Here is a 65642-nt window from a genome sequence, read left to right as displayed (position 1 = left end):
GAAGCAGTTAACAGCGATGGGGAGCAGGGCCCATTAGCTTGGCCCATATGATCCCCTCATGTTGTATCCATGCCCCACATAGGAACTAGCATGGATGGCATGGATTTCAGAAACTGAATTCACTACAGTCTCAACTGAGGATAATTCTGTCAGGAGAGACTTGAAATACTAGTTTCAAGAAATGTTGAGAAGTGGGAGGAAGCCTTTGGTAAAAACATGAAAAAGTCTCCAAAGTCTTTTGGAGGTGGGCAGCATAAATAGTGAATCGGCTGCTCCAGGAAGGCGTCAGAAAGGAAGATTTAATGTCCTTGTCACCCATACAGACATCACCGTGATTTCGCTGAAGTCCAAATCGGTTCACATAACCCCCTTGCTTGAAATCCTTTAAGGGCTCCTCACCTTATATGGGATTGGGCCTCAATGCCCCAGCAAGGCATGCAAGGCCTTTAGTGGGCTGACTCCTCACCTGTCCGTCTCTCCAACCTCTCTACTCCCACCCACCCACCTCAGCAACAGGGACCACAGACAGTTCTCCAAACACATCTTTCCACCTTGCTCATGCTATTCCCTCTCCCTGGAACCTTCTTTCCCAGGAAACCCTGACTCAGTGCATCCTCTGTGCAACTCCCCATGACCTTTCCTCTCTCCTCCACAGCAAGAGGAGCTTCTTTATCTTCTGGGTTCCTAAAACCCTTTGTAGACATCCTTCTAATCTAGCCCATGACAACATAATTATTTGTTAATTGCTTTGTCTCCCCAACTAGACTATGAGGTCTTCAAGGAGAAAGCCTGAGGTCTGAGCTTTTTAAATCCTTAATGCCTAACATTATGACAGGAACATGGCAACTGTTTAGAAAATGTTTGATAAATGAATGAAGGTTTGCCTGCTAAGCCTCTGCCAGAAAAATGTGAAAAACAGAATGTAGTTACACCAACATTCCACTAGAGGGAGGGATGTAAAACTTTATCCCCTCTAGTGTAGCATTTTAGCCTTGTTCTCAGTCAGATGAATATAATTTGATAAAATATTTCAGTTTTAGGCTAGGCCTAATATAAATCAACCTCTGATAAGCTTGAGGAAACATAATTATTACAGGTCACTCTATGCCAGGCTCTGGGTTTGACAATGGGTAGTTCTTCTGGGTACAGATGAATAGAAAGGGTAGGCACTACATATAATAGTGTTTTGCATTTTCAAGTGATGTAGAGTGCATTGAAATGCATTACAAAGCTTTTCTCTTTTCAGACATCATCTTGTTATCTAAAATATGCTCCACCTAGAAAGCTCATTGCTCCTTACACAATAAACGCTGTGGAATCCGATGACTACCCAGCTTTCTAATTTCCTGTTGCCCTACATCCCTCATATCCTGTCTTGAACACACACACATGCTGTTCATGAAGTCAGCTGAAACAACTCATACAGCCTAAAATCTACAATCTAGATTAATCTCAAGTTCAATACCGATGTTCAATGAACGTGACAGACTGACAAACGCTCAAAAGCAGCAGATGACCCTCCCCCCCGGCCCCCAACCCCCAGCAGCCCCAAAACCCCGACCGAGCTGCTTCCTTAGCACCCAGCATCTCTCAGTTTAGCATTTATCACAGTGTATCGTAATAGTCTGCGCACTTATCCATACCTGGATGAGGCTGAGAGCTCCTTGAAGAGGCTGGAATGGATCTTATTCTTTCCCCCAGCCTCAGCTGCTAGCACAGCACCCGGCACATAGTGTTTAGTACATTTTTTTTTTAATGAATAAACAAGCTCATTTCATTATACGGGTAGCGAGAGACTGATTTCTGCCAGCACTCTCAGGAAGAGGCTGGATGGCTTTGGGGTGTATACAGACATGTATGCATACATGTGGTGGAGGAGACTGTCTGATTTGAGGCATCTAGGAGGAGACAGATGTGTGGGTGCACACACACCTTCCCCAGAATCTTCTCAGATCAGTAGCTGAGGTGTCGGAGCTTTCATCATTAGAGAGTCGTACCTTTGGATTATTTATGGCTCCCTGTCAACACATCTTGAACACATGTGCCCTTGTTATCACTTATATTATCACATAAATTTCAAAACTCAAACTTCCCCAGCATCTGATCTGTATCCTCAAACTGTGCTCCTTCCCCACCTTCCCATTCCTGCTCTGTTGAGAATCTCAGATAGACTCCTGTTTACTTTCTGTGGTTTGTATTAGGATGTAGTTTGTCTTTTCAAATACATCACTATATGTCAAATAAGCTCTTTCAAATCATGTACACCATAATATTTGCAAGGGATTAAAACACATCAATTTGTATAATTCCATGAGTTCATAATGACACTAAAAATTAAAAAAAAAAAACTCGATTGGTCAACATTAGAAGATCTAGTGAATTGACTCCTTGTGTTGAAAATTAGTAAATGAAGGGAGAAAATCAAGCATTTCTTCTGCTTTTCCTACACAAACAGTACCACTGGGTAAGCAAAATTTAGGAGAAGGAAAAGCTTGCTTTCACAGAAATAGTCCAGCAAGTAAGTGAAGAAGAAATGATCGAATTAGAATATCACCTCATGATAGAATTAGAATGTGACCTCTAATGAATTAACGAATTTAGACATTGACTACCAATGACTGGTAACATCACAAAATGAAAGGCAACCAGATGGTATACGCCTCCTGATGGAAGTATAAAATATCAGCTATAATGAAATCTGATCAAAGTTCTAAATCCCACAATGTATTCACGAGAAACATAGAGAACCGCAGAACATGTTCAACTAACAGTGTAAAAAAAAAAAAAAAGACGACATTTATGAGACAATCAGAAATCTGAATACTGACTGGTTATATGATGATATTAAATAATTGTTATCACCTTTTTTTTTAGGTGAAATAGTGCCATTGTGGCTATGTTAAAGAAAGAACCCTTATCTTTTAGATATTTAAAAAAATATATTTACAATTAAAATAATACAATGTCTGGGATTTGCTTCAAAAATAATACGGGGGTGGGAGTTAGGGGTAGTGGGTGGGCATATATATGAAATAAGATGGCCTTGCATTGAAGCCGAGGGATGGGAACATGGGAGTGTATTATACTGTTTTGTCTACTTTTGTATATACTTGAAGTTTTCCAAAGAAACAGTTTTTTTCTTTTTTAAATTATTATTTATTTATTTATTTATTTATTTATTTTTGGCTGTGTTGGGTCTTCGTTTCTGTGCGAGGGCTTCCTCTAGCTGCGGCAAGTGGGGGCCACTCTTCATCGCGGTGCGCGGGCCTCACTATCGTGGCCTTTCGTTGCGGAGCACAGGCTCCAGATGCGCAGGCTCAGTAGTTGTGGCTCACGGGCCTAGTTGCACTGCGGCATGTGGGATCTTCCCAGACCAGGGCTCGAACCCGTGTTCCCTGCATTAGCAGGCAGATTCTCAACCACTGCGCCACCAGGGAAGCCCAAAGAAAAAGTTTTTAATAAAGAAAAACTAACACTTTTCTGAATATTCTGACCATCTTGTCCTAAGGGACAGCCACCCCCCTCCCACCCCTTGAGATCGTTATCCTAGGGAGTCTCCCCGAATTGAAAATACCCAAGTAACATTAATTCATCAGCCTCTCTTTACAAACTAGTACAAAAGATTATTTCCTGGACTGATTTTACCCCTGAAAATACTGAGTCCCTGAGGGCCAAGGTCAAAGAAAACCCTGCAGGAGGGAAAAGGAAGGGCTGAGTGTGGGAAGAAGAAAGGGAAGAACAAATTTTGCCTTTATTACAATTTTCCCAGGGCCTTCACTAGTTGGCACGTGCATCTTCCTTGTGTGGGTTTTACTAAGAGAACTTTCACTGGAGGCATGAAAAAAATGTTTAAATTCCGAACTCTCAGGTTAAAATTTCACAAAGCATCCCCTTTTATGTTGTCAAAGGCTAATATAAATATTTTCAGAAGCGGGCTCAGTGAGCCAATGATGAGACCACTTGGGTGGAGCTAGGGCACAGTTCTGTCTGAACCTGGGAGCAGTCTAGACCTGTCCATAGGACTACGATGACGTGCAAACCAGGAGAGAGTAAAGAGTCACATCAAGTGCTCAAGAGTATAGCTTTTTATAGCAGATCTCTGGAAGAACACCAAGAAACTGGTTGCCTCTGGTGAGGGAAGCTGGGGCACTTGGAATAGGGTGGGAGGAGGAAAAACATTGTATGACTTTATTGTCATAGCCAGGTTATACTGCGGTTAGCGCCTTAGTATGTATGATGACATTTGCAAACAGCCTTTTGTTTACGTAAGTGACTGTACTTTCTATCTTGAAATCAGACAGAAGACAGATGTCTGTTTATGGGTTCCTTGGCTGGGCCATCTGCTGGCACTACCTGCTGTTTGCATATTTTCTTGATACTCCCTCCCCTCGCCTCCCTACCCCACCCTAACCTCCCAGAATCTAATTAGGAGTAGATGGTCCCCAGAACCACAGAAATAGGATTTTAATAGTTCTAGTGCGACTTCTATAGGTGTGACATGGTATTGGACAAAGCTCAAATTCTCTCACAGACGCTCCTCTAATAGCAGAGCCAGTGAACAGTCTTTGATGGCTCCTATTTTACCTTAAATATTCAGGTGAATTCTGTGGTTTATGATTGACATTGTAAGTTACTATTAGAAAAAAAGTGTCTCTGTGTTTATCCTGTGGTTTTTAAGTATCCCTGCACACTCTGCCTGTCTCTAGAGTATTAAGTCCAGTTGCATTGTTTTTTCCTCTTTGTTTATTGACATTATTACTTACTTGCATTAAAATGTACCAATTTTAAAGGTACAGTTTGATTAATTTTCGTAATTGTATACAAGGTGTAACCACCACTACGATCCAGATATAGAAAAGTTACTTACCCTTTAAAAGTTTTCCATCCCAATTTGCCCCAATTCAGTTTTGAGACACTTTATTGAGTTTTACTGCTTTCTCTAACATCGACTCTCCGGGTGATTTAGGAAAGTCACTTTACCTCTCTGGATGTGTTTTTGCTTTTATAACATGAAAAATGTCAGAACAGATTTGTTACCAGGGGCCCTTGCAATACTTTCAGAAAATGAGGGGGTAGGGTAAGGGTGGGAATCTCAGCCTTGCGTCCCCATTCTTCACATAGCACACGCATGTGGCAGATCCTAGTGGGAAAAGCCTGTGGTCGCATCAGAGAGAATTAGGTTTCCATCTCCTCTCTTGCTAGTGTGTATGTAACCTTTTGTAAGCATCAGCTTTCTCATCTCCAATATCAGGCTTCTTAACAAGGTTTATTTGTTTACTGTTGTGAGGATGAATTGAGATGCGCCGGCACCCTTAAATGTTAGTTGGTATTTATATTATGGCATAATATAAAGGCACTGCATTCAACCATCTCGGTTACTACATGTTTATGCAGGCTGATTCTCACAACCAAAACAGACGCACAAAGTACGCCCACCCATTTGCCCACCCATTTACCCACCTGGGGAAGCCCGAAGCCTGCCGGCCTGCCTTCCTTACAGGGCTCAGAGAAAAGCTGCGCACGCGTGCATGTGCTTCCAAAGAGCCTCGCTAGGGGGCGGAATGGGAAACAGGAAGTTCTAACGCCTGTCGTACAAGCGCGACGTAAAGCGGGTCTGCTTTATGGCACCCTGCTTCCGCCGTAAAGCGCCGTCGGCAATCCCGCGTGAGTGAGTTAACGAGACTACTTCCAGGTGAAAAGCGCGATTCTTGGAGGTTGGTTGACTTGACGTCTTCCCCATGGGCAAACGCAGGAGCCGGAGCCAGAGCCAGCTGCTCAACTCCCTAACTAAAAAGCAGAAGAAGCATCTAAGGGATTTCGGCGAGGAGCATCCCTTCTATGACAGGTACGGAGAGGCAAGGCTGGGACCGGCGCTGCCGGCGTCCTTTCCCGGTGGGAGCCCGCATGTCCCCGCGTTTGGTCCGCCGGTGCCCCGGGGATAGTGACAGGGCAGCTCCCGCCGCGTCCCACGCTGCCCCGGCGCCGGCCTAGCTCGCCCGGGGATCCTGGCGGCTTCCCGCCTGAGATGGGGTTCTTCACCGGTCTTTCTACCTTTTGTTGACCCGGTAGCTTTATGCTAGACGGCACGCCTCCTGTGTGGCGACTGGGCAGAGATTTTATAAGCTTGTTTTCGTTTTATATGTTTTTAAAGAATTGCTTGGGGGCTTCCCTGGCGGCGCAGTGGTTAAGAATCCGCCTGCCAACTCAGGGGACAGGGGTTCGAGCCCTGGTCCGGGAAGATCCCACATGCCGCGGAGCAGCTAAGCCCGTGCGCCACAACTATTGCGCCTGCACTCTAGAGCCCGCGAGCCACAGCTACTGAGCCAGCGTGCTGCAACTACTGATGCCCGCGAGCCTAGAGCCCCTGCTCCGCAACAAGAGAAGCCACCGCAATGAGAAGCCCGCGCACCGCAACAAAGAGTAACCCCCGCTCGCCGCAACTAGAGAAAGCCCGGGCGCAGCAACGAAGACCCATAGCAGTCAGAAATAAATAAATAAGTTAAAAAAAAAAAAAAAAGAATTGCTTGGGACCCTCGACATCACCGATCTATTCAATGACAATGAGGAAACTAATGTTTGGGTAGTTGTGGGTTCCTCTGTAAGTGTCCAGACTCTCAGTTATGATCTTAGCGCTCATCCCACCACTTTGGGCTGCTTTATCAACAGTTAGAGGGATAGTCTACTTAAGAAATTTGCTAGAAAAGGTGAACCCCGAGGGTTTTATTTGCCAAAATTTCCCATCTTTTGGATGAGAGCCAGTTACTGTGTGACTGTAGTATTTGTCATGTGGTCTTGTTAGACTTTTTCATTTGTCTGTTATTATCTATTTGGCATATTCTTACAAAACCTGTCCAAATGCATATGGAGTTTTTACTTGACAATAGATATAATGTATTTATAACGGTACAGTCTGCCATGTTCATTTAAAGTTGTATCATTAGACTTTTCCTAATTGCTACATACTAGTAGTTAAAGTTTAACATTACCTGTTTCTTCTCAGGGTTTCCAGAAAGGAAGCAAAACCACAGACTTGTCAACTGGTAATGCTTTATACCTTCTTTATGATAGTTGATTCTGGGCTGTTACTTTTAAGATTATATATAGTAATAAAGTTTGGCTACATTTCCACTCTTTTTGATTTTAGATGTAAGCTATATTTTAGTAATATTGCTTAGTTTTAAGTGCAGATGTCTGTTAAAATGCCATTGTGATAACTAATATAGTATAGAGTATGAAACTATCCTGAGAGGTTAGGCTGTTAGAACCTGTTAAGGAGGCTTACCAGAGGGCTCTTGGTGAATCCTAAGAGGGAATGTCTTGTTTGCTTAACATAAAATAGAGTGCAAAATCATCAAAGGTCTTATTTCATTACCACAGACTCAAAAATAAACTACACTTTTTTGTTGTAAGTTTTTCTGTTGCTCCTTTAAAGGTGCCAAATGTCTGACGCATAGGTTAGATCGCCTTATAACCTAAAGCTCCATGTTTTTAATCCGCTGTCTTCCCATGTGGAACATTAGCAGTTCAAAGAAGAGGAAGAGCTTCTAGAATCATAGCTAGATTAGCTGTTTTAAACAAATTTGTTGCTAGGTTTGGTTGAATAGATAGGATTGCATATTTGCAGAAAAGCTAGTTTTTATTTAGAAAAGTCTGAACTTGGTTCCACTGTGGGCCTGATGATAGTCGTGGGGTAGCAACAAGAGCAATATAATTTTTGTTTTTAAAATCCCCATTTTCCTTTTAGTCAGAGAGTTTAGATACTTCAAGTTCTGAAAGTGAAGCAGAGAGTGAACCAGAACAAGTTTCTGGTTACAACAGACTACTTGCCACATTAAAGGATGTTTCCAAGGAAGATGAGGAGGAGGAAGAGGAAGAAGACAGTGTTATAGATGAGACAGAAATGAATCTTGAAGATGGCGATAGTGACATCAGTGTGGAGGAAGAGACGGCAGTAGAGTCTACTGACATGCAGAAGAGTAAGTGTCTTTGATGTGGGTTTATCATCTTTGCAGGGACCACAGACAGATTGCCCCAGGGGCATGGTGCCTTGTACTGTATGAGCTGGGTGAAAGCACATGGATTCAAAGCAGAGATTCTTAACCTTGTTGGGCTCTGTGATATCTTCAAGAATCTGATGAAAACACAGGACCCTCTGGCCATAAAAATGCAGAAATGACATTTTTGCTTATGGTTTCCAGGATTTCATCAATCCTAGTTAAAATTCCCCTGAATGAGAGGAAAGGGAACATAATTCTGTTTTTGTAATGGTCTCAATTTATGAAAGAGATTATTGTTCCTCCCTTAGAGGAACCAAGTTTAATGGAAGATAGACATAAAATATACAGAACTTTTCAAGCATCAAATTTGCACGGAACCGATAAATATAAGGTGTTAAAGAGATGCAAAGTGGTCACATGCTGCCAGGGTAAACGAGGGAAGGTTTCAGAGAAGAGCTAGGATTGAAAGCTTAAAGGAACTCTGTCTCACTCAGACATCTAAGTGACTTTTTTTTTGTTTTTAATTTATTAATTTATTTATTTTTGGCTGCATTGGGTCTTTGTTGCAGTGCACCGGCTTCTCACTGTGGTGGCTTCTCTTGTTGTGGAGCATGGGCTCTAGGCACGTGGGCTTCAGTAGTTGTGGTACGCGGGCTCAGTAGTTGCGGCGCACGGGCTTAGTTGCTCCATGGCATGTGGGATCTTCCCAGCCCAGGGCTCGAACCCATGTCCCCTGCATTGGCAGGTGAATTCTTAACCCCTGTGCCACCAGGGAAGTCCCCATAGGTGACTTTTTAATTTAACTTTAAAATCAACTATATTGAGGTATGAATTACATTCAACAAGATGTACCCATTTTAAGTATGTAATTCGATAAGTTTTGACAGATGTGTCTGTCTATATTGTCACCACCAAAGTCAAGATACCGAACGCTTCCAATACCTACAAAAAAGTTTCTTCTTGTCCTTTTACAGTCAGTTTCCCAGGCTTGGCATCAGGCATCAGGCAACCACTGACATGCTTTCTTTCACTATGTATTAGTTTTTCCTATTCTAGAAACTCATATGAACGGAAGCATACAATAAGTACCCTTTTTTGTGTGGCTTCTTTGGCTCCTCATGTTTTTGTGACTCATGCGTGTAGTTCATGTTAGTAATTCATTTCTTTTTATTACTGGAATAGTAGTCCATTGTCTGAATATATCTGGGTAACTTTTTTTATCCTATTATCTTAATGCCTATTTCCCTTACTGTATTTTTTTCTATACTTTAAGGTGTCATACATCATTCTTAGTATTTTAATTCATCACTTGTACTGGGATAAAAAAATCATTGCCTCAGACTTAGGGATGTTTTTGTTTAATTTTGTTGGTTTTCCAGTTTTCTTTCATGTTTTGGGCTTTTAAAAATGAAAAGTTTGGTTTTTTTAATTATAAAAGTAATATATATTTACTGTAAAAATTTAAGAGGGTAATATAATTAATGTATATCTCCTCCACCCTGAGGTGAACACCTTTAGCATTTTATAGAACCTTCCAGACTACTTTTTTATGGATATATGAGTGAATACAAGTATATAAATATATTTGTGTGTATGTGCATAATGGTCTCATACATTTCTGTAACTTTTTTTTCTTTAATAGTATAACGTGTGTAACTGTGGGTTCACATAAGCTTAATCACATAGTATTCCATTGTAAATAATATGTGGTAATTTAATTAGTACCCCATCGATAGAAATGACAAAATCATTTTTTCTAGTTATTTGTTATAATCAATGCTGCTTTGAACATCTTTACATGTACCGGCTCAGCAGTCAAGCTCAATTTTGAAACTTATGTCTTCTACCTGAATTTGCTTAAAAGTAAATGATAGTCTAAGGAATTAGATTTCATTTGTCAACAGAAGTGTAATTATATTTATGAGTCGTAAATAATTTCACAAAATGTTTATCAAAACTTCAGATGCGGCCTTACCTGCTGACCCTAAGGGAAAAGATGGGCACGGGCCACCTGGCACATCAGAGGAGTCCCCAGAGGAGTTTACAGATGCAAAACATGAGTCACTCTTCAGCCTAGAAACCAACTTTCTCGAAGAGGAAGGAGGAGGCAACTGTTCTCTGAAAGCGTCACAGGGTCAGAGCACAGCGCATGTTGTTTGAATTTAGCTGGTGCTTAGTATGGACGGTTGTGGTCTAATACCTGTTAAATCTCCTGTTATTGGAATGAGCAGCAGTAGAAACCAGATAGTTTAGCAGCTAGATGTAGAGCTGGAAAGAAATGCTTCTCCAAGATCTTTTGTGTTTTTCAGGGTTAGGCAGTGTTGGGAGTGGGCGCGGCTGTTCAGGAGAACAAACAGTTGAAGAATGATAGCAGGGAAGGCCAGTTCCCCAAAGCTCACGATCCACAGCTGGGGTCAGGGGAAGACTTCTGATTTTTTTCCCCAAGCAGGGAAGGGAGAGAAAGAGGAGAAAAGTACTTTGCATTTTTCCCTCTATCCTTCACTTGCTCTTCCTTATTGGAGCAGTAATTCTCCAGATTTGTGAGACCTGGCAGTGGCTAATCTGATTGGTCCTTATTACCAGGAAGCACCTCAGAAGCCAGAAAGCTCCACCCTGTCTCCCCAGTCTCTCTCTTTATTTTTGGCTGCATTGGGTCTTTGTGGCAGTGCACGGGCTTCTCACTGCGGTGGCTTCTCTTGTGGTGGAGCACAGGCTCTAGGCACGCGGGCTTCAGCAGTTGTGACACGTGGGCTCAGTAGTTGTGGCTCGCAGGCTCTAGAGCGCAGACTCTGTAGTTGTGGCACACGGGCTTAGTTGCTCCGCGGCATGTGGGATCTTCCCAGACTAGGGCTCGAACCCGTGTCCCCTGCATTGGCAGGCGGATTCTTAACCACTGTGCCACCGGGGAAGTCACCATAGGCGACTTTTTAATTTAACTTTAAAATCAACTTTATTGAGGTATGAATTACATTCAACAAGGTGTACCCATTTTTAAGTATGTAATTCGATAAGTTTTGACAAATGTGTATATCTATATTGTCACCGCCAAAGTCAAGATACAGAACACTCTGGGCCATGCCTCTGTCCTCGTGACTGTCACTTAGACAAGCCTGTGGTAGGCTGAGGCAGGGCTCTGCTGTCTCTCAGGTCCTGTGTCTTAGCCTGTGCCTGGGTGGGTAAGTCAGGTTGGTCTCATTCTGTGTCCTGACTGCCTTTTTTGGTCACAGTGCCATTCTTCAACCAGCTGTGCCATTGAAGTTGAAATTTTAATCCTCATTTGGTTCTGTTAGCTATTCTAGACAAGAGGAAGAAGTAGCAGGTAGAATTTGGGCACAAACCCCGTTCTGAACTCAAAAGAACTTAAAAAAAAAACCCTGGAGGAAACATTAGGAGGCTTGACTATCCTAAAAGTTTCTCTAGTTGTTTGGTCTGTACTGATATATTATCACCTAGAATTCTTATTTCCTATTGTTCACCTTTATCTTAGGTCTTAATATAAGGTGCATTGCATTTGAAGTTTTACTACCTGGGTCCTTGAATGGGTCATTTAACTTTGCTTCTTAAATGAGTGGGACTGGAAGAGAAGATTGGGTGGCCAGCGCAGAGCACTGACCCTGAGCAATGACCCTACCATTTTGATCATTTGTTCACCTCAGCTGAGTGTTGAGCATTTATATTTGTCTTCCAATGCAGGTTAAATCAGACGTGGAACCTACCCTCAGGGATCTTGCAGTCTAGTTAGGTGAGGTAGGACATGCACATATATGTGTTGGTGTGGATAACTGAGGGCAGGGTGGGCCACTTGAGAGAAAGTGATGACTGTCTATAGGGGACCAGAGATGCCTTCTTAGTGGAGCCAGAACTGTGCCTGACACAGTAGGCTCCTGGGAAGTAGTTATTTATTGTGAGTCAGGGGGTAACATTCAACTGATACTATTTGGATATATAGAAATGCGGTGAAGGAGAGGATAGAATTTTCAGTTAAAGGAAGGAAAGCCACAGTGGCAGAAGAATTTGAGAGCCATGTAATTCAAAAATTACATTAGAGAGGTAGGTTAGAGGTGTATGTTGAATTTCAGACCGAGAAGTTTCTTCAAAGGTTTTTGAGCTGGGGAATAATGTGATTAAAGAAATGCTTTAGGGAGATGACCCTGTCAGAAACTTTTAAGTTCTGGAGTGGGACAAATGATGGGGAACGTTGATGGGAAAAAAGATGAGTTAACATCATGAAGAACAGGATGTCATTCACAGGGGAAGACTGAAAAATCCCTGTCATTTGCTCTAAGTGTTCTAATATTCTTTATTTCTGAATTAGATCCATTTGCACAACACGTAAACAAAGAACTGAAAGAAAAAGAAATCCAGGCTGTTGCCACAAACCCCAAAACTACCCACCAGCTAAAAGTAAGCATTGTTCCATCATCACAGTCACAAATGGAGAAAAGCAGTGGTCTTGGGTTTTAGTGGTTTCCCTGAATGTATGATACACACCCGTGGCAGATGGCTTGATAGGGAGCAAAACCGAGGAAGGCTGGAAGAGCCCAGTAAGGCACAGGCATAGCTAGAAAAGGCACTGGGAAGCTGGAAGGTGGGGACAAATAAGATAATAATACTTTGGAGACAGATACCACCAGGGTTTAGACCAGCATCTGCAAGGGGCTATCTCATGACCTAAGGCAAGTTAATCTACCTTTTTAATCTTCACTATTCTCATCTGTTAGAGGGGGACAGTAATGCCTGCATCAAAATAAAGTAATTTAGTTTACTGGAAGATATGTAGAAAGTGTTCAAACAGTAGCTACTGCTGTTCATTTGTTTGAAATATCTGAGATAGGTTCATACCTAAATTATTCAGTATGGAGCAGTTTTTCCTTCTTTTTTCGGTGATTTTTTATTCACCACTGATGCTATTGATAAGAATTGGTCATCCTTGTTTCATTGAAATTTTTATTGAGATAATAATAACTATAGATGCAGTTGTAAGAAATAATACAAAGATATCCCATGTGCCCTTTGCCCAGTTTCCCCAATGATAACATCTTACAAAACTATAGTACAATATCACAAGTAGGAAATTTCCATTGATACAATCTACCTATCTTGTTCAGATTTCCTCAGTTTTGCTCCCGCTCATTTGTGTTATTTAGTTCTGTACTGTTTTATCACGTGTAGGTTGCCCTGGCCACCACCACAGTCAACATACAGAGCATTTCCAGCACCATAAAGATCCCTCCTCTTCCCTGGTGCCATTTTATAACCACACCCACCTCCCTTCCCCGATTCCTAACCCTTGGTAACCACTAATCTGTTCTCTATTTCTATAATTTTGTTATTTCCAAAGCATTATATAAATAAAATCATACAGGTTGGCTTTTTTCACGCAGCATAATTCCCTGGAGATTCATCCCAGTTGTTGGCATTTATCAATAGTTAATTCTTTTTTATTGCAGAGGTCATCCTTTCTTTATTGCTAAGATCAACAGTTTTGTTACAGTGCAAAAATTCCCAAACTGGTATTCCACAAAATACTATTTTTTACGATTCTAATATATGTCTCCAAAAAAACCAAAAAATCCAAAACAACAACAAAAACCTTGTTCCATGCCCAAGTAAATTTGGAAAACTCTGGGTCAACCGAAGTGGAACAGAGTTCTTGTTACAGGACTCAGCAGAACCTTTAGTGTCTAATCTGCATGTGACTCTCCCTGAGGAGGATTAGGTTTTGTGGTGTTTACCGAAGTTATTTGACTGTCGGGCCCCCTTTTTTTTGTCTAGAGTAAATTTTGACTTCCTACAGTGTGGTCCACAGGACAGTTTGTGACCCACTGATCTAGTGAAGAGCTCACAAGGTTTCTAAAGTCAGAAACCTTGGCCTCTAACCCTTAGCTCTGTTCTCCCCTGTTTGTCTGAATCGTATAACCTCTGAATCTCAGCATTTCCTAAATTGCAAGAAAAACATTATAGTGTTTACCTTGTAAGGTTGTTGTGAGGATAAAGTGAGAGTATCTGTAAGCTATGAAAGGCCTTGGTAAATTATAAAGCACTATATGAATGTAAGGTACTGTAATTCATTTCTAACTTAGTTCTTGATCATTTCTCCCACAGTGGCCCATCCTGGGCCAGCTTGTCTTTTCATCCAGATTTCAACAGTTGGAAACCTTTAAACCCCCAAAGGACATTGACTTAAAGTCACTTCATCTCCAGAAGCCTCTGGAATCCACCTGGATCAAGACCAACAGTCAGTTCCTCTCTGGTCCCCCAAAATCAAGTAGCCCCTTCACACCCCTCCAGAAAGAGCTCTTCTTAATTATGAATTCTTACCGGGACCTGTTCTACCCAGAAAGGACTGCCCTGAAGAATGGGGAAGAGATCCGCCACGTGTACTGCCTGCATGTGATAAATCATGTCCTCAAAGCCAATGCCCAGGTGCTTGCCAACAACAGCAGATGCCGAAGCCGGAAACTTGGGGTGGGTGATGATGATGACTTCAGGGACCAAGGGCTAACAAGGCCCAAGGTGAGTGGCAGCAGCAGAACTTTGCCCTCAAGGAGGCTGTAAGGCACTGACATGTAGGTCCTGGCACTTAGCAGGTTCTCAGATGTTTTAATGATTGGAGTAATGAATGAGTCCAAGAATGAGCATATTAGATGGGCCAGGTAATGTCAGAGCAGTGCTGCAGACAGCTCAGTGGACTGTCTCTAACAGCAGATCTAACTGGAAACTTGAGTAGGAGGTACCTCCATGATAATTCTCTCCTTAAAGATAAACCCTGATCCTACATAAGTAACACTCCACTATAAATCTCTAATTTGTGATTGTCAGAGCTGGATGGGACCTTAAGGAGCCTTTTATTCAATCGCTACATATTTCACCTGTGGGCAGAGACCCAGATTCATAGAGGACCTTGCTAAAGAGAACCAGGGAAAAAATAGCAGAGACAGGACTAGAGCCAAGGATTCTCTTCACTGAGCCACATAAATAAGTAAACCTTGGAAAACAAAATCCCTATTTTTGCATTGTATCATTATTGCTGCTTAAAGTGGTGATTACATTTATGTGGGCTCATAAGCCTAAGCTCCAGTGGATTGGGGGCTTACATCTTTTAATTCTGTCTACATTTTTCATGATGTCCTGGAGCTACGTACTGTGCCTCCCATACCCCCTTACCCCTTAGCCTCTATGTCTATATTGAAGAAGCCTCATCTTCTTAGATTCTTCTCATTGAGCTTAATAAGATTTTAGGATTTTAATACTGATATGGCTCTTAAAGATTTCTTAGTCCAACCCTCTTGTTTGATAGCTGGGGAAACCAAAGCCTAGACACTTACTTAGTGTGACAGCCGGGACAGTAACTTGGCCCTCTTCAAAACTGATCCATCATCCCTGCACTGTACCAAACTGAATCACTACACCCCTCTGGCTGTGCTGGTTGCCTTTCTGGGAAACTACCTCAGAATCTTGAACATCAGGATAATAAGATTATCTGTTTCCATTTAGAATTGCAAAATAGAATATGAGGTAGATTACCCATGAATCACATTCAGAATTTGATGAATTGCCTTATCTGACTGGGGTTATATCCATTGATTGTATTGTTTACACGAGGGTAGTTAGAAGTTAATCATTTGTTAAGCATCTTCTGGTTTTTTTCCTCAACAGTTAACATTAAGCACTTTTGGAAATGTTTGGAAAACTGAATCCTATATTTCCCATTGAAATATGATCTTATTTCAGAAACCCTTTACCATCATTTCTGAAAAATGTACTAGGAAGTGTACTAGAAAAGTAATGATGCTTTAGTCCTTTCCTTACTAGCTTTATTCTCTACTTAATACATCTAATTCATTTGTTCAGCATATTCCTTGGGTCTTATGGATCAAAATACTGAACTAAGTTCTGTGGGAGACAGAAATGAGTAACATTTCTTGTCCTCAAAGAGCTTTGTGTGTTTATGCCCTCGGGTTTAACCTCTGTAAACAGCATTGACTTACCTCAAAAGGTATTTCTACGTTCTGCTTAAGAATTGCCCCCCAAGGAGCCATGAGATTGAAGTCCATAGGACATGGTGCTGTGGGTCGGAAAGATGCTCAGCCTTCAGTACGGAGCCAGGTCCTGTGTAAAGGGGGTGACACGGATGTGGTGCTTGGCCAGGGGCTGCGGAACAGAGGGCTCCTGAGGTCCTCAGCAGGCTCACCTCGAGCGGTCCTTCCTTCCCCTTGCCCCGCCAAGGCTGCCCATCACTCCCTCCGCAGGTGCTGATAGTGGTGCCATTCCGGGAAGCTGCTTTGCGGGTGGTACAGCTCTTCATCAGTCTTCTTGAGGGCGACAGCAAGAAGAAAATAATTGTAAGCAACAAAAAGAGGTTTAATGGAGAGTATGGCTCAGATCCCGAGGAGAGACCACCCAACCTGAAGAGGCCTGAGGATTATGAAGCTGTATTTGTCGGCAACATCGATGACCACTTCAGGACTGGTAATTCCTCCTTGTCAAAACTGAGACCCTGAGGGACCTGAGGTGTGAGGTGCACATAGCTGGAAGCTAGAAGCCTGGAATTAGGCATTCTTTCAGAGGGTCACTGACTCAGCCTCCTAGCAGAACCAGGATGCATTTGAGACGTCTCGTCTACCAGGGGAGAGTCTTGCCTTGGCCAATGGGGTGCATACTTGGCTAATGGGATGGAGTGTCTGTGAAGGCATGTATGAAAGGCACATGCATGTTTATAACATGTCTCAGCATGCCTATAGCTGGTAGCTCACAGTCAATGCTACAGGGGTTCTTGGGGGAGTTGGAGGTGATGGGGCTGGGTGGGTCAGTCTGGGGAAGATGAATAAACTAGAGCATCTGTACGTAATGGACTTCCCTCCTGCCTGCCATGTGGAGTGCCCACACCTGAATTATCTCCACTCTGGACTTACTGACTCCCACCCAGCTTTGCACATTTTTGCTTGTCTCTCATTCAGCTCCCATGTACTTGGTTGGTTGTACATTGAAAAAGTTCCTGGAAAATATTTATTAGTCACATATGCCCATTTACCAATTATTAAGAATCTGCTATGTGCCAGGCACTGTTAAGAAGCTGGAGATACGGAATTAAAAGTTACTGTTAAGGAAGTCCAGCCTTAAGACAAACCAGACAGTATGGGATGAGATGTGTTATGGTTAGAGGATAGTGGGTGTTCTATTTAAAGTATTTAAAGCAAATATCCTTGCTCAAAATGGGCACAGGACTGTTAGGGAAGGCCTTCTGTTGGAGGTACCATCCGTACTAAGTTGAAACCTGAGTAGGATTTAGCCAGGTACAAAGTGGGGTGATGAGAGTGGAAGAAAAAGTTTCAGACAGGAAACTGCATGTGTGGAGGCATCAGGGTGAATAAACTGGCATGACCTAAGATTCAGAGGCTTTAGCATGGCTGGAGTGTGCAGTGCAAGGGGATGAGAGCTTATGGTTAGTTTTAAACATATGCAGGTGGCCAAAAAGCAGCTGATAAATCAGTCTTTTGTTTAATTGATATATAATTGACGTATTAGTCTCAGGTGTACAACATAGTGATTCAATGTCTGTATACCTTACAAACTTAACCACAACAATAAGTATAGTTACCATTTGTCACCATACAAAGTTAATGCAATATTATTGACTATATTCCCCATGGCATACATTGGATCCCTGTGACCTGTTCACTTTATAACTGGAAGTTTTATACCTCCTGATCTCCCCCATCCATTTTGCCCACCCTCCAACCCCACCCTCCCTTCTGGCAACCACCAGTCTGTTCTCTGTATCTATCAGTCTGGTTTTTTGTTTGTTTTGTTTTTTAGATTCCACATCTAAGTGAAATCACATGCTATTGATATTTGTCTTTGTCTGACTTATTTCACTTACTGTGATACCCTCAACAAGGTCCATCCTTGTTGTCGCAGATGGCAAGATTTCATTCATTTATGGCTGAGTAATATTCCATTGTGTGTGTGTGTGTGTGTGTGTGTGTGTGTGTGTGTGTATACACACCACATCTTTATCCATTCATCATCTATGGACACTTAGGCTGCTTCCATATTCCATATCTTGGCTATTATAAATGTTGCAGTGAACGTAGGAGTGCATATATCTTTATTTATTTATTTTTTGGGGGGGGGGGAGTTTTTTTTTGTTTTTAACTTTTGGGTTTATTTATTTATTTATTTATTTATTTATTTATTTATTTATTTATGGCTGTGTTGGGTCTTCGTTTCTGTGCGAGGGCTTTCTCTAGTTGCGGCAAGCGGGGGCCACTCTTCATCGCGGTGCGCAGGCCTCTCATTATCATGGCCTCTCTTGTTGCGGAGCACAGGCTCCAGACGGGCAGGCTCAGTAATTGTGGCTCACGGGCCTAGTTGCTCCGCGGCATGTGGGCTCCTCCCAGACCAGGGCTCGAACCCGTGTCCCCTGCATTGGCAGGCAGACTCTCAACCACTGCACCACCAGGTCAGCCCCGCATATATCTTTTTGAATTAGTGTTTTTTTTTCTTTGGATAAACACCCAGAAGTTGAATTGCTCAATTGTATGGTGGTTCTATTTCTAATTTTTGAAGAACATCCATACTGTTTTCCACAGTGGCTGCACCAATTTACATTTCCACTAGCAATGCACAAGGGTTCCCTTTTCTCCACATCTTTGCCAGCATTTGTTATTTCTTGTCTTTTTGATAAGACCTATTCTGACAGGTTTGAGGTGATATCTCATTGTGTTTTTTTTTCTCTCTATGCTTTGGTTAATAGCAACTCGTAATACATGGTGGCTGTAAGAATTTATAACTCCAAAATCACAGCCTATCATTTTATATTATTTCATTTTGATCACAGCACTTACTAGCCACCTGATACATTATTATTCTTTTTTTTTTTAATTGGAGTAGGTATAGTTGAATTACAGTGTTGTGCTAATTTCTGCTGTACAGCAGTGACGCAAGTTATACACATATATACCCTTTTTTATGCTCTTTTGCATTATGGCATATCCTAGGGGATTGGATATAGTTCCCTGTGCTATACAGTAGGGCCTTGTTGTTTATCTATTCTAAATGTAATAGTTTGCATCAACTAACCCCAAACTCCCAGTCCATCCCTCTCCCCACCCCCAACCTTGGCAACCACAGGTCTGTGAGTCTGTTTCTGTTTTGTAGATAGGTTCATTTGTGCCATATTTTAGATTTCATATACAAGTGATATCATATGGTATTTGTCTTTCTCTTTCTGACTGACTCCTCTTAGTATGATAATCTGTAGTTGCATCCATGTTGCTGCCAAATGGCATTATTTTGTTCTTTTTTATGGCTGGGTAGTTTTCCATTGTATGTATGTATCACATCTTTATCCATTCATCTGTCAGTGGACATTTAGGTTGTTTCCACGTCTTGGCTATTGTGAATAGTGCTGCTATGAACATAGGAGTGCATGTATCTTTTTGAATTATAGTTTTGTTCAGATATATGCCCAGGCGTGGGATTGCTGGATCATATGGTAATTCTATTTTTAGTTTTCCGAGGAACCTCCATACTGTTTTCCATAGTGACTGCACCAACTTACATTCCCACCAACAGTATAGGAGGGTTCCCTTCTCTCCACACCCTCTCCAGCATTTGTTATTTGTAGACTTTTTTTTTTAAATTTTATTTATTTATTTATTTATTTATGGCTGTGTTGGGTCTTCGCTTCTGTGCGAGGGCTTTCTCTAGTTGTGGCAAGTGGGGGCCACTCTTCATCGCGGTGCGCGGGCCTCTCATTATCGCGGCCTCTCTTGTTGCGGAGCACAGGCTCCAGACACGCAGGCTCAGTAATTGTGGCTCACGGGCCTAGTTGCTCCGTGGCATGTGGGATCTTCCCAGACCATGGCTTGAACCCGTGTCCCCTGCATTGGCAGGCAGATTCTCAACCACTGCGCCACCAGGGAAGTCCTGTAGACTTTTTAATGATGGCCATTCTGACCAGTGTGAGATGGTACCTCATTGTAGTTTTGATTTCTCATTGTGATTTTGATTTGCATTTCCCTGATGATTAGTGATGTTGAGCATCTCTACATTTGACTGTTGGCTGTCAGTACGATTTCTTTGGAAAAGTGTCTATTCAGGTCCTCTGCTAATTTTTATTTGGATTGTTTGGGGTTTTTTGATAATGAGTTACATGAGTTCTTTATATATTTTGGATATTAACCCCTTAATAGATTTGCAAATATCCTCTCCAATTCAGTAGCTTGCCTTTTTGTTTCATTGATGGTTTCCATCGCTGTGCAGAAGCTTTTTAGTTTGATGTAGTCCCATTTGTTTATTTTTGGTTTCATTGCCCTTGCCTGTGGAGTCAGATCCAAAAAAATATTGCTAAGACTGTTGTTAGGGAAGTTACTGCCTATGTTTTCTTCTAGGAGTTTTGTGGTTTTCAGGTCTTATGTTCAAGTCTTTAATCCATTTTGAGTTGACTTTTGTAGATGGTGTAAGCTAGTGGTCCAGTTTCATTCTTTTGCATGTAGCTGTCTAGTTTTCCCAGCACCATTTGTTGATGAGACTGTCTTTTCCGCATTGTATATTCTTGCCTCCTTTGTCATAGATTAATTGACCATATAAATATGGATTTATTTCTGGGCTCTCTGTTCTGTTGATCTGTGTCTGTTTTTGTGCTATTACCATACAATTTTGATTACTGTAGACTTGTAGTGTAGTTTAAAATCAGGGAGTGTTATACCTTCAGCTTTGTTCTTCTTTCTCCTAATCAGTCTGGCTATTCAGGGTCCTTTGCAGCTCTGTACAAATTTTAGGATTATTCTAGTTTTATGAAAAATGTCATGGGTATTTTGATAAGGATTGCATTGAATCTGTAGATTTCTTTGGGTAGTATGGACATTTTTTTTTTTGAATTTTTTGTGTTTTTAAAATTTATTTATTTATTTATTTTTGGCTGTGTTGGGTCTTCGTTTCTGTGCGAGGGCTTTCTCTAGTTGCGGCAAGTGGGGGCCACTCTTCATCGCGGTGCACGGGCCTCTCATTTTCGCGGCCTCTCTTGTTGCGGAGCACAGGCTCCAGACGCGCAGGCTCAGTAATTGTGGCTCACAGGCCTAGTTGCTCCACGGCATGTGGGATCTTCCCAGACCATGGCTCGAACCCGTGTCCCCTGCATTGGCACGCGGATTCTCAACCATTGCGCCACCAGGGAAGCCCTTTTTTTGAATTTTTGAATTTTATTTATTATTTTATACAGCAGGTTCTTATTAGTTGATCATTTAATACATATTAGTTTATACATGTCAATCCCAATCTCCCAATTCATCACACCACCACCCCCATCACCACTTTCCCTCCTTGGTGTCCAGTATGGACATTTTAACAATACTAAATCTTCCAATCTATGAGCATGGTGTATTTTTGCATGTTTGTGTCATCTTTAATTTCTTTCATCAATACCTTGTAGTTTTCCAAGTGCAAGTTTTTTACCTTCTTGGTTAGATTTTTTCTAGGTATTTTATTCTTTTTGATGCTATTGTAAATGGATTGTTTTCTTAATTTCTCTTTCTAATAGTTCATTATTAATGTATATAAACACAACAGATTTTTGTTAATTTTGTATCCTGCAACATTACTAAATTCATTTATTAGTTCTGACAGTTTTTTGGTGGAGTCTTTAGGGTTTTCTCCATAAAGTATCATGTCATCTGCAAAGTCAGTTTTACTCCTCCTTTCCAATTTGGGTATCTTTTATTTCTTTTTCTTGCCTAGTTGCTGTGGCTAGGATTTCCAATACTCTGTTGAATAAAAGTGGCAGAAGTGTGCATCCGTGTCTTGTTCCTGATTTTAGAGGAAATGCTTTCAGCTTTTCACCACTGAATATGATGTTAGCTGTGGATTTATCGTATATGCCTTTGTTATGTTGAGATACATTGCCTCTATACCCGCTTTGTCAACCCATCCTTGCATCCCTGGAATAAATTCTACTTGATTATAGTGTATGGTCCTTTTAATGTATTGTTGGATTCAGTTTGCTAATAATTTGTCAAGGATTTTTGCATCTGTGTTTATCAGGCATATTAGCCTGTACATTTCTTTTTTTGTGGTGTTTCTGTCTGGTTTCAGTATCAAGGTTATGCTGGCCTCATAAAATGAGTTTGGAAGTGTTTCTGCCTCTTCAGGTCTTTGGGATATGTTTGAGAAGGATAGGTATTAAATCTCCTTTAAATATTTTGTAGAATTTACCAGTGAAACTCTCTGGTCCTGGTCTTTTGTTTTTGGGGAGTTTTTTGATTACTGATTCAATCGCATTACTAGTAATTGATCTATTCACATTTTCTGTTCCTTCATGATTCAGTTTTAGAAGATTGTGTGTTTCTAGGAATTTATGTATTTCTTCTAGGTTATCTGACTTGTTGGTGTATAATTGTTCGTAGTAGTCTCTTATGATACTTTGTATTTCTGTAGTGTCAGTTATAACTTCTTTCATTTCTGATTTTATTTGGGCCCCTTCTCTTTTTTTCTTATTGAGTCTGGCTAAAGGTTTGTTATTTTTGTTTATCTTTTCACAGAACCAGCTCTCAGTTTCATTGATCTTTTTTTTTTTTGTCTCCATTTCATTTATTCAGTATTTCTCATCTGACTTTTATTATTTCCTTCCTTCTTTGTTGGAAGTTTTTTCCTTTCAGCATATTTGAACATCATGCCATTTCCTTCTGGACCACAAAGTTTCTGCTGAAAAATCAGCTGATATTCTTATGGGGATTCACTTGTCTGTAATTAGTTGGTTTTCTCTTGCTGCATAAGATTCCCTCTTTACCTTTGACTTTTGACATTTTAATTATAATGTGTCTTGGCATGAATCTCCTTGGGTTCATTTTGTTTGGGACTCTTTGTGCTTGCTGGACCTGAATGTCTGTTTCCTTCACCAGGTTAGGGACATTTTTATCCATTATTTCTTCAGGTAAGTTTTCTGCCCCTTTCTTTCTCTTTGTCCTCCTTCTGGGACCCCTATAATGTGGATGTTAGTGCCCCTTTCTCTCTCTTCTGTGACCCCTTAACACTGATGATAGTACACTTGATGTTGTCCCACAGTTCCCTTAAACTGTCCTCATATTTTAAAAATATTTTTTCTCTTTGCTGTTTTGTTGGGGTGATTTCTACTACCTTGTCTTCCAGGTCACTGATCTGTTCTTTTCTACCATCTAGTCTGCAGTTGATTCCCTCTAGTGTATTTTTCAGTTCAATTATTATATTCTTCAGCTGTGTGAGTTCTGTTTAGAACTTTCTTTTATTTTCTGTCTCTTTCTTGAGTTTCTCACTGTGTTCGTTCATTCATCTCCCAAGTTTGGTGAGCATCTTTATGACTATGACTTTGAATTCTTTATCAGATAAATCACTTACATCTGTTTCATTAAATATTTTTTCTGGGGTTTTATCTTGTTCCTTCATTTGGAACATGTTCCTCTGCTTCCTCATTTTGCTTGACTCTCCGTGTTTGTTTCTGTGTATTATGCAAAACAGTTATTGCCCCATCTTGAAGGAGTGGCCCTGTGTGGGAGATGAACTGTATTTTTAACTTTTTCCTAGTTCTTGGTTGTCTTATAAACTCCCCCTCTCTGTTTGTTTCACTCCCATGGAGTCTAGAAATGCAGTCCCACCTCCATCTGCCTGAGCCTGGTGCTCAAGGAGTGTCCCCTGTGTGGGCTGCATGCGACTGTGGCCTCCGGTCGTGTCCTGCGCGTGGCATGAGGTGGGGTAGGCGCGGCTGCTCGTTGTGCATGTCTGTCAGTGCTGCACACAGGCAGCGCAGGGCAGTGGGGTAGGGGGTACTCACCCGCCACCACTGTTAGCAACTTAGAGTGAGAGTGCAAAAAACGGCACCCACCAGTGCCATCAAGGTAGAGGGAATTGGTAAAAATGGCATCTGCCAGCATTCTGTCCCCAGAGAGAGTCCCAGCCAACTTCTGCCCCTCTGGTAGATGCTTTAAGATTAGCAAGTGAATCTCCTTCACATATGATCTGGGCTCTTTACAAACTGCTACTTGTTGCTTAGGAAAGAGATGTGGGCAGGAAATATAAATTTTTGTGATGATAATGTTAAAGCCAGAATTAGTGAATATATTTATCCAAAGCTTTATGTAGAGTGAAAGAGAACTTGTGGGTGAATCCAGGGATTTGTAGAAGAGCTCTTTGAATATGGAAAAATAGATAAGGACCAGGTCAGTAGTAAGAGAAGTAAGTGTTAAAGTCGTGGAAACCACCAGTAAGGAAAAGAACATTTCAAGGAGGGAGTGCTTATGCATTCGTGACAAGAAACACTAAAGTGCCATTGAATTGGTAACTGAGAGCTGTTGGTGACCTTAGCAAGAGTCATTTCAATGGTGTCCTGAGACTCAGAGGCAGATTGCAGTGCATTAAGGAGTGAGTGGGAGGTTTTAAAGTAGAGACAATTTTCTGGAAGGTTTGCCGGTGAAGGAAAAGAAGAGGATGGGAGCTAGAAGGGACCGTAGATGCAAAGGAGGGATGATGATGATTTTAATAATTAAAGCAGTTTGAGCACAATTATATGCAAAGGGGAAGATGTGGAAGGTACAAGGGGAGGCTGCAGTTTGAGAGGGTGGAAGCTGATGGCTTGGTGGTGACTCATGAACTGATGTATGCTTGGCTGTTTTGTGTATAGGAGTGGCAATACTGCAGAGAAGCATCCGACTTTATGCCCCCTTCTATTCGTCAGACATCCTCATTGCCTCCCCTCTGGGCTTGAGGACCATCATTGGTGGAGAAGGAGAGAAGAAGAGAGATTTTGACTTTCTGTCTTCTATTGAGCTTCTCATCATTGATCAAGCTGACATTTACCTGATGCAGAATTGGGAGCATGTCTTGGTAATGCTGGTCATTCACATTTAGAGACAAGAAGCTCAGTGGTTTGAGTCTGAAATGGTTATTAAAGTCCAGATTAAAACTCAGCTTGGAAATGGAAATATTCCACATTTTCCAGTTTGAAAATGGAAAATGTTGTCCCCTCTTCTACCCACAAGTTGGTCAGTAAAGTATCCAGAAAGATAAAAATTCTTGTCAACATTTTCAAATCTCCAGAAAAGATTTCTTCCCCTTAAAAGTTGCTTCTAGTAATAGACCAGTTTAGTGTGGTTGGTTGGTTGGTTGGTTGAAATTCCTCCTCACCAGGAATGTTTTTATCTAAAATAGTTCCTCCTATTTATGCTTGTTCTCTTTTGTTTGGTCTTCAGTGGAGATGGAAAAACATTGCTCATGATTTCTTAATTTGTGATGTTTTACAGAGAAATGTAAGATGTTTTTGTCCCGTTACTGTAATTTGTGCTGTAAGTTTTTTCTCCCTCTCAACATACTCTGCAATGTTTTGGGGTTTAGGATTGTGCTTTGGAACAATCCTCATCACAGAACTGTAGGTTTATTTTTATAAGGCATGTGAAAATTTACCTTTTCTACAACCCCGGGACTTGGAGTAAGTTCGGGACAAATAAAGGGGAGTACTTATTTATAAAGTAGGGAATAAACTTATAGTACTTGTGATCCTTCAATATACATTACAAGGTAAAAATATGATTAAAATAGAAAAGGCATGTCGATGGTTGAGTCATCTTTATTTTGAGCAAAAGGCACATGTAGTCACTCAGGGAATTTTCTAACGTTTTGGGAACCAAGTCACGGAAGGACAGCAGCTCTGTTTTCCGTGGCATTTCCCTTCTTGTCCAAGTCTGGAACTGAGTTGCTTATAGAGTGACCAGCGTGGCATTTCAGAATTTCCTTTAAAAGAAATATTCTGTATAGGTAGCATCTTGATCCTTTTTGAAAGATGCACGAGGTGGCCAGTTTGAGCTTTTCTTCTTGTTCGCTTGACTATGGGCAAGTCACTCACCCATCTGAGCCTCAGTTTTCTTGTTGTAATTTGGGAGATGATAGTATGTACTTCATGGGGTTAAATAAGATGATGGGCTTATAGAAATGTTAGCAATGCCTAACAGGTAAGTGTTCAATAAGTATTAATGGAGTATTATTTCTGCTCAAAGCATTTGATGAACCACATGAACCTACTGCCCTTGGACTCACATGGGGTGGACTTTTCTCGAGTGCGCATGTGGAGCCTCAATAATTGGTCCAAGTACTTTCGTCAGACACTGCTGTTTGGGGCCCTGCAGGATGCCCAGATCAACTCTGTGTTCAACAAGTACTGCGTCAATGTGCAAGGCCAGGTGGGTTCTCTCCTTCTTTCTCTGAATTTTCATGAAGTATTGTGTATTGTTTGGGTCATGAGGCAGAAGGAGAGGATAGCATTTGGTCAACAATGGGGATAGCTCACTTCCTAATGTTCTCACTGACTCCTGGCAGGTGGCTGTGAGGAACGTCCCGATGACAGGCTCCATCAGTCATGTCCTGGTGCAGCTCCCACATGTCTTCCAGAGGATGGAAGCTGAAAACCTAGCTTCAGTGATTGATGCCAGGTACCCTCCCCTGTCCCATTGGACCCCTGGGGGTCACAGAGAGGGATTTTACTTGGGCATTCAAATTTAGAATTGTATTCCTTGTTGGCTTTATTAGTTACCATTTACGAAATGAAATAATTGAATCCAATCATGCCATTGACAGAGGAGGACGCTGAAGGCCAGAGAAATGGTGTCTTGTCCTAGTTCCGATAGTGGCAGGGTTAGTAAATCGGGTACTTTCCCCTAGACTGTGGCATTTTTAAATTACATTAATTTTTTAATGCCGCATGTCAACAACTTAGTTCTAAGCCCTTCAGGGCAAGAACTGTTTTTCTAATTCTCTATGTAATATTCCCCTGTCTTCTCATTGTGTTTAGTCAGGGGACCCATGGTAGCAGAATGGTGCTTAACACATGGTAGGTGTTCAGTAATTATTTGTTGACTGACTGATTGACAACTGAATGAATGAATGATACAGTTATGTACTTCCTAGAATAACTCTCTGGGATATACCAGCATCACATCTATTCTTTATGATGAATAGTGTTAGCACTTAGTTTTTAATGCGCTTAACAAGTTTTATCCTTACATAATCTCTTTGCAATGAGGTAGGCCAAATTGGCCTCTTAGGGGAGGTAGAAGGAGATTGTGACTTGCCCAGGGTCATGCAGTTGGCAGTGACACTATGGCTCACCTCTAAACCACTGACTTTGCCCTTTGCCTTTCCAAATCAGGTTTAACTTTTTCGTCAACAAGATTTTGCCTCAGTATCGTGATGCAGTCATGTCTCACACGCTTATCTATGTCCCCTCCTACTTTGACTTTGTGCGTCTCCGAAATTACTTCAAGAAGGAGGAACTGAACTTCACTCATATCTGCGAGTACACCCAGAAGTCTGGTGTCTCCAGGGCGAGACACTTCTTCCTTCAAGGAGAGAAGCAGTTCCTGCTCCTCACAGAGCGCTTCCATTTCTACAAAAGGTAAAGTAGGGCCAGGTTTCAGGTGTCCTCTCTGGAGGGCCTGCTTCCAAGTGCATGGTGGGCTTTGCTGTGTTATAAGGTCCTCCCTTGCTTCACCTCCTGCAGAGAAGCCAGAGTTTGGGGGGCTGGACAGACTTTTCTTGATTGGTTGGTTGGTTTTCTTCCAAAATGGGCATTGTTGGAAAAGGTGGTAGAAACGAATGAGTGACTACAGCATAACCTGTATATAGATCTGGAGTGGGTCCATACTTAGGGTACCTCCTGTAGCTGTGGGTGTACCCCTCAAGAAAGACATTACAGAGCTGAGCAGCTCTCGACAGGAACAATTCAGCTGAATACAGGAAAGGGAGGAACCTGTCGTAGAAGCACAGATGAAACATTGGGGACTGTGTGGTCTGTGGAGATGGAAGTTGAGTACAGTGTCAGTGTTCAGAAAGTTCTCCTTTGTCCTGAGGCAGTGCACACACACTTCTGCACCGAGGAGAACCAGGACTAAGGGGCTCCTAGAAGTTTATGAGAAGCAAAAGGTGAGGGGCTTAGAATTGGATATTTAAGGGCTTCAGGGTTTGCTTAGCTTCCCCACCATGTGACTTTGACAAAATAAGTTGGATTGGCCTATTTTTTTCTTTTTTTTTTTTTTTTAATTCTAATTAGAGTGTTAGTAATATTGAGCCTTCTGTTACTATTTGGGATAGTTGCAGCCCTTTGTGCCCCCAGAGTTTGGTTATTTTATTGTTTTGCTAATTCTCTCTGCTGCCAAATGTAAAAGCCCCTTTTAAGCTCTTACCTAGAGCGACTGGAAATTGCATCCTATAACCTTTTCTTTCCTGATTCACAATAATGTCCAGTGAGTTTAAGTTCTGACTTTACTGTTTTATTAATTCTCAGTCATAAGCTAATGAGGGGCACGTTTCCTCAGAGAATCCCTAACATCTAAGCCTGAAATCTTCTAGGCTTTGGAACATATTAGGTGATGCACCTTGGCATCGCATTGCCTTTTAGTTTATGCTGATATTAGGATGGTGTTCCTCCGAAATGTTCTCCTTACCAGGATGGGGAGGGAGGGATCCAGCAGCCTGCCAGAGCGAAGCAGGCTGGCATGACATGACTTCTTTGGGTATTCTGCTGCCTAGATGATCTGCTAGTGGAGAGTTGAGGAATGACTACATTTGCGTTTGCTGGGCTTCATCTTGGCTACCCAGACAAGGCTGTTTGGCCCAAGAGTGTTAACGAATGCCTTCTTGCTGGCATCATTATTTGCTTTGTTCCAGTGAGTTGTTGTTTTCATTCATGTTGGAAATGGTATTTTGGGGGAGTTTGCACTCATCAGGTCTAAAGAGCCCTTAGTTTTCCAAAAGCTTGATACATCAAAGCAAGTCCTTTAAATGAAGTGGATGGATTGGAAAACTTGCCAGCGTGATTGTCTGTAGCAAGTGTGGACTAAGCTGGGATGAGGACTGCTCTCAAGTAGCAGCTTTTCAAGGAGAGGGCATGATGTCAAAGGAGCCCTTTATCTTAAGTAGGCAGGACAGTCTCCTGTCTTACACTGTTCATTTATTGACCAAGCTGTTTTGTCCCCAGAGTCACTATAAAGACAAACCTAACATGTGCCATTTGCTTTATACCCTGGACCCGGTTAGTGGGTGTTTGAGTTGAATGGAGATAATCTGCAACTGCCAATTATCTCAAGGTTCCCAGCTATAGATTTTTTTGCTTGAGAGGTCACCAAGGTGATGATGGGTATTTTGATCTGCAGTGTCTTTGTGATTTGATCTTTTCATTTGACCTTGGGAAAAGTACATGTATTTTAAACTTTAGTATCCAGCTTTAAAATTCTGTATTTATATTCTCTATGGAAGTAGGCAGTGTTAGACATATTGCAGTTCGTTTGTGAGCTAGCAAAAAACTTTCAACCTGAGGATTTGTTTTCTTTGGGGAGATGAAACCAGTAGAATCTTAGGATGGGATGGGCATTTGGTCATGATGGCCCTCCTGAGGGGAGGACAGTTCACAGTTCTTTCTCTGAGCATTATAGTGGGTTAGCACAGGAAGGAGGATTCTTAAGCAGGGGGCAATCAGAAACTCTAGAGGTAAGATTTCTGGAGGAGGGAAACGCTAGTGGGGTGTTTCTGAGTGCTCCCTGCCCCAGGGAGAACCCCAGTTGTAGAAGTAACAGACCTAGTCTTTATAGACTGTATGCAGGAGCCAGCCTTGCAAGTCAGTTGTGGGTGCCTCATTTATCTTTAACAGTTGTCAGGTAACATAGACATCTGGAATGTCCTTAGTTTTAGGTCCTGTCACAGTGTTACGCCATATTTGTAGGGGTCACTGAAGACCCAAAGCACATACAGGAGAGGAGGAAGGCAGGGGAAGAGGTGCAGAAGATCATGGGAATTGGTACTAACTGCCCCTCTGAAGAGGTTCTGGTCACGTTCTCTTATTTCCAAGAGATGCCTAGTCTCTACTGTGGACGAATTGGTACTAAGAGAGATTTTCTTGGTTTTTAAATATAATACCTATTGGAATTGGTTTTGTTGTTTTATTTTGCTTTAAAAATTCTCTCATTATAAGAGTATTACACAATTATTGTAGAGAACCTAGAAAATCTAGGTTAAAAAAATGCGATCACTTATAATCTTACTGATATAAATACCCATTTTGGTGTATTTCTTTCCTGTCTTTTTAATGTAAAAAACATGTGCACGTGCACACACACACAGACACAGGCATTTTAAAAAGGATACCAAAGTTGGGATCACAATGTACACATTGGGATTTTTTTTCTTTTATCTTGAATGTTTTATGTGCTTATTGAAAAAAAGCTTAAATAAGTTAGCATTTTGGTATATATTTGTATGTTATGGATGTATTTTTAAGTTAATATATATATAGTTCTACTATATCCTGCCCCTGCTTCAACTTTTTATTTGGGAAGATTTCATTTCAAAAGACATTGTAAGACTATCCCAGTGAACATCTCTAACTCCTTCCACTTAGATTTCACCAGCTGTTAGCATTTTGCCACATTCTCATGCACCCACATTCTCTGTCTATCCTTCTCTCTTTCCACTCACATCTCTTATTTTTTCTTCCTGAACCATTTGAGAGTAAATTACGGGAGGCTTCATGACACTTAACTCCTAAATCTTTCAGCCTGTAGAGCCTAAAAACAACATTCTTTTATCTAACCACAACACCATTAACATACCACTTGACATTACTGCAGTAATACCATCTAATATTTAGTCTGTATGCAAATTTTCCTAGTTGTTCCCAAAATGACTATTACAGCTGTTTCTCACCCCCCGCCCCCAAATCCAGGACTTAGTTAAGAATCCTACATTGCATTTGTTTGACATGTGTCTTTAGTCTATTTTAGCAGTTCTCAAGCAGGAGCAGTTTTGCTCCCCAAGGGACATTTGGAAGTATCTGGAGACATTTTTGGTTGGTACAGTTGGAGGGTTATTCTAGTGGTCTAGTGGTTCAAGCGGGTCAAGGCCTGGGTGCTGCTAGACGTCCTACAGTGCACAGGACAGCCCTTACAACAAAGAATTACCTGGCTTAAAATGGCAGTAGTGCCAGGGTTAAGAAACCCTGATCTAGAATAATTCTCTTCCTTTGTTCCTTGTTGTGATAGTGATATTTTTTGAAGAGTACAGTCCAATTTCCTGTAGAATGTCCCACATCTGGATTTGTCTGTTTTCTTATTATTTAGATCAGTGTTCCCAAACTTTGCTACATATTAGAATCCCCTTGGGGAGCTTTTAAAAATCTGAATGCCCTGGTCATACCCCAGTATCAGTTAAATCATGGTGTTTGGGGATGGGGACCAATTACAGGCATTTTTAAAAAACAAATAGGTGATTCAGTGAGCATCAGAATTCGGGGACCAAAGATTTAAACATTATTTTAGTAAGAATTCTACATAGAGGATATTGTGTACTTCCCCCTGCATCTCCTCAAGAGGCCCAGGGTGTCAGTTTATCCCATTTTTGGTGATACTAAATGTAATCACTTGGTCAAGGTAGGTCTGCTAAATCTTTACATTGTAAAAATACCTTTTCTGTGTAATTATAAGTAATCTTTAAGGTGTGTATAGCATCCTTTTTAATGGTTACGTAGTGTTACATTGTATGGGTATGTAATTAACCCAGTTTCCTTTTAATGGGCATATTGATTTGTTTTCTGTTATTATATACAATAATGCCAAGAGCGTCCGTATGCGTAGTTGATGGCATAGTTGCCTAGGCATTTCCTTAGGATAAATTTGGAAAGGAAAACTTATTTGTTCAAAAGCTGTACCCAGTTTAAAATTTGCTGTGTGTTGCCACTCCCATCTTCTCCCCTCCTTGCTAAAATACACACTCACAATAATTTATACTCCATTAGCCTATTTCTGTAAAACCCTGCTTTTTTCCAGTGACTTGATAGTCAAAATGATACCTCATGGTTTTAATGTCTTTTTCTTGCTTTTCTGTGTTTTTTGTAATTGTCAGTTGAATGTAGTGCCTGAGTAAGTAGTTGGCCTGGGCACACCTCTTCTGTCAGGCCACTAGTGTGGCAGTTGTGAATCTAGTTAGGATTTGGTTGTTACCATAGTTACCTTCTATTTACCACAGACTGCCAGTTCCTCCAGCAGACAGTGGCCCACTGTGGGGCCCGGAGCTGGAGGGCCTTGTGTCAGCTCCCTGCTCCCCTCTCAGCTTTCGCCACGCCCTGCACTCCTGTGCCGAGGGAGAGCCTCTCCCCACGCTCCTGCCCCTCCCCCAGCAGCAGGCTGCTCCTGCCAGCTCCTCCCCCAAGGCTTGAAGTGGGGCAGGTGTTCTCCTCCTGGTCCGGCTCAGATGCCGGCAGGTTCTGTCCATCCTGGCCTTTGGAGCTGGCGCTTTCTCAGGGTTCCTGCACCACCCTCCATGGTGGCCAGCCTCTGCCTTGTTCTACGGGGGGTCTTGGTGGGAAAGAGTTCCCTGCTTCTCTGCGGTGGTGGCAAACATCTTCTTACATCAGTGCAGGATCTTGGGCTGAACAGGCTTCATGCCCTTTCCCCAGGACAGACTGCCCTTTTTACTGGATGTAAGTCTTGTGGTGGGGAGGGATGGGGTTGAGGGAGTTAACGCCCCTCCCTTAGGGCAGACAGTTTTGCTGCTTCTGACTCCACCCCAGCAGTTGACCTTTGCCCCTCTAATTGGCTTCAGGCTTTAGCTTCATATACAACATGGCTCTGGGAAGAGAGTGAGTTTTCATGTCTGCACCACCATCGGGGTGTCTCAGGTCTTCTGCCTTGCCTCCAGCCTCTCCAGGGCTCCCAGTGGAGACCTATGGAAAAGACCTCATGACTGTGAAGTAAAGGAGTGTCCAGGAATCCCAGGGATTCTGAACTGTCATGCAAGCCCATAATTGCCCTTTAAGAACTTGTTAAAAGTGTAGCTTTTTTCTTCCTACCCACTTTCTTAGCAGCTGCCCTCTTCCCCACTGTGCTCTGCCAAGGGTGAAGTGGTTCGTATGTCCTGTCTTTCTTCAGACGATCTTGTCACTCTTTGGAATTCAGTCAGTGATGGGCTGAAGCTGGCTCATACCAGCTCTTAAGGTATGGTTGCACATCTCTTCCCAGTTCCAAGTTCAGCAACGTGACACTGGTAGCTTGAAATGGAGTATTTACACCACAGAAATTGACAAATGCTTCAAATCAGCACCTGTCCTCCCCCACTGAGAATCCATTGTTAAACACACACCAGGGCACCGCTGAAATCAGTTCACTTGGTTGCCCCGTGACATCAGCTATCTAGGCTCAAGAAAAGGAACACTGTTGTAGATTATCTTTTTCTTGTTAGCATGGGAGCAGTATTCTCTTGAGTTTTCTACATAGTAAGCAGAAATGGAACTCTCTATTTGTTTTTGTTTGTTTTGATAACTACTGAGACAGAACTGTGTTTTTTCAACATCATTAGCCATTAGAATTCCTTTATGGAAAGAGGATGTGGAAAGATGAACCAAGTAATGGACTGCAGTTATATTTTGGAAGAGGAGGGTCTCCAGAGAGATCAGGATGAGCCAAGGGATAAAAAGACATGGAAAACTTATCGTCCATGAATAAAATAAAATTCCCGAGGGAGTCTGACATCAGCCCTGTATGAGAGTCTAACAGGAAAAATCAGAACCTTGTCAACGTATAAAATCTTTGGTCATGGAGCCCAAGAGGGAATGACTGACCTCAACCTGAACTGTAAGACGAGTCCCTAGGGTCTGCACGCCGCCCCCCCCCCACAACCATGCAGCCCTGTGCAGCAGGCAAAGAAGCGAGGAAGCTGTTGAAATTAATTGCCTTCCCATAATGCCTAATGGGTCCTCAGGCAGGATTTTGTAAATGGGTGAACTTGGGACATCTGCCATGGAGTTAACATGTCTACAGAATGACAAGAAAAGACTAATGGGAGTGCATTTACAGTTTATGCAGTTTATTTTATGTACTGGGTCTGACCTCATCTCCATTATAGAACACTGTTTTGCCTGATTATAATGAGGATAATGTTAAATTGGAAATGCCTGCTTTTCAAATTTTCTGCGACAGATTTCTAATTCTTGTCTACTATTCTTCCCCACCCTACCTCAGGCTGCTCAGATTAGGCTCAAGAAGTGCAAATTCATTTTATCATTATCTTAAGCCAAACATTAGGAATTCAAATACGTTGTCACAAAAAATGAGCCCCTCCAGCTCAAATTAGAGTAACTTTTGGTCTGGGTGTTATTTGTGCCATGGTCTTTCTCCTTGCATGAAACAGCGAGAGTGACTATGTCCCTGTAAAACTCTTTGGTGGCTTTTCCATAAAATTTCTCATGTAGACATAGCCTCTCTTTCTCCTTCTAACAGATACACGATAAAAGGCATCAGGAACCTGATTTTCTACGAACTGCCAACATATCCCCACTTCTACAGTGACGTCTGTAACATGCTGCAAGCCACCACCAGAGGAGAGGAAGCTGCCTGGACCTGCACTGTCCTCTACTCCAAGTACGATGCCCAGAGGTTGGCTGCTGTGGTCGGCGTGGAGCGGGCTGCGCAGATGCTGCAGTCCAAGAAGAACGTCCACCTCTTCATTACTGGAGAGAGATGAGAATTGGTTGGACAGGAAATGGTGTTTGGTGTGATATGTCATGCTTGATTTTTTGTCACTTGGACCTGATTCTGATCACTTACACAAAGAAGGTCTGCAACAAGGAAGGAGCACCGGCAGGTTCTTATCAGATACTTCTTTCTTTTCAGATCATATATACCTGAAAAGTTCAGTGTAAACCAGATTTTGGTAAAACCCATCTTTCAGAGGTCAGAGGAGAGCTCATGGGACTCTGAGAAGTTGATAGAAGGAATCTTCTACTTGTGAATTTTTTTGTACGCCATAAATTCTTTTGTTGTGATTTCACCTCTAATTTATTACACTTGGTAAATTCTTTCAGATTTGCCTGTTTCTATTTGACACCTTCTTAAAGTGAGGCATGCACTTCTTTGCTTGTGAGAACTGGTTATGAGAAATTGGAATACTTCTTGCTGTTGAATATCATCTTAGTTTTGGATCGCACAGGTTTTGCAAAACTGTTATTTTTCCCCAGCCAAACTTTTTTAAACCTTAAATATTCTATTTTAATTCAACCTAGAAGAGCACATTCGTTCACTGATCTTTTTTTAACTCCTAAATGTTTTAGTGAAAATATATACTTAAAAAATCACATTATATAAAATAACATTAATTTGTACTTTATTTCAAGAAATAATTTTGTGAAATTCTTGATGTCGCAAATTCATCTTCAACATCACTGTCTTCATTGCTATAGTCATTTTTTAAGTCATATAACATAAAAAGGAAAAGAAGTTACACTTTTAAAAACATTTTTAGGGAGTTCCCTGGCGGTCCAGTGGTTTGGGCTCGGCGCTTTCACTGCCGAGGCCCAGTTTCAGTTCCTGGTCAGGGAACAAATATCCTGCAAGCTGCTCAGCGCGGCCAAAAAAAAAAAAAAAAATTGAACTATTCTCAGAAAAATTACAAATTCAGAACCTGAATCATCTGAAAATAAATTGCCGAGTTGCTGGGCCTGTCACTCCTAAAAATCACTCCTGAATTTAGTATGTATTTCATGTAAACAAGGACATTTTTCTATGTAACCTCAAAACAACCGTCAAATCAGGAAATTGCCACTAATCCTTGGGCCCCATTCAGATTTTGCCAAATGTCCCAGTGATAACCTTTATAGCAAAAGGATGCAGTTCAGAGTTACATACTGCTTTGAGTTGTCATGTCTCTGTAGTGGCCTTTATTCTGAATGGTACCTCAGCTTTTTCTTGGCTTTCTTGACCTTGACACTTTATTTTTTTAATTTTTAAAAATTTTTAAATTTTTTTAACATCTTTATTGGAGTATAATTGCTTTACAATGGTGTGTTAGTTTCTGCTTTATAACAAAGTGAATCAGCTATACATATACATATATCCCCATATCTCCTCCCTCTTGCGTCTCCCTCCCAACCTCCCTTTTCCACCCCTCTAGGTGGTCACAAAGCACTGAGCTGGTCTCCCTGTGCTATGCGGCTGCTTCCCACTTGCTATCTATTTTACACTTGGGAGTATATTATAAATCCATGGCACTCTCTCACTTCGTCCCAGCTTACCCTTCCCCCTCCCTGTGTCCTCAAGTCCATTCTCTACGTCTGCGTCTACCTAGCCTGCCCCTAGGTTCTTGAGAACCTTTTTTTTTTTTTTTTTTAGATTCCATATATATGTGTTAGCATACGGTATTTGTTTTTCTCTTTCTGACTTCACTCTGTATGACAGTCTCTAGGTTCATCCACCTCACTACAAATAACTCAATTTCATTTCTTTTTATGGCTGAGTAATAGAGGTTGATGCTTTAGAAGATTACAGGCCAGTTATTTTGGATGGTGTTTCCTGTCAGATTAGGTTAGGTTAAGTTTAGTTTATGCGTCTTTGGCAGGAGCAGCATAGAAGCGATGGCTGCGTCCTCCTCGCTGCATCTCTTCAGGCGGTGCATGATTTCCACCTGTCCCATCATTATGACACTAACTGACCACTTGTTTAAGGTGGTGCTTGCCAGACTTGTTTACTATAGAATCACTCATTCCCCCTTTATTAATTTATATTAATATTACGAGTATGGATTCTTCGTTTTTTATTCAGTGGGTTATAATTGGTTATTATCGTTATTCCTTTAGATGCTTAAATGGTCTCAGATAAGGCCAGCAGGAACACCTTCAAGCTGGCTCCTGTGTCTTCTTGACACATCCCCCTTTTTCTTGGGCATTTCTTTATTTTCTGACACTATAAGACATTCCAAGTTTGTCTTGTACTTTCCCTATTCCAGCCCTGCTTTCTTTAGTGGAAAATTACCTTAAAGCGAAGATTTGAGTGCTAAGTGTACTCAATACTATTGTGGAGCCACTGGTCCCAGGCCATCTCAGTGGTCAGAGTTTGGGAATATCTGCATGTGTGTATATGTATACACATACCTATGTGCCCACGACACCTAAATTTATTTCTGTATCCATATAATGAAAACCATGAATTTACACCATACCTCCAATTTCAGACTGACAACACAGGGTTCCTTTTGTTTTCTCCCTTTCCAAACTTGTAACTCCCTTCTCAGATTGTGAGACATGTGGCTCCCATTAGGCTCAATGGAACAACCCATATTGGTACAGATTTTCTTCCTCTTGGACATGCTTAAAATTGCTCATCAGAAAAAAAAAAAAAGTGAAATCACTTTTGGGGTACTTTTCCTGCTAGATATTTGAATAGGCATTTTTATTTCTCTCTCAACATGGAGAGTAGAACTATTCATTCCATATATAGATGGGTTCCTAAAGTTTTGCAAATTTATAGGCTTAAGCCAGCCAAACTCATGCTACAAAGAACATTTTTTTTTAATATATATTTTAAGATGGAGTATAGTTGATTTACAATGTTGCATTAGTTTCAGGTGTACAGCAAAGCAAATCAGTTATACATACACATGTATCCACTCTACAGAGAACTGTTTTATCCATAGAGTGCCCTGTGGTTATTGGCATATTTGTGCTGTGTTTACCATAGAGCCTGTGTATTATGAGAAAAGAAACGAGTTATTTGCCTAGTTCAGAGATACGAGGAAGAAGGGACTCTGATTACCCCCATCTTCTATTTCCATATTCTTTTCCCTGTGAATTGTAGCTACTTCATGGCTTTCATTATCACTATTCACAAGACTCTCAAATCTCCATCTTCTCTGGACCTCCACTCACATGTGAGCCTGGATTTCAAGTCTATGATATAGCCCCAGAAATACATATTTTTTTAAGCATCCCTACTGATTTTAATGCTAGCTTATAGCCAGCTAACTGCTTCTCGCCTACAGAGAACACTGAGGGTTTCAAGTGCGAACCAAGCAGTATTGCCTCTGTTCCTGGCTCAGCACCTGGGAAAGAAGGTAAGCCTCGGCAGTGGCCCTGGCTCCTGAGTTGATGGCAGAGTTGACTTTTTGGAGTGGTTTCATTAAAAGCATGCCTTAACATCAGGTCTCACTCACACAAAATAAGGGAGAGAAGAGGGTCTACTGGACCACGGATAATAACAACTGAGCTGGAATTATACACAATGTTGATATTTCTTATCAAGGCTCATCTTCAGTAAGCAAGTACCTATATAGTGCTGGTAGAAAATAGACAAAGGAATGATCCCAATCCTGGGAAGAGGTAGAATTTTAAGGTAGGAAAAGGAACTTAACCAGAAAGAGTTTTAAACTTTTTTTTTCTTCCCATAGTAACAACTTAGCACTTTTCTCTTTGAGGGGAAAAAAGCTTTGAGTCATGAATGCTTTCTGCAGCTGGCTGCACCATATGCAGTATTCAAAAGACAAGAACTAGCTAATCATAGAGAACCAGCGGCAGCTTAACAGCCCTCTGCTGGCTTCCAAAGGGCTTATAATTGAGTGCAGATGGTCCCGGCAGGATGGGTATGAATCCCTGCTGACTCCTCACATCCCAGAGGGCCAAAGGGGGCTCATGAAGCCTCCCAGCCGTGGTTGTGCCCTCGTGGGGGCCACTGAGGAAGGAGGGGAGGCAGGTGGTGCGAGAGCCTGCTGGCTGCCTTCTGCCCAGCCTTCCCTCCGCTGCGTGAACAGATCTTCAGGCTGCAGAGTGTAGCTTTGATGAGTCTAGGGTCTCAAGATTACAGAAGGCCTGGGGTAAGGGAACAGGGTTGGGGGTTCTTTATAATCATTGGAAGAGCCTCATTGTGCAACCTGCAGGTGGCTGCAGGGCGCCAGAGCCTCACGGAGGAGGGATGTGGTGGGCATGCACAGACTGCTCCATTTCAGGGAGCGTCCTGCTGGGGGTGGGGCCCTCACAGCTGGCCCGCCCTCTCCTTCCCTGCTCTCCTTCCCATCTCTTCCCCAGCTTCTCTCTTTAAAGGAGTTATGGTAGTCATCCTTGCACCATTCAAAAAAAGCTTTTCTGGCTTTTCCAGCTAAACAGAATTCTAAACAAACTTCAGTCTCATTCAGAAAAACTTTTCTAGCTAAGTAGAATTCTAAACAAATTTCAATCTGCTTTTAATACCAGAGTCAGTGAATTGGGAGTAGATACACAGATAATCCAAAATTCATGTAGTCTTTGGAAGGGGAAAGAGAGAAGACAGCTCCCTCTCCTTTCCTTGGGGCCTAGCCATCCCTCCCACGTGAATCTACCACATCTAGCTGACAGCACAAAGTGCATTTCTTTCTAAAGACTTGTATTTCTTCCTCTTATACCATATGCTCCAGCCAGAGCTGCAATAAAATTCTATGTATTTTATGTCCTGTTTCTGAGCTGAACACGTGCTCCTGTCCCCTCATCATTTGCCTTGTTTCTGTGAGGACCCTCCTTTCTTCAGATGTGGGAAGGAGTTCCCTCTGCATTGCTTTCATTTCAGTATAATCCCTGGATTTGCCTTTCACCTCTGGCCACGTTGCCATCATTCCTGTGGGAGGTGAGAGCATGAGAAAGAACAGAGGTCTGGGCCTCAATCAAACGGGCTGGCTGTCTCAGTAGTTGAGTCCTATGCGCCAAAGGAGTCAGGGCTGAGATTGGATTGCTACAAGGCTTGCTCGCCCTGCACAGAGAAATCTGAACCTGGTGGGCAGCCCCACCCAGGTGTCACCCTCACTGCTGGGAGGAACACCTGCACTTGCTTGTCCTCCTGGCTCCCACAGTGGGCGGGGCATGGCACAGTCCTGGCCAAGTTGTCATGGTCTTCAGGCTTGGGCCTCTGCAGCTGGCTGGGACCGGTGGGAGCTGTAACCTCGGCTCACACAGGGAAAGAAGGCAGTCTTTGCTGCTTGGCTGATTTGGAAGCTGTGCCGAATTCCTGCCCATCTGTTCTCCCAACTGAGCCAAGGCCAAAGCTGTCTAGCTCTTGCCAACCCAGGGAATGACACGGAGCCCTGTATCCTGCAGCCCTCGTTCTCACTGCCCTCTGCAGCCCCTCTCATCTGTCAGTTTGACTCCCCACAGAGATGGCCCTGGGCTCACAGCTGCTGTTTGCCCACAGATGTTCATGGGTTTCTGCCTTTTATGTTCCCATCATTTTTCAAAACCGGCCCCGAGCTGGGTGCTGGCACCAACATTACCACCAACCCACTGTGGCTCTGTGCAGGTCCTCCTGGCCACCTCTCAGCTTTCTCATCTTTATAAAGTGGGGTACAACCTCCACTATCCTGACAGAGGGACATGAGAGAAAGTAGAAGAGACTGCTGTTGTTTGCCCGTACTCGCCTCCTAATTCTCTAGTAAGAGGACCCTGGATTTTATTGGGTGACAAAGTGCCCAGTCCCCCTTGCGGTAGGGTGTGGCCAGGGAAACGAGCACTAACCTTGGGGCAGACTCTTAGGAGAGCTCTTTGAAACTGGTGGGAACACCACTTTTGCCTCTTGTTCTTCCCTTTTTCCTGCCTGCAACACAGAAGAGATGGTTGAAGCTCTAAAGGACAGAACTCTGTGCACAGAAGATGGTGGAGCCGAAAGACAGAGGAGCCTGGCTCTCAGATCATATCCTGAAGCTGCCATCCCAGCTCTGCATGGTCTCTCTTCACACTTTTCTCTGAAATCCTAAATCCCTCATTTGTTTCAGCCACTGAGGACAGGCTGTATTGTTGGCCTCAGGCTGTATTGCCAAGTCCTAACTGCTACAGAGGACAAAAATGGGATCACAAGTCCTGAAGTCCAAAGGCTCTGCCTATTCTTTCTTCTTTCTTCTTGTCTCTGCAGGAACCAGCATAGGGGTTGTGCTTCAAGGTTGACGCCTGGCCATTTGGTGACAGTGCGGAGTGAGCGCTAAGGCATGTCTGGCTTTGTGCCATCACTTCCGTCATCTCCAATCCAACTGGATCTATAAGAATGAGGGAGGACATATGTCTTCTCATAGGGTTTATGGAAACTGATGGTAGCAGAAAAATAACTGGCAAGAAAACAGACTTCAATTCCCTGAAAGTTGGTGACCACCTGTTTTTCATTTCTTCAGGTGTACTTCAAAGCAAAATTAGGAAATGAGTCCGGATCCCCAGTTTGGTAGCAACTTAGAGGTCTTGTGGTCCAATCTGCCGCTTGACCCCTGAGTCGCCTATAGGTTGTCTCTGAGAGGCAGTCACCAGCCTTGCCTGAATGCTCTCAAGGATGAGCTACTCACTTGTGGCTTTTCAATCAGCTCTGCTCACTATACAGTGTGAAACTTCCATCCATCAGTCCTCTCTGTGTCTGAAGTGCCACAGTACAGGTCCTTCTCTTCCACTTGTTAACTCCCAGTGATTCGAAGACATCCACCATGTCCTCCACGAGACTTCATTTTTCCAGGTCAATCATCCTTAGTTCCTTCAATGAATTTTTTTTTCTGAAAAGTTAATCTTTACTTTTGGTCTTCTTATTAGAAAACAACCCCTGCTCATTCAGCAGACAAGTCACGCAGTGGAAAACAATACAAAATCAAAAATATACCTACTTGGTGATAATGGTTATTAACATCTTGGTATGTTTCCTCCAAGATTTCTTTCTGCATTAATAACAATAATAATAATAATAGCCCACAGTTTATATAGAGACACTTCCATTACAAGGTGGTTTTGTCAGTAATCTGTTTAGCACAGTGCCTGGCACATTACACTACAAGGTAACATTTTTGGAAGCACTTATGTGCCAGAAACTCTTCTAAACTCTTTACGTGTATTAAATCAGTTAACCCTCACACACTCATCTGAAGTAGGCACCATAATTTTCCCTGTTCTATAGGGGAATCAGAGGCTTACAGATGTGAAGGAACTTGCTTAGTAACAGCTAGGGAATATTACTCAGCCATAAAAAGAAACAAAACTGAGTTATTTGTAGTGAGGTGGATGGACCTAGAGACTGTCATACAGAGTGAAGTAAGTCAGAAAGAGAAAAACAAATACCGTATGCTAACACATATATATGGAATCTAAAAAAAAAAAAAAAAGGTTCTGAAGAACCTAGGGGTGGGACAGGAATAAAGACACAGATGTAGAGAATGGACTTGAACATGGGGAGGGGGAAGGGTAAGCTGGGACAAAGTGAGAGAGTGGCATTAACATATATACACTGCCAAATGTAAAATAGCTAGTGGGAAGCAGCTGCATAGCACAGGGAGATCAGCTCGGTGCGTTGTGACCACCTAGAGGGGTGGGATAGGGAGGGTGGGAGGGAGACGTAAGAGGGAGGGGATGTGGGGATATATGTATACATATAGCTGATTCACTTTGTCATACAGCAGAAACTAACACAACATTGTAAACCAATTATACTCCAATAAAGATGTTAAAAAAAACCAGGACTGTCATACAGAGTGAAGTAAGTAAGAGAAAAACATATCATATTAACACATACATGTGGAATCTAGAAAAATGGTATAGATGATCTTATTTGCAAAGCAGAAATAGAGACACGGATGTAGAGAACAAATGTATCGTTACCAAGGGAGAAGGGGTGGTGGTGGGATGAATTGGGAGATTGGGATTGACATATATACACTATTTTTTTTTAATCTTTTTTTTTTAACATCTTTATTGGAGTATAATTGCTTTACAATGGTGTGTTAGTTTCTGCTTTATAACAAGGTGAATCAGCTATACATATACATATATCCCCATATCTCCTCCCTCTTGCGTCTCCCTCCCACCCTCCCTATCCCACCTCTCTAGGTGGTCACAAAGCACCGAGCTGATCTCCCTGTGCTATGCAGCTGCTTCCCACTAGCTATCTGTTTTACATCTGGTAGTATATATAAGTCCATGCCACTCTCTCACTTCATCCCAGCTTCCCTTTCCCCCTCCCCATGTCCTCAAGTCCATTCTCTACGTCTGTGTCTTTATTCCTGTCCTGCCCCTAGGTTTTTCATAACCATTTTTTTAAATTTTTTTTTAAGATTCCATATATATGTGTTAGCATACGGTATTTGTTTTTCTCTTTCTGACTTACTTCACTCTATGACAGTCTCTAGGTCCATCCACCTCACTACAAATAACTCAATTTCGTTTCTTTTTATGGCTGAGTAATATTCCATTGGACATATATACACTATTAATACTATGTATAAAATAGATAACTAATGAGAACATACTGTATAGCACAAGGAACTCTACTCAGTGCTGTGTGGTGACCTAAATGGGAAGAAAATCCAAAAAAGGGGATATATGTATATGTATAGCTGATTCACTTTGCTGTACAGCAGATACTAATACAACATTGTAAAGCAACTATACGCCAATAAAAATTCATTAAAAAAAATAATAACAGGATCTGAACCCAGGTAGTATGATTCCCCCAAACCCACATTGTTTTTCACTAGTTCATGCTTCTCTAAAACAAAAGCAAAAAAGCACTCAGTAGATTGTAGCTATTATTATTACTACCCCTTTAAAAGGAGAGATCTGAAATTGTTGAACTCTTAAAAAGACAGAGGATTATAATACTTTCTTGGTGGTGGTAGCGTTGTTATAAACAAACGCTAATTAAGTTGTTTTGTATGCCATCCTTCTGGATTGTATGACATTCTAAAGGGCAATCTAGGCTTCTGAGAAGTTTAATGCCTCATATAGCAGATGATTATTGAAGGCATATTTTTAACTTGTTTGCTGCTCTGTTTATCCTTGGTCCATCGAGCTTTACCCAGAGAAATTAAATTCTTAATATCAGGCCAAATAAAAATTAAGAAGATACCTTTTCTTGAAACATGCACCTACACGGAAAAGCAGCATAACAGTGTTTAAAATCATGGGCACTGAAGCAAGGCTGCCTGGGTTCAAATTTTTGCTTTGCTACTTTCTAGTGATTTTTATGAAATTCCTTAAACTCTCTGTGTCTCAGTAGCCACATCTGTAAAATGGGCTTATGGTAATAGTAATACCTGTCTCTAGAGTTGTTATAATAATTAAGTTACTTAATCCATGCAGGGCACTTAGAACTGCTTGGCACATAGTCACTGCTCAGTCAGTCTGAACTAGTATTACATACAGACCTTCCGTCCCACAGTACAAAGCTAAAAGAAAACAAAGGAAAGTCGTGGGGCATCAACTTCTGTTTTGGGTTATTCTTGCCTATAAGCCTTATTCTTTTTAAGTGAGTGAAAAAGAAATTTTGAGAAAGAGGGCTTCAGAAAATAGCTGTGGGGATTTTACCCAGCAAATTCCAGGCAGGGCTTAAGGACGAGGAAGTGTGACATTTTAATGAGTTATAAACAGCAGGTGGCGCTGTAAACAAGTTCAGTAACAAGCTCTTCACCTCCCCTCTGGCTGCCTCTGGGCTGCCACTGCCCTGTGCCCTCTTGAGCTGAAGAGACCCAGAAACCCAAGCCTCTTTTGTTTTCTTCTTCTTTTTGAAACAATTCCAACACATAGGAAATATGAAAATTCAAAGACAGTTAAAAAAACTTGTGGTATAATTTGTTTATAAGTTAACACCTTTTAAAAATGATTCCACAAATAACATGTTTATTTCAGGGAACAGTTTGTATAGAGCAGTGTACATTATGTTTTAAGAAATGGAAAATCACTACTAGGTGCAATCCATAATTAAACTCACAAATAACTGTTAAAAATTAACATTTTAAACACAAACCCAAAATTATAATAACTTGATGAATAACTTCCTTTGGAAATACAACCAAATTTGTATGTATGAGGCCCAAGTCAAATGGTCCCCTGCTTCCCCTTCACCAAGCTCTGGCTACACCTTTTGTGCAGAGGAAAGATTGGGCACATGACTTGGAATTCTGGTTGCTTGTCTGAACCTTCATTATAGGGGGGTCAGAGTTTTCCTCATAGAGAAAACTGCTGGGTACTTTCCTAGCCTCTTATCCACCCACCTCTTCCAGGCCTGGCTTGTTACTCACTACCTTCTTGAGACTGTCCATTTCCATACCTGCCCCAGAGCAGATGCCCTCCTAACACTTCCTCCCTCTTTGGTCCTCCTCTTGGGAACAGTATTTACCAGACCAAAAGATAGCAGGAGGCCATGGGGAAAGGAAGTAAGTTAATAGTTACTGAACACGTACTATGGGCCAGGAACTGTCCTGGGTGCTTTATCTGCATCATCTCATAACAACCGTAAACCTAGTATCTGTCATCATTTTTTTCATGTGGGGGAAACATGCTTGGAGAAATTAGATATCTAAGTCTTCCAAAGTTAAACAGCTAGTTAGTGGCCAATGCTGCATGTTTTTTCTGTCATCCCCACGTGATTGAGAAGGTCAGGACCAGTGGCTCAGATGGAGATGAATCTGCAGGGGATTCTCTCTTTCAGTCTGTGGCCACGTCTGGTCCATTTTATTAGCACAGCATCTCTTAAGCATGAACTCTTCTCTCTGACTCCCTTCCCACGGCTTTACTTAGTTCAGGTCTTTGTTAGCCTCTTCCTGTGGTACAGTCCAGACTTTGGAACCTGCTAGCTTAGGCTTTAATCCCAGCTTTACCTTTTACTGGGTGTGTGACCTTTGTCAAGTTGCTTGCCTTTGTCTTACCTCAGTTTCCTTATTTGTAGGATGGAGATAATGACATCTTTCTTAGGGAGTAGAATTGTGAGGTTGAAATGAAACCACATAAGTACTTGTAGATCTCATCAAATTCCATTCTCTCCCTTTTGCTTGGACTGCCCACTGATTCATCCATGCTACAAATATGTACTGTGCACCCACCATGGGCCAGGAATTCTTTTGGGCACTTAGGATAGACCTGCTTCCTGCACTTGGAGAATTAGAGTGCATGGGGGAGACAGAAAATAAACAACTAGAAGCTAGATAAAAATATAATTTCAGATGGTGCTAAATGCTGGAAGAAAATAGAGCAAGGTCAATGGATAGAGATCTTTGGCCATCCTGTTTCCTCTGCATAGAATGCCCTGTCGCCACTGTGGAACTCTTACCTTTCAAGACCCCCTTCAAATGATCCCCTCTGTGAAATCATCACGGCTCACTATCAAATTTAATCATGGCCTCTCTAGACTTTCCCACTGGCTGTCCAAATCTATCTGTGGGACTGAGGACAACCACTCTGTCTTACTCCTTGTTGCACTTTCCAAACCGCTGTCCACCCTCAAGAAAAGCTCCTTGGGTATACTGCAGAGGAGAGCTGACACTATCACCCCGAGAAACTACCTGATGTGCCAGTTTGCGAGTGGCAAATCCTCGCGTGGAGAGAGAGAAAAGAAAGGGAGCAGACATCCTGGAACCTCTGCAGGGGCCAAAGGAACAAGCTTCCAAACAAATGACAGAATGAAACATCCGCGCTGTGGTGTATGGGTGTAGGTGTGGGTGTGTCTGCCTTAGAGGCGGGGATGAAGGCTGACAGGAGGGGGAAACCTACATTTTCTAGCAAGAGGGACACTGGTTCTCTTTTCTCTAAAAAGCCCAAGACGGCTTCCTGCAAGAAGCTGGCTTTCCGGGAGCCACTGGAATGAAGGCCCTGTACATTAAGGACACTGGGGGCTATGAATCCACCTGACCCTCACTGACCCCCTCAGCCACCTGGGTCACCCATGCTCCAGCACCACGGTGGCAGATCCATCCTTTTTCATTAGGTACTCAGAGTCTGAGCACAGCTTCCCCCTGGGGTCCTAATCATTTCCTAGAAAGTGGCCACCCTGCACCCTGGGATTGGAGGCTTTGCCTTTTTCCTTTCCACCTCCAGCTACACGGGGTGAGGAGGTGTGTTTGACAGGAGGAATGGATGTGTCTACAACACCTGTCACAGAGTTCTTCCCAGCCACTGGGTGTGGGCAGGGAGGTGTCCTGGTTTTGTTCTGTCTGTTATGAAACATCAGGCAAAGACAAAATCAAGCTGTGCTGACTCAGCTCCTCTGGTCAGAAAAGCAGCTTGGGGCTCTTGGGCACAGCAAAGAATGTAACCCAGCTGCCATCGCTTGTAGGATTGCTTGATCCCCCCCCCCCCAGGAATCTGAGTTTAGAGGAGATACCAGCTGAGTCCTGGGCTTGCTCCCTCCATGACAGAATTCCAGCTGCACCGCCCCTGAGATCCAGCTCGCAAGCGAGGACACTGTGGCACTTCCCTTAAACTGCATCAAAACAAAGCAGTTTTGGTGACTTACCCAGATACTAATTTATGCTCTGTTTTCATTGCTGTAGATGTTCTTGTCAATTCCCACCAAGAAGTTAGCATTCCTTTGTGTTTCTCTGCCTTGGGGAGCATTGGGGGGAAGGTGAAGCAGCATTTTCTAGGCCAAGAGAACTTTGTTGGCTGGTCCCGGAGGTAGAGGACATTGAGGCTGGGCTTGGAGGAAAAGAGGCAGAAGCAGCCAAAGGAAAAGAGTATTGAAGGCTTCTTCCAGACAGGGAAGGGTATTGCTAAGACCCCCTGTGCCCAAGCCTGGTCCAAAAGCAATGCAACTGCTCTCTTTCAGAGATCACACAAGTCTGGAAAGTGAGCAGGTCAACAGAGGCCAGAGTGACTGAAGACCAGTTCAGAAGGCCTTTCCTCGATGTTGTAGACTGTAAGATTCTGTAAGACCTTTGCACAAATCTGGAAAGGGGAGGGAGGCCCAGCTGTGACTGAGATTGAATTTCTAGGCAACTCAGAAGCATGAGGTTCCGTACAGATTCAGTCTGTTTTGAAGAAATAAAATGAAACGGATATTGTTTATAATTCTAAATTTTATGGAGCAGGGAATTCCCTGGCGGTCCAGTGGTTATGACTCTGCGTTTTCACTGCCAAGGGCCTGGGTTTGATCCCTGGGGATCGGGGAACTAAGATCCCACAGGCCATGTGGCATGGCCAAAAATATAAAAATATAAAATTAATTTTATGGAGCAGAATGTATACTTGAATCAAAATATTAGTATAGCACCCCATACACTCTTCCTATGAGTGAGCAATAGGGCAGAACTGGGAAGCAAAACCCCAAGTGGGACTCAAGTAGCCTTATTCTCAGCCTTCTAAAAAAAGTGGGGGTGGGGAAGAATTAGGACCGAGGTGGAGGAGAAAGGTGAGCAACAGACATTCTGGAATGGGGAGGTTTTAGTTTGCCAGGGCTGCCATAACAAAATGTCACAGACGGGGTGGCTTAAACAACAAATATTTATTTTCAATTCTGGAAGCTCAACATCTAAGATCAAGGTGTCTGCAGAGTTGATTTCTTCTGAGGCCTCTCTCTTTGGTTTGTAGGTGACTCTTTTTTCTCTGTGTCTTCGTATGGTCCCTCTGTGTCTGTCTGTGTCCTAATCTCTTCTTCTTTTTTTTTTTTTATACATCTTTATTAGAGTATAACTGCTTTACAATGTTGTGTTAGTTTCTGCTGTACAACAAAGTGAATCAGCTATATGTATACATATATCCCCCATATCCCCTCCCTCTTGAGCCTCCCTCCCACCCTCCCTATCCCACCCCTCTAGGTGGTCACAAAGCACCGAGCTGATCTCCCTGTGCTATGCGGCTGCTTCCCACTAGCTACCTATTTTGCACTTGGTAGTGTATATATGTCAGTGCTACTCTCTTACTACATCCCAGCCTCCCCTTCCCCCCTGTGTCCTCAAATCCATTCTCTACACTGCACCTTTATTCCTGCCCTGCCACTAGGTTCATCAGTACCATTTTTCTACATTCCATATATATGTGTTAGCATATGGTATTTGTTTTTCTCTTTCTGACTTACTTCACTCTGTGTGACAGTCTCTAGGCCCATCCGCCTCACTACAAATAACTCAACTTCATTCCTTTTTATGGCTGAGTAATATTCCATTGTGTATATGTGCCACATCTTCTTTATCCATTCATCTGTCGATGGACACTTAGGTTGCTTCCATGTCCTGGCTATTGTAAATAGTACTGCAGTGAACATTGTGGTACATGTCTGTTTTTGAATTATGGTTTTCTCAGGGTATATGCCCAGTAGTGAGATTGCTGGGTCATATGGTAGTTCAATTTTTAGTTTTTTAAGGAATTTGCATCCTGTTTTCCATAGTGGCTGTATTAATTTACATTCCCAACAACAGTGAAGGAGGGTTCCCTTTTCTCCACACCCTCTCCAGCATTTATTGTTCCTCTTCTTCTTATAAGGACATAAATCATAGTAGATTAGGGCCCACCCTAATAAAACCCATTTTATCTTAACCACCTTTTTAAAGGTTCTATCTCCAAATTAGTTATATCTTAAAGTACAGGGGGTTAGGACTTCAACAGATGGATTTGGGGGGAAACACGATTCAGCCCACAACAGGTAGTCATGCCTGCTTTCTGTCTAGACCTTAATCTAAATATGGATTCACCAGTCTAGCTGAAGGAGGCCACACCTCCAGGAGAAAATAACTCCTGGGAAGAATAAATACAGGCCTCTGTAGGTATCATTACTAGAAGGGGAAGTTGAGAACCTGTCTCTTTTCAGCAGGTACTTTTGCCACTTTTACGCTGGGCTACGGGGCTGGTGTGCACAGCTCAGCCCTGTTGGTCTCCATCCGCCCATCCCCACTCTTTGTGTTTAGCCTGGGAGAAGCATTCTCATGTTTTAGCTTTCTTTCTCTAACTATTCTAAGAGAGTGTTTGTGGCTGCAAAAGGCAGCAAATATTTTGCTGCAGAAAAGTACCGAAGTAAGCAAGCAGTCTTTAAGAAAATACCTTATTAAGCCATTTAGTGGGAAAACCTGGGTCCTATAAGATTGGTCCTAGGATGGAATTGTCAGGAGGGGACCAAAAGAGGGGGAAAGCTAAATTGGTATGAACGACATCTGTGGACTCCTCAGGGGGCGTCTCAGGCTTTCCTGTGGGTTCCAATGATGGGGAGTCCCAGCAGATGGGGAGTGACCATGAGGAAACATTCATTCTCCTGGCTCCTCCCTGATGGGCTGCCGAGAGGCAGTGACTGCTTTCACTCTGAAAACCACAGACCCTGTTGGCCACCCTCTGCTACTACAGCCCACTCTCTGGATTCCCTCCTCTTGCCCGTGGGACACTCCACCTTGTTAATTTCCCCTAACCCTTCCTACACCTTTGTGAATAGACCTTTCATTGATCTCTCCTTCATATCTCATCTAAATGTTCCATGGTTTCCTCTCAGGACTCAGAACTTTCCTATGTGCTAGGTACTGCTATAAATATAAACATACATCTTCCCTTTTTTGTAAAAAGCTTTATTGAGATATAATTTATATACCATACAATTCACTCATTTAAAGTACACAGTTCCATTGTTTTTAGAATATTCACAGATATGTGCAAACATCACCATGGTCATTTTTAGCACATTTCATCAACTTCGCAAAGAAACCCCGTATCCTTTAGCTATCAACTCCTTTAGCAACCCCCATCCGCCTCAGCCCTAAGCAACCACTAATCTACTTTCTGTAGATTTCCCTATTCTGGACATTTCATATGAAAATGTTCATATAGTATGTGGTCTTTTGTGACTGGCTTCTTTCATGTAGCATAATGTTTTCAAGATTCTTCCACATTATAGCATGTGTCAATACTCCATTCCTTTTTGTGGCTGGATAATATTCCGTTCTATGGTTATACCATCTTTTGTTTATCCATTCGTCAGTTGATAGACATTTAGATAGTTTTCACCTTTTTGCTACTATGAATAGTGCTGCTGTAAACATTCAGGTACAAGTTTTTTGTTTTCGTTTCTCTTGGATTGGAATTGCTGAGTCATATGGTAAATCTATGTTTAACCATTTGAAGAACTGCCAGACTGTTTTCCACAGGAGCTGCCCCATTTTGCATCTCTGAAGTAATGTAATCAGATTTCTCTACATCCTCACCAACAATTGTTATTATCTAAACTTTTAATTCTAGCCATCCTAATGGGTGTGAAGTAGTAGCTCATTGTGGTTTTGATTTGCATTTTCCTCATACCTAATTATGCCGAGCATCTTTCAATGTGCTTATTGGCATATATATCTTCTTTTATGCTAACAACTAGTTTATGAGGTAAGTGGCTTATTATCTCCATTTTACAGATGAGAAGACTGAGGCACAGTGAGGTGAAGTGACTTACCTAGGGTATACGGCTGGTGAGGGTTAGACTAGGATATGAATTCCAGCAGGCAGCTTTCATGTCCCTAACCATTACACAACACTGCCTTTGCATAAAAGAACAAGAGCATTTGGGGGATAGCAGAGCAATAGGGCAGGATAGCCAAGGGACTTTTAAGAAGAGGAATATCTACTAGTCACTTTTAAATAGTTTATATGCTGCATATAAATCTCTTTCATCTCCATGTGCAAATGGTTGTTTTATGGAAAGGGGGCCAAGTTCTTTCATGTTTGGGTTAAAGCCAGGGTGAAAATAACAGAACAGTCATAAGATATAGGGCAGAGAACAAGAACTCAGCAGGGGCAGAAAGTTAGAGCCAGAGCTGAACAAGATCATATAGAGCCCCTAGTAATTCACAGAAATCTGGGAGAGGGCTCTTTCTTTGGAATAATCCAGGCAGTTGAAACAAGCCTTATCTGGATCTGAAGGGACTGGGAGACCCCAGCTGGGTTTCACTGATAAAGTAGTTTAGTGGCAGTATGGCCAGATGTGTCTCCACCTCCTCCCCACTCTACCCCAACCCAGTTCTTAGCCTCTTATCCAAATGGACATGTGGGTGCCAAAGCCCACTCTTTCCTCCTTCTCTCTTTGTATCAACAGTGAACACGCTGGCCTTTGTTTCTGACCTTGAAGAGACTGTACAATCAGCATCATTCTCTAAAATATTTCTCAGAGATGGGCCTATAAAAATTCAGAGACGTTAGAGGACACCCCAGTTAGAAGCTTTCTTCCCTTAAATTCATCCCAGGAATCTTCTCCCTTTTCGTCCAAGTACTCCCAGCCCCACCCTACACACACACACACACACACACACACACACACACACACACACTCCTGGTTCACTGCCAGACTGCCTGATGATTCTCTCTGATGTGAGAGGCTAAGTAAGGTAACAAGAAGGGAGGAATGAGTCTGTGAATCAAGTATATTTTCTGAATTTCCATCCTGTATCCCCAGCATCTGTCTGCTGATTTATCAAGAGAACCAGCGATGGTTTAGGAATGATGGACAGTCCTCTGAGGAAGCAGTGCCAGAAGCATGATGAACAGAAATGCTGAACAAGATGCTGGCTGGAGGGGAAATCAATCTCCGGGGCCGATTAGTTTGGGTGAGAGCCAAGAGAGGCAGAAACTTGTTACAGCTACACTCATCTTTCTTGCTACCTTTTTTTTCTAGATCCTAGAATAAAATTAGATTAGCCTCAGAGCTCAAGGTAGCTAACTGGTCTGAGCGTATCATAGCAATGTCTCAACGTAGATGACTATTAAAAAAAGATTCGTCTTCCCAGTTGATCTGTAAGATATGTAAGGACAGGGCTCTGACCTTTCTTCTGTAATTCATGGAGTGACCAGTACAACGCTGGGCCCAAAAGGTCACTAAGCAACTTGCTGAAGTGAATTATCTTCAAAGTAGAAATAAAAGGAACTTTCATTTTTTGAAAAACAAAAAGACTGTCTAATCTGCCAGCTGAGTCTAATTCGTTATGATGCACAGAGAATAAGATGGATAATTATAAACAGGGAAGCCCACAGTGAATTTTGGAGGGGCTGGGGTTCTATAAAATGTTAAAAACATGACTGTCATACAGACATATAGTCAAAGATTTATCTAATTCATTACTGAGGGAACCAGCAGGATGACAAAGCCCAGTCAGTCAAAGGAGGATACAAGGGACTGTTTCATATGATCCTTAAAAGAAAGGATGTGGAAGTAGGTTTGCAAAGAAGATAAAACTAGTTAATGTCATTCATATATGGCAACAAGATCAGACCCTTTGAGGTTATGTTTTCTTTTTGAAAGAATTCATTTGCATTTCTACTGAATAGAAGTCATTTGTAGCCTAGCATTATTCTCAAGTTAACATCTAACTTTACAGAGTCTGGGCCCAAATCATTAGTAATAAGTCTAACTATAAGTTACCTCTCCTTGAGCATCAGATGATCCTTAGGTGGGCTTGTTAGACAATGTGATGGCATGACATTAAATGGCATGTGTAATATTTTTTGTCTTATTTCTAAGTTTTAGATAATTTTTCTTTTTTTTAATATTTATTTATTTGGCTGCATCGAGTCTTAGTTGCAGCACACGAGCTCTTTGTTGCGGCACACAGGCTTCTCTCTAGTTGTGGCACGCAAGCTCAGTAGTTGTGGCTCACGGGCTTAGTTGCCCCATGGCATGTGGGATCTTAGTTCCCCAACCGGGGATCAAACCCGCGTCCCTTGCATTGGAAGGCAGATTCTTAACCACTGGACCACCACCAGGGAAGTCCCTAGGTAATTTTTCTTAATACACAGCTTCACTCTTTATAAGATACCATTTGCCTACAAATAAAGTCACCACACATGATCACATGTAAGCCTAGAAAATGGTTTTCAGAAGTTATCTAACCCAAACTGAAGACCCTGGCTACTTTCCCTGCCCTCACTCTTTTGCCATTTTCACACCTCCCTCCATGGTCTTTAGTTCATGGCAGTAACCACCCATGTGGAATGAAGAGGCTTACCTCTCTCTGTCTGACTTATTTTAAGCCCTATTTTTAAGCCAATATTTATAAGCCAATATTTCCTACTATGGATGGGAATCACAGTTGTTAAGCAAGTGTTTGTTTTCTTTTGCTTTTTCCCTCACAGGCCAAAAGCCATTCCTTTGGATCTCACTCAAGTTTAGGTTGGCTGTGCCAATACCATCAACTACATTGACTGTTTATAGGCAGCGGTATCTGACAATGAGGGAATTGCCTGTTGGATGACTTGGAGTTTATCCCTGCCCTATTGAACCAGGGTTAATAAACTCAGCAACAGAGCTTTGGAGGCTTAACTGTCCGCATCCGAGGATATGGCTTGGGAAGAGCCCAGACTCGCCCTCTGTGGCGCTCTAACACCAGCTGAGGCGGGTGAGGGGATTTGCACTGGTAACTGTCAGTGCCACCTGCTCTACCAGCCAGGGATAAAAACAATAGCATTTCACTTGTTCAGCCCCATTTGCTGTGAACCCTCCAGCCTCGTCATAGTCCTCCCTGATGGTTCCAGGAGACCCCAAGGGCGTTTCACATGCACACATAGAAGAGTCCTCTGGGTTAGCACTAGCACTGGTCATTTCTTTCCAGTCCTGCCCCAGCCTGCTGGGCGGAGGTCTATGAGAGAGCTCGCTTATGCCCTCGAAGCCACCTGGAGGCCACCACAGACCACCACTCATTGTGCCGAAGCCCCCGGCAGCAGGCCTACGAATCCCCTGTCTTACGCCCTCTTTGCCCCTGCCAGGTGCTGTGGAACCGCTCACTTAGTTTTAATTCTTTCCTTATTGCAGCCTTTCATCCTAGGACTCAGGCAGGTGTCCTTAGTGCCTGGAGGGAGAAGCATCTGCGTTTCTCTCCTCTTCCCTCATGGACCTATCCTTTGCTCCTTAAGATGAACTCTTTCCTGGGAGACTCATGGGAAACCCCTCTTAGGAGGCCCAATGCTATGATTCTCCAAACACACCCAAATTTGTCTGAATCCAGGGTGGACCAAGTTCAGGTTCAGGCTGAGACCCCATTACTCCTTCAAACGGACACACATGGGAAAATAGCACATCACCCGGCAGCTCTGAGAGGCTCAGGAACGTTTCCCTGGCAAAGCAGAGGAACACGGGACAGTTTCCTACCTCTTCTGACCCATATCTCTAAAGTGAGCTCTTGTTACCCAGGTGAAGAAAAAGTGAGGTAATGGAGAAGAGATACAGGGCAGTGGAGACCCAGAGCATCATGTCAACTGTGTTGTTAACAAGTCTGGGCAAGTCATTTCCTCTCCCTGGCCTCACTGCCCTCGCATGTAAAATCAGAGTGGTGGTCTGTCTAGATCAGGGGTCGGCAAACCTTTCCTGTAAAGGGCCAGATAAATATTTTAGGCTTTGCGGGTCATACAGTCTCTGTCATAACGACTCAAACCTGCAGTTGTAGCACAAAAGCAGCTGTGGACAACATGTGGCTGCATTCCAACAAAATCTGATTTATAGAAACAGGCAGTGGCCTGGATTTGACCCGCAGGCCATAGTTTGTCAACCCCTGGTCTAGGTGGTCTCCGAAGTCTCTTTAAGTTTCAACAGTTCCTTTAGGTTAGAAGTGAATTACTTCGATACCAGACACCAATACATTTAAATGTGAGGTCCCAAATGTAAGAACACCACCAGTTTACTTGTTTTTTAGATAACATCTTTTCTTTTGTCTTCCCCAGTGATGAACTGAATTTCAGCTGCATTTATGAAGAGCCTAGAATGTTCCAGGAGGTGCTCTTGCTGTAGGGGAATCTAACGATATAATGACTAAATTGTACACCTCAAGTTATTCAGTGTATTGAAAGAGATAAACAAGTAATTACATAATTACGAAACATTACAATTATTGTGATAATTATGCTATAATCAATTATCGAGACCTAAATCAAGTTCCATTACATCTCAGTTTAAGAGGCTAGAGGGGACCGGGTTCAAGGACTTTGCAATGTTACACGTGTAGGATATACAGAAAATCGGCTGGACCACCTGAAGTGCATTCCTGTGAGAACTGATAGTCATGATTTCTCAGAGAAGTCCTGACTCAGGCTGGGACTGGTCCACAGAGCAATGTCATGACAGATTGCACTTGAGGCCTGAGGGGCAGCCAGTGGAGGTGAAAGTCAGACTTTCTGTAAGTGAGGAGTAGCCTAGGGTACAGAACATGTGAAGGGAACCTCTCATTTTGGAATGCATCCACGACATTACATATAAATGGGAAACAGTGGCGAGAGGGTGTGTCAACACTCACGGGGCACCGTCCCCAGCTCCACAAAGCTTTGTATTTCTTGTTATGCTTCTTTTTTCAGGGAGATGAAGTGTTGGTAGAGGAGATGCTTAGACCACAAGCAAGATATTGTGCCAAGATTTCTGTCTTTGACATATTTATTTCTAAAATGTCATCATGACTTGATATATCCTTTCCATAAAACCTGCAATAAACTCAGCATGCCTTTGACAGCGTGGCTAGATGGATCCAAAGTCTTATCTTAGCCAAGTCTTCAGTGGCCACATGCATGTCATTGGAGGAGCAACAGTGCAGATAATTCAAAACACCCTCAACCCATTTCTACTTGACTTTGGGATGCAGTACATTTGTGCAGGAATAAATTTATATTCTTCATATTTTATGGAATCACTGAAGCTTAGAATTTTACCAGAGCCCTTCATCTTACAGATGCTAAAAGGCAAGTTTAGTGAAGGGTTATTCAGTACTTGCTTTCAGTCACATAGTTAGTTTATAGAAGAACCAAATTTAGAACCTAGGTCTTCCAATGCCGCATTTAGAGCTGTAAGAACTGCATTTTATACTGTGACCCAGTGTGCATGCAAGAGCACACCTACAGTCCTAAACTGATGTTTTCTGTTCTTTTCTCCTCCATTCGATTATCACCTTTTAAAAAGTGCTGGTCATGACCCACTCAGTTGACTTTACAACCCAGTAAAAGGTCTCAGCTCAGTTTGGTTTTTGATAAACACTGCTCTAGGTGACAGCATTACTCATATGCCATCACAACGTCACACCAAACGAAAAGGAATACTTTCTTACAACAATATGGGCAAATATATCCCTTTGAAAGATTACATGTGTATGCCACATTCCATAAGTGAGCAGAAAGAATTGGGAATATTGGGTTTTCTTGGGTAAAAAAAAGTTTAAATATGCATAAAGGGAGCCACAGATCTGTCAAATATTTTCAAACCACTTTCAAAGCTCACTTTCTCCATTAATTCCTTCCAGACTAAACTCATGGAGCTCTGATCCTCTCAACATTGATGTACATTTTTGAGGTCACTAATCCTAAACCTCATCTTTACTTCATTCCTTCTAGAAAATTGCAAAGAAAAAAAATTCCTATTGGTGTCTGGGAGACCCATGCCCTGCTTATTCCCAAGTCTGTGAGAGGGGGGATGGAGGCTCCAATCTGTAATGCAGAGTGACATGTCACCTCTACAGATCCAAATTCTGTATATTTGAGTGCTGAAAATGTAATGACAGTGCACCAAAAATGTCCAAACCATGCTGGTCTGGAATGGAACATTGGCTCTTATATGTATATACAATTAGATTTCCAATGCCATTTTAGAAACTTTTCAGCCTCTGGACAGCACAGACCAAACTTGATTCAACCTGCCACCAGTACTCCACCCCAAACATCCTTCAGAGTTATACACTTTCAGCAAGGATCCCTTTGAAATTTATTTTGTTTTCTCAGCTACCAGAGCTGCAGAAGGTCGTGACTAGGGGTAAGGAGCAGAAGGGAGAAGCACAGGAAGCAGAGAGCTTGAAAAATCCTTGTGCTGGAGAATCAGCCTACAAATAGGGGAATCACAACAGCCTGAGACAGTGGACTCTCGGAAGATTGTACAAAATGGCCCTCAGGCCTGATCTGCTCCTTTCCCAGCTTGAACTGTTCTTTCCTCAAGTGGTTTCAATTTCCTCCTTCTCTGAGAGGCGGCAGCAGAAAGGAGGGTGCCAGGAAGGCAGAGGCCCAGTGCTTTTCTCAGTGGCTGCCCTGGCTGTGCTCTGACAACTGAGCTGATGGGAAAATGGCTCCTAATTAAATCATTTCATAAAAAAGAGACCATTTGCCACCTGAATGCACCCTGCAGTTCTCGTATTGGGTAATTTGTTGTCCTAATAAGCTGGAGAGGTTGAATTCCAAGGTTGTAGCCACTGACGGTCCATAGAAACAGGGTCCATGCTTTGGCAGTGCCCTTGCCCTGTGGAGGGTAATGAGGAAACCTGACAAATGGCAGTTCCTTGTAATAATTCTGTTCACTGGAGACCTGGGGGCTGAGATTTGTGTTTCCCAGTCCATAGGTTTAGAATGATTCTATGCCACTGAGATAAAACAAAACCAAAACCAAACCAGAAAAAAAGCCTCTGTGCCTTCTGTTAACTGAAAAAGAAGCAGGAGAGGACTATTTGTTTGCTTTTTTGTTTGTAGATCTTGAAGTGATGGAGAAAGGAGGGTACTCCTTCAGCTATATTTGAACAGAAACGTGGGAAATCTTCATCTTTGTTCAGTTCCACGGTCTTAGGACAGCTGGAGGGGCGATGCCACCCAGTGTAAGTCTGTGGACTCTGAAGTTAGACCAAGTGTCAGTTCCTGCTCTAACATTTAGCAGCTCTGTGGCCTTGGGCAAGTTGTGGCAATCTCTTTAAGCCTCATTTTCCTCACCTGTCAGAAAACAAGAATAATACCTCCCTCTTGGGGTGGTAGTGAAGAATAAAGAAAATTGTATTTGTAGAGTGTGTGCAATAGAAAACACTTATTAAATGGTAGAGAGAGAGACCGTTTCTCCACGTTACAGAAGAGGAAATGGAGGATTAGAGAAATTAAGTAGTTTGAACAAGGTCATAAAACTAGTGAGTGGTAGGGTCAGGGTTTTGTTTGACTCTAAATCCAAGCACCACGGTTTCACTGTTGGTGCGCATCGAAGCAAACATTTAAATACATACAGTTTTAGGGCTTCCCTGGTGGCGCAGGCATTAAGAATCCGCCTGCCAATGCAGGAGACACGGGTTCGAGCTCTGGACCGGGAAGATCCCACATGCCGCAAAGCAACAAAGCCCACGCACCACAACTGTTGAGCCTGCACTCTAGAGCCCGCGAGCCACAACTACTGAGCCTGTGCACCACAACTACTGAGCCCGTGCACCACAACTACTGAAGCCCACACGCCTAGAGCCCGTGCACCGCAACGAAGAGTAGCCCCGCTCGCCGCAACTAGAGAAACCCCGTGCGCAGCAACAAAGACCCAACGCAGCCAAAAATACATAAATAAAATAAATAAATTTTAAAAATAAATACATACATACATACATACATACAGTTTTACTGGCTGTGAACTGAGCAGAAGTATTCTCATCTATCTGTCTAGAGAAGGCCCATCACAGACCATACAGATTATACTCCCTGGGGTGTATCTTGGCAAAGATGATGCCAGTCCCCTTTGGTTCTCGGGCCCATCTTGCTCAAGGATTCCATTGCTCAGAGTGCCTGAGCCCATTTCTCTCTAAATGCTGGAACATTTGGTCTCTTGGGTACCCTTTATCCAGAGTCTGCGGCTTCACTTTTTTTCTTTAGCATCTAAAAAATATTTCTTCTCTTATTTCCTGAGACCCAAAAGAAAATTGGTGGTCCTGGCTCCCTGCCTTTTTACCTCCACTTTTCTCTCAAGTTTCTGTTTTAGTTTGGCTTCAGTGGAAAATTCCACTGCGGCCTTCTATGGATGAATGCGGACTCTTTAATTGTATTGAATTTACAGAGATCAATTTTTATAACCCTAACAGGGTTAGTTCCTGAGTTCCTCTGCTTGTTAGATGATCATGGACCCATTCCTCTGGGTCCAGGGGACCCTCAGGGAGCCTAATTGACAGTGGCCAGGCATCTGTCATGAGTCATTTCTATCGTGTTGGAAAAGAGAAATTTATGGCTTTGATCAATATGTATCCTTAGGGCTCAGCATCTCCTGGTTCCATTCTCTTGCTGGCACTCTGAAGCAGCAGCATTTTTTTCCTTTTCTATTGGAATAAATTCCTCCTTGCTACAGTTTCTCTGAGGGCCTTGACCACAAAAGAAATCAGAAACTGTACCATAATTTGGGCTCTGTTAGTTCTCTTTCTCCCTCCTTCTGATTTTCTTGCCTTCCCCTCCTTCCTTCCTTCTTCTTTTTCCCCCCTCCCTTCACTTGCCTTGCTCTTCTACCCTCTCCCTATCATCTCTCTTTGTATTATTCCATTCTTTTCAATTCAATAAACGTTGATTAGATACCCAATCATTTGGGCTAGATAACTGAGCATCCAAAAATGAGAATGTATCTGTCCTCAAGGAACCCACTGCTTACAACCTAATAGAAACTTTTCCTATATTGCCTTTCCTTTTCCAGTTTATACTGAGGACTGAAAAAAATCTAGATATTATTTAGGGTCAGTAAAGATTATCACAAAATGTCAAAAACACTTTGAGAATTATACATAGTTAAGCAGCTGCTCTGTAAGAACAAAGATTCTGGTTGGAGAAGGAGAAGTGGGGAATTTGGGATCACAAAATAATTTGGAGGTTGGCAGCTTCAGGAAAGCACTTCAAACAGAATAAGGACACTGTTTATTAAGAGAGAAATTTGTTTCACCCCAAGGCTTGTCAAACATCTCTGTGAACTGTTGTCATAATTTGAACCAAGGTTGAATCAGAGAATTTGGAGGGCTTATAATTTTTATTTCCTCAGCTGTAAATTTGACCCTACTCTCAGCAACAGTAGATGGAACTTGTTTACTGAATATCTCCCCCACTAGACTGTAAGCTCCATGAGATCAGGACATCATCTGTCTTATTCATAACTATGTCCTCACGGCCTAGAACAATGCCTGGTCTACACATAGTAGGTGCCCAGTAGATACTTGTTGGATGAATGAATGAATGAATGAATAAGTGGAGTGACAGTAGCATACAAACTGCTATAGGAGTACAAAGGAGGAGGAAACTACATCAGGTTGAAGGCTTGGTTTAGAAAGAGCTTCATGGAGAAGGTTTTTCAATGAAGAGTTAGGGGACTGAATGCCTGGAGTTCAAGGACAACCCAAGAAGAAAATAACTTTGCTGAGAACAAACAAGGGACACAACCAGTTGAAACAGTAACACTTTGAAAGAATGAACACTCTAACAATTAACTCTTGCTTGAATACAATGGAAAGTACAATCTGATGTGTGCCTGTGTGGGTTGGTGGGATGACTTTACCTTCCTCTGACTAGTCTGGGAATTGTCAGGAAAATGGAGGTATCTTCAGGCCAAGAAAGGATTGTTAAGAGGACTGCCTAGTGGCCTGCAGGGTCACTTCCTGCTCCACAAGGCAAGGCCTCTCACTGAAGGCTCCACTGACCATTGGAATTCTCACAAGAGATGACGGGTGCTGTCTCTCTCAAGGGTTGTCATTGCTTGAATCCAGGAGTCCTTCCCAAATTTGTTTTCTACAGGGTTGTGCTACCCAGAATGAGTGATGGGGTGACCATGCAGTCTCCTTTCAGTGAAGTCTTCCCAACCCAGGCTGGTATGGGCATGGGGATGATTCAGCCCCAAGGCAGGGAGGAGACCAAATGTCCTTCAGAGAGCCCATTCAGCCTGAAAATACAGGATTACTCCTTGCAACTGGCTGCATACTGAAGACCTATTTTTCAGCTCCCTGAGTGATGGCAAGTGTGGTTAACTCAACTCTTTCATCTTCCGCTGTGCATCAGTCCCCACCCCCCAACCTAAACCTGGAGATTATTCCTTCCTTCCTGGTGTCCTTTTTTTTCCCCCTTTGTCTCAGAAATAACGAGATATCATGAGTTTGCCATCCATCACCCGATCAGCAGCAAGTGGTGACTTCTGATTAGTGGGATACCACAGGAGCAGCAGGAGGGACCATGGCAACACTGGCTGCTCCACCTGGCAGCCCTGTCATCCCTCAGCGACTGGCATTCTGTCTGTGTCAACAAGAATCTGTCTGAGGATTATTCATGCAGCTGGACATAGTGAATTCAGCTGTTTGCTAGTGCAGCAAATGGGTTTTTTGCCAGTGATATTAGGGTCAAGCCGAGTAATATGATGTGTCCATACCAGAGGAATGTCCATTTATTAGCTTCTGTGGGAACACACACATTAAGAAAATCACATTTTGCATGGCTCTGTAGCTGAGGGAACTGCTTGTTAAAAATTTCCACTCAAGCAACCTCAAGCTAAGGATTTGTATTCCAAAGAGCTGGACCTATTTCACCAAAAGTATTTACTTGAGAAGTAGAAAAATCCCACAGGCTCAAAGAGCAAAAATGACTCTGCCTTATATAAAACCTCTGAAGGAAAGTTAGCCTTAGTGGAGGAGAAGAGCTGGAGGTCTACGGAGAGGGCAAATGGCTGACACATGATGTCTTTCAACATAATGTCAATTGACTTTTTTTAATGACAACGTGGGATTGACTTTAATTGCCTGTGAGTTTACACTGGGAGCAAGAACAGATTTCTGTCATCGGGAGAAGTAGCTGCTTACTTCATTTCAGGGACTGGCAGAAGTTTCCTTAGTCCTCCTCAGAAAACCCTCATCTGCTCAAGTGATGACTAAAACCCCACCATTTCAGATTTGTTCCTTGGCTTGAGATTTGCCTTTGAAGTGTCACCAATTAAGCCTCAGAATTGCACAGTGCCAGCCTGCACAGCTGTATATGGCAGCCCTGTTAAGTGTTATCAGCATGAACAATTTGAGACTCTTTCTCATGAATGAGTTTTGAAGGCAGTCTCTGGGACCCGGTGGAGAGGAAAAAGAATATAGACATGGTAGAGAGATAATGAGTATAGTTCCAGAAAAGCAAGAAAAAGTGGATTTGAAATGGAGCCTCTTTCACAGTCCGACAAAGGAAAATTTAGTAAGTAGAAGTCCCAATCTTTGTCATTAAGGAGCTTACAAATCTAGGACACTTTGAAGGGTACATCTCATGCAGCCCAGACAGCTGGTCTCCACAAAACTAATTAATAGAGCTAATCAATGAATTTGGTAAAGTACAGGATACAAAATTAATGCCTAGAAATCTCTTGCACTCCTATACACTAACAAAGAAAAATCTGAAAGAGAACTTAAGGAAACACTCCATTTACCATTGCAACAAAAAGAATAAAACACCTAGGAATAAACCTACCTAAGGAGACAAAAGACCTGTATGCAGAAAACTATAAGACACTGATGAAAGAAATTAAAGATGATACAAACAGATGGAGAGATATATACCATGTTCTTGGATTGGAAGAATCAACATTGTGAAAATGAGTATGCTACCCAAAGCAATCTACAGATTCAATGCAATCCCTATCAAACTACCAATGGCATTTTTCACAGAATTAGAACAAAAAATTTCACAATTTGTATGGAAACACAAAAGACCCCGAATAGCCAAAGCAATCTTGAGAAAGAAAAACGGAGCTGGAGGAATCAGGCTCCCGGACTTCAGACTATACTACAAAGCTACTGTAATCAAGACAGTATGGTGCTGGCACAAAAACAGAAATATAGATCACTGGAAAAAGATAGAAAGCCCAGAGATAAACCCACGCACATATGGTCACCTTATCTCTGATAAAGGAGGCAAGAGTATACAATGGAGATAAGACAGCCTCTTCAATAAGTGGTGCTGGGAAAACTGGACAGCTACATGTAAAAGAATGAAATTAGAACACTTCCTAACACCATACACAAAAATAAACTCAAAATGGATTAAAGACCTAAATGTAAGTCCAGACACTATAAAACTCTTAGAGGAAAACATAGGCAGAACACTCTATGACATAAATCACAGCAAGATCCTTTTTGACCCACCTCCTAGAGAAATGGAAATAAAAACAAAAATAAACAAATGGGGCCTAATGAAACTGAAAAGTTTTGCACAGCAAAGGAAACCATAAACAAGACAAAAAGACAACCCTCAGAATGGGAGAAAATATTTGCAAATGAAGCAACTGACAAAGGATTAATCTCCAAAATATACAAGTAGCTCATGCAGCTCAATATCAAAAAAACAAACAACCCAATCCAAAAATGGGAAGAAGACCTAAAAAGACATTTCTCCAAAGAAGATATACAGATTGCCAACAAACACATGAAAGGATGCTCAACATCATTAATCATTAGAGAAATACAAATCAAAACTACAATGAGGTATCACCTCACACCAGTTAGAATGGCCATCATCAAAAAATCTACAAACAATAAATGCTGGAGAGGGTGTGGAGAAAAGGGAACCCTCTTGCACTGCTGGTGGGAATGTAAATTGATACAGCCACTACAGAGAACAGTATTGAGGTTCCTCAAAAAACTAAAAATAGAACTACTATATGACCCAGCAAACCCACTACTGGGCATATACCCTGAGAAAACCATAATTCAAAAAGAGACATGTACCACAGTGTTCATTGCAGCACTATTTACAATAGCCAGGACATGGAAGCAACCTAAGTGTCCATCGACAGAGGAACGGATAAAGAAGATGTGGCACATATATACAATGGAATATTACTCAGCTGTAAAAGGGAACAAAATTGAATTATTTGTAGTGAGGTGGATGGACCTAGAGTCTGTCATACTGAGTGAAGTAAGTCAGAAAGAGAAAAACAAATACCCTATGCTAACACATATATATGGAATCTAAAAAAAAAAAAAAAGGTTCTAATGAACCTAGGGGCAGGACAGGAATAAAGACGCAGATGTAGAGAATGGACTTAAGGACATGGGGAGGGGGAAGGGTAAGCTGGGACAAAGTGAGAGAGTGGCATGGACACATATACACTACCAAATGTAAAACAGATAGCTAGTGGGAAGCAGCCGCATAGCAGAGGGAGACCAGCTCGGTGCTTTGTGACCACCTAGAGGGGTGGGATAGGGAGGGTGGGAGGGAGGGAGATGCAAGAGGGAAGAGATATGGGGATATATGTATATGTATAGCTGATTCAATTTGTTATAAAGCAGAAACTAACACACCATTGTAAAGCAATTATACTCCAATAAAGATGTTAAAAAAAATTAATAGGCTTCAAAGTGTCTTCATGATATATTTTCTTCCAGTTGGGAAGGAAAAATCAGATGTGAAGGTGAAGGTTCTGAGATGAGACAACCCACCTCTTCTTTCCCAACACAGAAGACCCGAAGCAGTCTTGTTGAATGATTCCCTGTTCCTCCATGGGAGTATCAAGCCACATCTACCAGAGAAGGAAACCCCTTTGGCACCAACCTGGCATTCATAGCAGTCAGCTTTTTGTGATCTGGTGACATTATCCATGTTCCCTGGAAGACAATAAGGCCATTCCTTCGGCTCAGGTCAGAAAACACAGGGGTCTCCTGCCAGGTAAGCACTCTCTCAGCCCAGCTCCAGGGGCCTTGGTTCCCCTTCCTTCATCCCCTTCCTTCATCCTTCATCCCAGATGCCCCTCCAGGGATCAGCTTGAGTTCCTTCCCCCTCATAGGTGTCCCTCATACCTACTCTTCTAAGACCTCTTTTCTCCTCAGGACTAACTTCTGAGAAGGTATTCACTCATTAACTACACTCTTTCTTGCTATCCTCAAAGACAAACACCTGGGCTCTTTTGTTCCTTTTTATCCAGTTGCCACCAGGAAGAAAAAGCCAGGGTACAAAGATGTTCCAAACATGGGGTGAACACAGAAGTTCCAGAACTTTGATGAGTTCTTCCAGGCACTGTCCCATACCATTATCCTCCCACGACTGCTCAGTCCTTGGCCCCTTTTCTTCTTAGATCTGGATAATCACACGATCGCACTTCTGCCATCTTTAGGCCGAAAACTTCCAGGTCTCCATCTCTGGTCTCAGCTCTTTCTCTGAGCATGAAACCTTCACATCCAACTGTAGGATCAACAGTCTTACTTCTGTGTTCTCCATCCAGGACCGACGCAGCATGTTGAAAACAAAATTCATTAAGCCTCCCCCAGAATCTGCTCTTCCACCTGAATTATTTATATTGGCTTCCGCATCCACCAAATCACTTAAACCCCAAACCTGGGAACCTTCTCAGACAACTTCTGCTCCATCCCCACACCCCTATAACTACCTGCAAAATCTTACATCTTCCTACCCTCTCTGTTCCTGACCCCTCA

At 42.3% G+C, this 65642-nt stretch overlaps 1 protein-coding gene across 3 annotated transcripts; it reads left to right on the top strand.

Moving 5' to 3' along the window:
- Positions 1 to 5665: 5665 nt before the first annotated feature.
- On the top strand, positions 5666 to 35113 carry UTP25 (UTP25 small subunit processome component). Of its 3 annotated transcripts, XM_068541493.1 has the most exons (13): positions 5666 to 5845; positions 7001 to 7040; positions 7745 to 7976; positions 9961 to 10131; positions 12313 to 12401; positions 14103 to 14235; positions 14338 to 14513; positions 16250 to 16469; positions 24652 to 24854; positions 26021 to 26203; positions 26340 to 26452; positions 27169 to 27414; positions 34283 to 35113. In XM_068541493.1, the coding sequence occupies exons 1-13, from the start codon at positions 5739 to 5741 to the stop codon at positions 34524 to 34526; spliced, it is 2157 nt and encodes a 718-aa protein (XP_068397594.1). In that variant the 5' UTR covers positions 5666 to 5738; the 3' UTR covers positions 34527 to 35113. The 3 variants fall into 3 exon arrangements, with proteins under 3 accessions (XP_068397594.1, XP_068397593.1, XP_068397595.1); XM_068541492.1 differs by having other exon boundaries at positions 14103 to 14513; XM_068541494.1 differs by lacking the exons at positions 7001 to 7040; positions 7745 to 7976 and having other exon boundaries at positions 5701 to 5845; positions 14103 to 14513.
- The last annotated feature ends 30529 nt before the right edge of the window (positions 35114 to 65642 follow it).

The sequence above is a fragment of the Eschrichtius robustus genome, chromosome 3 (genome assembly GCF_028021215.1).
Source record: "Eschrichtius robustus isolate mEscRob2 chromosome 3, mEscRob2.pri, whole genome shotgun sequence".
Classification (NCBI taxonomy): Eukaryota; Metazoa; Chordata; class Mammalia; order Artiodactyla; family Eschrichtiidae; genus Eschrichtius; species Eschrichtius robustus.
The sequence above is the reverse complement of the archived record's forward strand: the minus strand, read 5'-3'. Positions and strand labels throughout refer to the sequence as shown.

Excerpts from the sequence above, each read along its gene's own strand:
- UTP25 (XM_068541492.1), top strand. The coding sequence starts at position 5,739 with ATGGGCAAACGCAGGAGCCGGAGCCAGAGCCAGCTGCTCAACTCCCTA. Across the intron at positions 12,402-14,102 it reads AAACTACCCACCAGCTAAAA|TGGCCCATCCTGGGCCAGCT; the intron begins GTAAGCATTGTT and ends TTTCTCCCACAG. Across the intron at positions 26,204-26,339 it reads GCGTCAATGTGCAAGGCCAG|GTGGCTGTGAGGAACGTCCC; the intron begins GTGGGTTCTCTC and ends GACTCCTGGCAG.